The sequence below is a fragment of the Solea senegalensis genome, linkage group LG12 (genome assembly GCF_019176455.1).
Source record: "Solea senegalensis isolate Sse05_10M linkage group LG12, IFAPA_SoseM_1, whole genome shotgun sequence".
Lineage (NCBI taxonomy): Eukaryota > Metazoa > Chordata > Actinopteri > Pleuronectiformes > Soleidae > Solea > Solea senegalensis.
The window spans coordinates 3,131,108-3,193,024 of NC_058032.1; the positions used below are offsets into that span (position 1 = coordinate 3,131,108).

The 61,917-nt window shown below is 42.5% G+C and overlaps 1 protein-coding gene across 4 annotated transcripts; it reads left to right on the forward strand.

Annotated features, from left to right (window-relative positions):
• The first annotated feature begins 8,226 nt into the window (after nt 1-8,226).
• On the forward strand, nt 8,227-60,257 carry pitx2 (paired-like homeodomain 2). Of its 4 annotated transcripts, none has more exons than XM_044039530.1 (4): nt 8,227-8,439; nt 53,364-53,434; nt 57,641-57,840; nt 58,633-60,257. In XM_044039530.1, exons 2-4 carry the CDS (start codon nt 53,389-53,391, stop codon nt 59,188-59,190), a joined length of 804 nt encoding a protein of 267 aa, XP_043895465.1. In that variant the 5' UTR covers nt 8,227-8,439; nt 53,364-53,388; the 3' UTR covers nt 59,191-60,257. The 4 variants fall into 4 exon arrangements, with proteins under 4 accessions (XP_043895465.1, XP_043895463.1, XP_043895466.1 ...); XM_044039528.1 differs by lacking the exon at nt 8,227-8,439 and adding an exon at nt 50,739-51,223; XM_044039531.1 differs by lacking the exon at nt 8,227-8,439 and adding an exon at nt 53,094-53,209.
• The last annotated feature ends 1,660 nt before the right edge of the window (nt 60,258-61,917 follow it).

Genomic DNA, 61,917 nt, shown 5'->3' on the forward strand with positions numbered 1-61,917 from the left:
GATGATCTGTGAACGCCACGTCACGACGACTATGTGTCACAGGCCTAACACGTTATATCCCATCATCGTCACACTCGGCCTCTGATAGAAGTCACTCTCACCGCACCAAGGATGTGACCTCTCACTGACTTCCTGCCCTCCAACCACACGACTTATTTGGGCATCTTTTCGTTCTTTTCTTCTTCTTTCACTCTCTGCGATTGTGCGGTGAACAACCATCAGCACAGTGTTGGCTGAGCACAGTTTGATCAAACATGAATAGACAGAGCTTCCATTTTTACAACCCGTCACACATGGTAAAAGGATTTATTCTAACTATAAGTCCTGCGGGGGGAATTATCTTTACTTTGATTGCTCTCTAATTTGGTGGCTCATCAGAATTGAACACCGAGCTGACGCCGCGGCACCCGACTCCACCGTCTGAACGTCTATTAATAGCATTTTAAGTATATGGACCTAATAAAACTTACAGGGTTTTCACTCGAACTAGAGCGTAAGATGATATCGCTGCGTGAAAAAGGTCACCGGCGGTGGGCGGGGATTTAAAGTGCACATTTTACCTCTGTAAAGAATATGAGCACTCTTGTTAAAGTCGAGTCCAAAATAAACGATTTTAAGTATTGATAAAAAAGGAAAATTCCTTATAAGAAGTAAAATAACACTGTTAAGCATGAATACATAGTGAATTTGTCATTAATAACGCATGAATACTCATTAGTATGTAGTTTATTATGTTTTTTCCAGAGAAACATTTTATTTACTGTACTTAAACTTCCACTGTTGGTGTTGGCACGTTTTTTTTACAGCCATGCTTATCCTTTTTGTCAGCGCTACAGTTACAATATGTTGGGAATTTGCAATAAATATCAGTATCAATAATATTCTATGTCCCTGTGTTGTGTCTCTTGAGATAAACAGAACTTTTGTTGAGTTTTGAGGCATCGCCAGCCTTTTAATCTCATGTGTAAATGTTCTATAAGGCATAGACGAGTAATAAGTGCTTTGTAACTGCCCTGAATTCATGGATTCCTGCATTAATAACTGTTTAACTGAGATTTTATGAGTACATTGTCTGAATAGTGTTCATTATTTAAATAGGCGTTCTAAATTATCTAACAAACCACTGACGAATCCTAAATAACTGGTGAGTAAGTGATGTGATATTTCATTTAGAAACACTGAATTCATCATTTATAGAGAGGAGCTTGTTAATGAAGAGTTAAACATGTGTAACTATGTCTATAAACTACATACTAATCGAGATTCATGCATTATAAATGATGAATTCAATATTTATTAAGGCTTAATAATGTGTATTTATTATAGGAAGTGTTACCAGAAACATTGCTAATTGAGAGTTACATTTTTATCATGAGAATACAATATGTAACAAAAAAAAATAATAATTTGCTTGAAAAACCAATAAACAAATCGCCTTCTCTCACTTTAATTTGTGATGCAAACATGTGTCCCAAACAACCATCGCCATGGTAACCACACAAATAATGAAACCAGCGATTCCTCCAAGTAGTAAATGATTAGTAATTAGTAGCGTAGTGTGTTTAAATGAACTTTTTCCCATAATAACAATAATAATAATTATGTCAAAGAGGTCATCCATGCCACAAACGTACGACAGTCAGATTTACAGCAACCCTCCAAACATGCCTCTGCATTAACCTGTGCCACTGGATAAAAATGCATTTTCATCTTCTTGTATTATCCCACTAAACAGCATCCAGGCACAAAAAGCGGCCCCAACTCGCCGGGTAAATGCGACGACCCATTCAGGCTCCATACGCCGTAATTCTGCACTAGCCCCTTTAGTCTCTGCCGGCTAAATCCTCTGTTAGAGATAGAGGCTGGGTTTGATCCCCTTCAGGATCTCAGTTTATCTCTCTTGCAAATCTGCTGCCAGATGACAGGGTTAGCTTTGTGGACTGTGACTGCCCACGCTCTCTTAAAGATCCACACGATGCCTACAGTAGCACAGTGTTTCTGCCGCTTCACTCCTCTGGATCGGCAGGACTTACGCGGAGGTCGAAAAGCCGTGTTCAGTTTTTGTACCCTCCAGTTTTTTATATATATATATATATATTAAAATACTTTCTTTTTTTTTTTTACTTTTTTAATGTAAACAATCTTAATTTTATAGTGATGTCCCCCATTTCAAGGAATTGGAAATGAATACACATGTATATGCATGGAAGTATATGTTTGGTTTCACATAATGTACTTTCTTCTTTTTTTATATCATATTTTTTGCAGGAAATGTAGGTCAGGATGTGTGTGAGCACTATCACTACTGTGTGACTGAATAAAATGTCTATTACTGACTAAATTCATATCTAATCAGATAATAAAGCAAAAACCACCACATGTCGTCGAAAGTCAGGGGTTTGCCTTCACTGAGACTTCTACGGCAACAGAAACTGGGACAAATAAGAAGGAAAATAAACACATTGTACCATGAAATGACCAGTTGGTGCAGGGACCACACGTGTGTGTGTGCCTTGCGTCATCATTTCATCAGTGCCGTGCAGCCAGCTGCTGCGGCTGCTGCTTGCTCATTAAACATTTGTAGAGTCAACACAAATTCCACCACGGCTCGCTTCCTCAAGGCAAACACCGAGGAAATACAGTGTGTATAAACGACGCCCGCTCGTCGTTCACCTCTGCAGAAAATAGAGTCGTCCTCCCACTGAACTGTATCAATAAGTGAGGGATGGTGGTGGTGGTGGTTGTGTGGGGGGGGGGCGGGGTCCAGAAGCAGAAGCCTCATTATGAGCCCACGTCGCCTCCGGCGCACGTTGACGGCTCATTCCGCTGCAGAGAATCACCGATTATTGTTAAATGTCAGTGTGAAAAATCACGACTCGTTGACTGGAGCTGCAGAGCGTTGCTGTGCACACTCAAACTTCCTCAAAGAGGATATTGTGTCGTCTGCTTTGTGACAACGAGCAAAACTTGACCTTTTTATTTCATCATCTCACCTCACGGGGTCGGACAGTATATCCTCCAAAATATTCATACCATGAATTTTCTTTAAGCAGAAACCGTGGGATGTTATTGTTTCTTCATCAAATTTAGTAGTATTTATAATTCTATATACTTTATACTACACTGGTAAAAGTTAAATTAAAGACCACACTGACTACACTGCAATTGAATTGTTTCCATCACTCTCTACGACGTTATATAGCATAACAGTAATAGCTAATAGTTATGTGACGTGTAAAATCAGGATTTTAGGACTCAAACAGGGATTTGACAGGAAAGCATGAAGAAATGACCTGACTCACAGTCACCAGACGATCTCTACACCTTGAATGTGGACTTTTTCTGCAGAGTTCCAAACGAGAGCAGGAGATTGTGTGTTCACGATAGCAGGTGTTGGAGTGAGAAGAAGAAAAAAAGTCAGTTAATTTTCCAGAAATATGAATATAACGAAGGGACAATCTGGCTGTTCACGCTGCCCCGCACTGGGAGCGAGAGAATAACCTGCTGGGAGCAGAAAGCCCTCCGGGGGACGGCTGATCTGACGTCTCCCCGTCTACGATCACAGCGACAGGAAGAAACCCCAGAGTCGTGTAAAGCTGTGTCTCACGGCAAAACTTGTGAAATGTAAGAAATATCATTGTTTTTTTTTTCAGATCCATGGGGAAATATTCTTCTTTCTCTAAAAGTATTATGACACTGCGTGGACAATAATAATAAATGCATACACTTTAGAAGAGTCATGTGTTATTGTAATATGATATCGGCGAGCTTCGCGCGGCAGAAGCTGTATTTTACTTTTTCTATTTCTTAATCGACCTTTCGTTTTCTTTGAAACTTTGAAACACAGTTTGTTTTGGAGCCAAAAGACAACACATCACATGACTCACATGATGAATTTGAATTACAACACGACTATGACATCTGACTGTAGTGAATATATTATTGTGACGTCATTTTAAGGACTAAAATGATAATCAAATGTTGATTAAAAATAAATGCAGCTGACACATAATACACTTATTACAGCTGAAACGATGAATCTATTATTATTATTATTAACTATTTTGATAATTGGTTTGAAGTTTTTTCATGATTAAAACAAGATTTCTGATTGTTTAAGCTTCTTAAATGTGACATTTTTCTTCATTTCTTTGCGCTGGATAACAAAGAAATCATTAAAGTCAATAAATAATAAGTGGACAAAACGAGACATTTGAGAACCTCGTTATTTCCACAATTGACGAACACCGATCAACACTTTTTAAGGTTTTTCTGATATTTTATGGAAATATATCGATTATGAAAATAATCGTTAGTTGCAGCTCTAATACTTATATATATACATATAAAGACCATATTTAAAGACTATTTGTGTCTCGCACATGTAAATATTCTTTCATAAATGTTACAAAAAACAAAGAAATACAGTAGATAACAACTAAAGTTAAAGGTAACAACCATATATCCATTTTCTTTTGCCCAGACTCAAAAATGTCACCCTCAGATGAACTTTAGCGTGAACACATGACCCCGGCTGCTGTGATTTCCTTTGTTGCGCGACTAAATAAGTCCAATGTGTGCCAAACGATTCGCACAGAATCGGCACTTATTGGATTTATCTGCCCGCGGGATCTCAGTTTGCTTTTGATCTTATCACATAAATTTCATTAGTGAAACTTAATCACATGCACAACACAGGGAACGCGTGACGCAAGAGTGAGGAGGCAAGGACAAAACATATTCACAACATCTCACGAGAAATTGCTTTTCTACCCGTGAAGTGAAGACGCCGCGGGGGCGAAGTCCACGAGACATATTTGGAGGGTGCCGCATCGGCGGCACGAAAGTAAACACAGAGTGCTAAGACGGCTGAAGGCTGTCAATCAAACCCATCCCCAGCTGCCTCTCCCCCGTCAGCCGTCACTCTTTTTTTTCCCATGGTTCCACGGGGCCGCAGAATCCTCGCCTGTGTTTTTATACAAACAGATCAGATTCCTCCTCAAACACGCCGCTGCCGTCGCCTTCGATAACAATGTAATAATTCAAAACAAATGATCCGGCTCGCTTTGATGAGAGCGCATTTATGGGTCACGAGGACTCAACCTCACACTGACATCTGTTTGATTTTATCTTCTTGAACTTTATCCTCCTGCTGGGAAATTTACTGGCTCAGACCAGGGACGTGTGTGAAGCAAAGACAACTGAGACACTGGGCAGGACGACGACTCCACGCACTCCAACGCCCGGAATGTCTCACGCACTCACGATGCAACGCTCAGGAATGTGAGGAACATCACATTTTTCCGAGCGGCGTCATGAAACCGGGGCACATGTTTTAATCCCCGTTACTACAGACACAAGTTTTACTTTTTTATTTTTATAAACAGAAATCAAACGCTTGACACCATATTTCCACATCATGTAAAGTAAATAAGTAAAGTTTATTGTTTACAAGCACGAGACGAGACAGCGGGGTATAGAGTTGTGATTTTGTGGCACCGCCACTAAAAATCCTCGGCCCAGAAACAAACGGCCAGACTTGAAACATCCGCTGCACAGACACCGAACATTAAAGCTGCTGATATCCAAGTCCTGTTTTGAAAAAGTTCACTCAGAGTCATCAATCAACGAGTTCTGTTCATGTCCATATCTGTGTGGCTTAAATAAGTCAAAGTAAGACACAGATCTGCCACAATCAGTTAAAGCCATTTTAACACAGGAGGGGCTGGTCAGTGTGTGTGTGTGTGTGTGTGTGTGTGTGTGTCTGGTATAATCTCTGGGATTAAACAAAGTAAGAGAGATGCTTTTATATGCAGAGTTCCATTTCAAAATTCTTCCCGCAGGATTTTTCAGTCAATATTAACCAAGTGAATACCAATTGTTAGATGCATTTCATTACATTACATTAAATGTCATTTTTCAGACGCTGATTATGTAAATAAATAGTTTTATTTTCCCACTTTCTTTCCTTTATCAACCGTCTTTTATTTCTTTCTTCATGAAGCCAGTTCTCAGAAAACTTGCGTGACACTGTCGCTGCCAACTATAGGTGGCTGGCTCGACGTAACCATGGTAACCCCCGACACCATTCTACAGCCAGCTTGATCAGTTTCCTGTCACCTACAGGTCGGCTTTGTTTGCGTGAGTAAACTTGGTTTTTTTTAATTGTACATATTGATATATTTTATTTTAGAAAGTGAGATAACAGTCTGGAAACAACACAAACTCTTTTCTAAACTTATCCAGACCTGGAAATGACCTGGAAATTAAATTCCATACATCGTAGGAACCCTGTATGTGGCTTTACATATCAAAGTGTGACTGCAAAAGTCACACAGCTACTGTGACCTGGAAGTTCCAGCCACTTCCTGTCGTGCCACATCATCGCTCGGACTCTTCGCACGAGCTCAGATCTCGCCGGAACACGTGTGAATCAAATGAAACCAAAACCTGACCCTCTTAATTCTTAATATCAGCACTGCCTTCTCATGCTTCTCTATATTTCTTGCTTTTGACTAGGGCCGGGGTTTGGGGGGTTGGTTGGGGGGGGGGCCTCTGCTCGAGGCCCTGGCTGTGGTCGGAGCTGTATGCTAAAGCCATGCAGGCCCCAGAGATTTCCAGACTCTTAGATGCCTATAACTCATCCCTAGCCTTGCTTCTGAAGGGAGATCTCCCCCCCCCGCCTGCCTGCTCCCCGATCCCAGGCCCGAAATATCCTTTCAAAGGCCACGGACTGGAGACAGATATGTAGGTGTTTTAGATAAGGTAGGAATTGCATTAAAGGATTTTTCCGTTTTAAAGCTGTTGCCATCTTTTTTTGCCCTTTCCCATAGACTTGAAGAAGAGCAGCAGGGAGAGGATGGGAAGAAGGGTAAGGGATGTGCTTCGGGGGACGGAGCAGTCCGTACATTTGTGGTCAGTTCACAGCTCATAAAAGACGAGCACTAACCTCAGTGGAGGGGGGTAAAAAAAAAAAAAAAGGTTGAATAATGTAGAGCGGCGAGAAGCAGCGCAGAACATTCTCAAAGAATGCTTAAGCTATTGACCCGGGTTTGGAGGAAAAGGCTCCGAGCTCATTGATCTCCGCACCAGCGTAATTACAGAGCAGCCAGATGAATCTTCATGTGGAAGGAAAAAAAAGAGAAAATTCATAGCGATGATATTTTGTGATGAGGATTTCTTGCCAAATGTTAAATTAAAAGCTCCTTCGCCCCCAAAAAAAACCTCAGAGTGGGAAAAATTTGTTTTTGCAAAACAGAGCACGGCCAAAAACTGTCAAAGTGTGAAAGTCAACAGTATGTGAACGTCCTGTGTCTGCACGTCTCTGTTCTACGCATCGCTTTGGTACCACTTCAGAATTATGTGGCCCGACTGTATTTACATGCTGCCGGCATCCACACGACGTCCTGGTCTGTCTGTCTGTCTGTCTGTCTGTCCTGTGAAAGCGAGCGCGGGACTTTATGTTACGGCCAGATTAGTCGCCTCGGCTCGCCCCAAACGGGTTAATCTGGTGGGATCCTGGGGGCGTAAATTCACCCCTATTTTGTTATTTTTATTATTATTATATAGGAAAATATTTAAGGACCCTTAGTTCAGGGTCATAGGGTCTGCGGCACATAAAAATGACAGAATTAAAAATCCAAACAAAGCAACAGGACATACGGACACCACAAAGAAGATGCAGGTTGAAAATTAAATCACATATAACAAGATATAATCTTAATCTGATTTTAAGGAGCTTTTCCTAACTTTATTTAAGTTTATCTTTCTTAAACTAAGCACAAATCCTCTTAAATCTATCTTTAAAAACTTAGCATCAAACTTTTTTTGTCCTTGTCGAATTGAATTTATTTTTAAATGCAAAGTACCAAAAAAAAGTACATTATTAAAGACACTTTTTTTTTCTCCTCTGCCTGCAAACAACCCACACATGACAGGAACAAGAAGGTCTTTGACTTTAATATACTATAGATGGACGCGCGGTTATGATACAAAAACATCTAGTCATAAATCAAAGTATTTGAGACGCAGCTGAGCCGAGCCGTAGATATTTGCTGAAATAATATATCACATATCTCATATTGAGAAAATTACAGACAAGCGCGCTCAGTCTTAGGGAAGGGCGCGAGACGAGACAGGGACTGCAGGACCCACATGGTCAGAACCCACACATCCGTGGATTCCTAACGGCACGAGAGAGAGAGAGAGAGAAAAAATAAAGAGAGAGAGTCGGGGATGCAGGGGAAACTCACTGAAAACATGTTTGTGGCGGCGGCTGAAATCGAGGGATGAGAGATTTAAATCTGCACAAAACAAATGCAAGAAATTAACTCGTGAGTGGTTTCGATTACAGTCTTTGGTTTCCTCCTTTTTGTCTTCCCTAAATCTTCATTTAGAGTCTGTGAACCAGGACAGCTGTTTTAAAGATCACTCAAAAAGGTAAGTCTGGCTTCATTTATATTCTCCGCCACAACATCACGCTGGTTTTCTTTTGTTTTTTTTCCTCCCGCACAGCTCATTGGCTCATCTGTTGTTTGGCGGCGTACACTTTCTTACTTATCGAGCAGTGGAGTTTTGTACAGCCTAGGCAGAGATTAAGACAAATTCTGATAAGGACTGGAAGTTGACTCTCAGCATTAAGGAGGATTAATGTTTAGCTCTGTGTGGCAGGGGCCTTCTCAGTGGCTGTGTTTGCGCAGTGTTGCGGACCCCGCATTAATCCGAAATTAGTATAAAAGATCAGCTGTGGCCACTGAGGCGAACCTTCACAGGGCTTAGGCCAGTAATCAAGTCTCACTTTGGGACAATGAGAGCCTGGAAGGTCAATGAGGGGTCTGGGTTCAAGGAATGAGGAGATTGAGGTTGGGGAGGGGTGGGACTGTTTGGTGGGGGGGGCTTTTGGTGACCACATGGTTTAATTTAGGTGAGATTCTCACACACACACACACACACACAGTCTGTGCCGCCGTGTCTCCACGTCACTCACTCACGACCACGGTTTGTTGCGTTTATGATTTTCACAATCCAAAGACATTTCTTCCTCCTGTTTTTCCTTTTCCTCGCTCTCTTTTTTCTTTCTTCTTCTCCCTCAAAGCCCGTCGTCTGAAATCCAATACGAGTATTTGATGTCTCAGGAGTTTACATTTCGGCGCACTAAGTATTAGCTCTGTCACATAATTATAATGTGTGCCGAGGGATTATAACAATAAATAGTATGGGACTATCTCGCCGCTCGAAGCATATACAGCAACATCTACTGTTCCAACGCAAACCAACAGTGAGCAGAGCCGGGTCGCAGAATCACAGGGTGTGTGTGTGTGTGGGTCTCTGACTGTATTTTACATGAAAGTAAAACTGTGTCAAATTTAAAACAAGCAATATATAATAAAAAAAAAAGAGTTTTTTTCCACTGGAGCAGCACAAGAGGCAGCGCCGCTGATTTCAGTTAGGAAAATAAAATAAAAGGAAATATAGCTCAGCATGAACCGCAGGCCCTCGGATGACGAAACACTCACAAAACCGTTGATATCTGCATTCTTTTTTTTTGTCTTTTCAAACTGCTCGCACAGTCGAGCCCGCGTCCAAACGCAGACCATTTTATTGACATTTTAAATAAGGCTCACCATACATGCACAGCTGCAACGTGGCCAAGGGAAACGTCTCAAACTAAATACTTTCCAAAGTACATCTGAAAAGTTCTTAAATTATTTATTTATAGGGATTTTATGGCAAATGACAGTACCCCTATGAAAGAAAAAAAAACTGCAAATCATTTCCTTAATAAAGTTTTCTCGGCACGTGCCAAACTTCCTCCTACGCTCACTTTTCCACAGTAGTGCGACCATGTCTGTCCTTTGTGCACACATGTTAACAACAGGCAAAGTACAAATGAAAGGGGGAAACGGCACAAAAAAACAACAGCAACACAGCCAAATGATAATTTAGGGCATTTGCACCACATTGTGGTGGAGGCAGCTCTCTTCAAGTGCCAGCGGGGGGCACAGCGACCCAACCCCAGCCACCCACTGCTCCTGCTAAGATTAGACAAATTAAACACTATTATTCACGTCACTCCCGCAGCTGGCCTTTTAAGTGGTTCTACGTTAACTATCATAATGGTTTGCTTTGAAAGCCGCAGTCTTCTCCTTAATTTACAATATGAAAAAGCCCTTTTGGCCAAGTCTCGGTGGGACTTTTCTTCCTCTCTGCCTCATGTTGCAGAGGGAAAACACATCCTCTTAACACTGCACTTTCGACGACTATAAACATTTTTAGATTATTGAACAGAGAAAACTTGTGAGAATCTTTTATTTCTCGCTCTTTCTTGCACATTTTGTCACTTTATCAGTTACAAAAGAGATATTCCTGAGCACGAGCATCGTACAGTTCTGCCAGACTCTCGCGTCTGTCCATACGTTTTTAATGCAGACTCCTGTTGGGGGGGGGGCGGAGCTCTTTCCTTTTCTCTCTTGTATCCTCCACAACCTGATAATAGATGTGGTATTGGCCAGGGACCCGTGCACTGAAGGAGGCCGGTGATGGATAACCTAGTTTCAGACCCATCATCACCGTACAGCATGTGCCTCGTATCTGTACTTAAAAGCCCCTCAACTCTCACTGAGCATGCTCCACGTACAGAAACAGTACAAGTGACGTTCTGTCAGCTGCAGTTACTATAAACTCAGGGTTTTTAAAGCCATGTCATATCTAAATATTCAACAGCATATTTCTTTTGAAGAAAAGTTTCCCCTTATCTTATCTTAGCCAAAAATGCTTTATTTGCATTATTTATTGATCCCTATAGCAGCAATTAAGAACTAACAAGTATTTTCATGTTTGATTAATCTGTGGATTATTTTCACGACTAATCGAGTCATCGCTTGGTCCACAAAATGTCAGAAAACGTCTCTCCAATGTCTTGTTTCGTCACCAAACCAAAATGATTCAGTTTTAATGATTTCTTTGTTTTACGGAGCAAAGAGACAAAGACAATATTCACACTTAAGAAGGCGAAACAATCAGAAATCTTTGTTTTAATCGCGGAAAAAGCTTCTAGAGCAATTCATTTGCAGCTTACAGCAGTTCGTATACACGCCAAGTTCAAATATGGACACACAGCAAAAAGAATTCTATCAATAATCACAGCATTAAAGCTGAAGGAATCAAGGACCCATTGACCACAGACAGGAAACGGCTTCAACGTCACGTCTAAAAGTGCATAAAAATAAGCAAGTGTATCACTTTTTGTGTCATCTAAAACGTTGCGTATTTGCATTAACATTAGTCAACAAGTCCGTGTTGCAGCATGTGCAGCAGCATTTTAAATGTGGAGAAACACCCCACTATACTCCTGTATATAACCTCCTTAGGCTTACTGGAGATGCATCAGTGAAACCATAAAACACAGACTCCTGCTACATATTCACACTGTTATGACTCCAGTCTGCGAGTTTCCACCGAAACCATAACTTCACTGAAAAACTTTCTCCGTGTAACTTTGAGCCAGTTTCTGGTGTAATAAGCAGCAGCGTCGCAGCAGGAGCCTGGGGAGCAGACAAACCCTCACGCTGCTGCTCCCTGACATTATTAACTACAATGAGGCTTGCATATCCTGCACCAGGGAGCTGCACATAACTTTGTAGCCGAGGAGGAAAAACAGGTCTGAGATTGTAGGTCTATAAAAATAGTGACAGAGTAGCTCGTGCTTCCGTGAAACACGAGCACATTGTCTACAAGCTGCGTACTTGAGCTCCAGCTCACTAAAACATCCTAACCTTTGAGTTTCAGCTTTACTAGTAGATTACTACACCAGAAAGTCCTTAGCTGAGATGTTTGAATGAGTATTACTTCTTATATTCAGGGTTTTTTGAAGCAGTTTGACTTTATTTCACATTTAAGGGAGCTAATGCGTCAAGATTACTCTCAATAAATTACCCTTTTTTTTATAATGAACGCAGAAAAGATTAATGCAAATGACAGTTTCTCTACAGGTATGAATTAGACTTGTTGTTGCAGCAGCAGCAGCAGCAGCAGCACGGAGGTTTGTCCGTCCTCACAAAGTTAAAGCTGTGACACTTAATTTGAAGGCAGCTGCGCGACTCGCCATGCAGCGCGAGTGCGTTTGTCTGCGAGAGTCTTAAGGAGCGGCAAGCGGCTGGTTCTCATCCTCGCTGTGATGATTAATGCTCGACACATCATAGTACAGTAAAAAAAGAAAAAAGGAAAAAAAAAAGAGTCAGCATATAAGAGAAACAGAAAGAGAAGAAAGAAAGATGCTCTTCACATTCACGTGTTTTGCATTTCTGGCTGCCTGGATGAGGATGACATTTCATTTCTTACCCCAAGTCATCTTTAAAGAGCTAATTCAATTTGCACTCCAAGCTGTTTCTAATCCTCACTCCCTTCCATTTTTTTTTTTTTACGCCGTCGCCTCAGCTGAACACCATGAACATTTGTTGTTTGATTGTTCAGTAGTGGCAGAGTGTGGGGCCTTTTTCACACGGCTGAAGCGAAAGAGTGACCGGAGAATCATGACAAGCAGCAGCAGCATTACTGATACAGGAGGTGATGAAATCTCAGTGGGTGGTGACCGACCGGCCCTGCTTGTGCAGCGGGCATCGCGAGCATAGACTGTGGAGATTTGTGCAATTTGTCAGTTTTTGAACAGGCAAATTCCCAGACATCACCTGCAACCACGTGTCCAATCATATACGAGTTTATCGTCAATTTTCCTTGAAATCATTTACAAAACTGACATCGTGTTCTATTGGAGGCTTCACGATGCAGATCGACATCAACTCCTCAGACTTCTCCATTCAAAGAGAGTTCTTTTTTGAAACCAGTGCAGTCGCCCCCTGGTGGCAAACTGTTACTTCCTTCCGTCCTACGTCCTCGGCTTCACTTTTCAAAGCTTGGAAGCACAAAGTCTGGTCAGCAAGAATGATCCACATCATGAAAACACCAATGTCTCATCATTCATATGCTTGTACCAGAGAAATTCAACACACAGAACTCACTGTTTTCCAGAGACAATTGAGTGTGTGAGTGACAGACACAGTGGATTCTGCCGTCAAGCTTTATTTTCTTTGGTACTTTTACATGAATATCAATTCTCTTTTCCAATTCTGTACGTTTAACACACTGTATTTTGGCTTATTTGCACAGTCTGACACTTTCCTGCCTCTGTGCTAGTATCTACACAGCACTGCGACTGTACAGTCTTGTCAGGGGAGTTTTGTATTGTCTTGCACAGTCTTGTACGTCCTCCCTCAACCTTATTTACTGTCATATATCCCCACTGTCTGTATTAGCACCTCTTTTTTCCTTCTGCACTACACCGCAACTGTGGCATAAGCATTTCGCTATATATTATGTGACAATAAAACTTGAAACTTGAACTGGAATTCCCTTGTGATGTGTAATAAAAAAGTTAAATTTCTAGACTTCTATGGGCCCACCACAGATTAGCCCAAGGTCTGGTATTTTTCCCTTGAACCGAGGGTTGAAAATTCCTGATTTAGGAAAGCTAGGATAGATACAGATGTTCAGATACGAGAGAATTAAAGATCTTCTTATTGTCACTGACTTTGTCCTCCAGTAACTTAGCATCGACACGTGGCAGAGACCAATATCTGTTTTAAAAGAGAGAGAAAATGGGACGAATTTGCTGCATCAGAGGCCGAGTTTTGTTTCCTAATATGAATCCAGCTCCAGTAATCTGACACACGGTTCCCACTCTACAACCAGCAATTATGTTTATATACAACTAAGCTGCAAATGTGCTTTGCAGGAGACCTCGCTGCTACTCGGTTACACTTTAATGTAAATGAGTATACGTTTCATTTCACAACCGCCGTGTGCGTGATTGCAATGACGCTGCTTCTTCAACAAGAACATAACAGGAACTGCTGCTGCTTACAGGGTACAGTAGCTGCTGCAGTGTTTTCACTGCATGCGCGTCTATATTTAAGTGTTGTGGTCATGCATGATCCATTGTGGGCTCAGCGAGGCGCTCGTCATGCCAGGCTACTGTATCAAACAACTGGCACCGACTGTGGCCATGAGAGTCTCTCCACACTGGCCACAGGGTTCTCGCACTACACCCTCCACCAACAGCCCGCCTCGCAAGGTGATCCTGAAAAATGTTGTTTTACTTGTTGTCTTTTGTTACAAGCAGCAAAAAGCACATATTTTATATTAAAATTAACAGTTTAAACAAAAAAATACAGCCCAGGAAGTAGATTGCAGAAGTTGGCCACTAGGGGGCCATGCAGCTCACTGCGAAAAGAGCTCAGTTTGAATGGAAGTCTATGGGAATATGAACCGAAAGTCATTAAGTTCCGGGTCTAAATCAATAGAACATGTTGCAGTTTGTAAAGAGGAAAATGGACAATAAGACATGACACATTTGAGTTGATTGACAGTTGGTATCATCCAGTAGGTGGCGCCAGTCAAATCCCAAACCTCGAGGCTTCCACAGGGGAGTTGATTTGTTATTTTTATTTTTAATTCCAGTCTATAATTTGATATGAAGTTCATTTACAAACATTCCTAAGTAATCAGATAACATTTTAAAGGGATTAGGTGGTATTTTTTTTGTTTGGTAACGTTGTTGAGGTTGGGATTACACAACAGCAGCTGAGCCTCGACTTCGGTGAAGTCGACATGAGAAATTACCACGAGATTCTAGGACACATCGACGGGCCACAAACTAGAAAATGACGAGATAAAAATTCTACAAGACATTTCTGAAGTTCTCTGTTGGTCTCAAAAGGTCTCAAAAGGAAAAAAAAAAAACACTCGGCTCGTAAATAAATAAATAAAGGCAGAAACGTCTCAGTTTTCCGACCTCTGCCAAGTAACACAACACTACACGTAACAGTAAAGATAAACCGAGAGTCCCTGGCAGTTTAACAGTCTGTGGGGAGAAGTTTCTCCACCAGCTCTGCACGCCATGTCCCCTGCTCCACATTTCTGTCCATTAACACATCCACTGTGTACGTACTCAATTTGGGTGGGTAATAAGAGGCAGATGAGTCCCGCCGCCACTCCCCTCTTCACAGCCGACATGAAGAGACTCGCTGAGGAGTTGAAATTTGTCCAACTAAAATCGCCCCAACAGGGGGGCAATTCTTAGGTCAGAAGCCCTTGAGTTGAGGCGAGCAGACACTCGTATGAGTTTGTGATGAAAACCATGTGATCCATCATCGCCGGCGCATTTGTCTGTTAAGGGACTATAAGCATGCTGGGAGCTCCCACTGGCCTCCACTTGATCACAGTTAATCTGAGCTACATGGGGCACCAAAGCTATCACTCATTATGAAAATAGAGGGAAACGGGGATAAGCTTTCACATTAAATAATTACAGTAGATCCTCGTAGGGGTCTGCAGAACACAGAGAGATCCCACGAATACAAACACTAATACTTGATATAGCTCCGTCAGTGTTCCTTTAAGCACGATATGCAAAATGTACTTTTAAATCGAGTATTCGGTGCACCGAGCTGTTACAGATCGAACTACTGAATCACTATGTTATAGTTTTTCTTTCCAATTTGCCTGATGATCACGCTTGATTTATTTCTGGAGCTCCAGTGATTGCTTTTGTCTTTTATTGAGCATATATTGTCATTTTTGGTCCCGATCCCTTTTCATATGACAGTAACATTGCTTCTAAGACGTCATAAAAAATGATTTTGTTTATTTGTTGTTCATACTGATCTCCAATTAGCCACTTCTTAAAGATACTAAAGATAGAAAAATACTATTCTATTCTATTGGAGCTTCATTTACAAAAGAAAAATACAACAAACAATGCAATTGAATCGCTGTTCTTCAAATGCCTCTAATTAGCCAATGTGGACGAGACGAGGACTTTCTTAAGCAACGTCTCTCGACGCTTGAGCACATCTGCGAGCACCTCTTCACACCAGGTATTAATAGGTTTGTTGTATTTTTCTATGGAGCTGAAAATCCCACTTTAATCCCCCGGCCGATAAAACCTTTAAATGCTATGTATAAATACGCACGTGTGATCGCTCTCCTCCTCGAAATCCTCATCCAAACAAAAGCTATTCTTAAAGAGCAGCAACCATCTTGTCTTACACCAGGCGCTAATATGACCTCCCACTTTCCAAGACTGCTAGGTAGCGACATCCCAGCGTCTCGGAGCCGAGACGAGTCTGGCTCCGATTACCATGGGAGCTACTGGCCCTGCCTGGGAAAAATGCTGCAGCTTTAAAATAAATGTTATTGTTTGTCACAGGAAACCAATCTGATTACTGTTTCTTCTCTCATGCACGCACTTAACGCCGCGCACCGCGCTGTATTTACGCATGTGGTTCTCATTCCGTGCTGCCACGGAGGGGGTAACGGACACCGCGACTTCTCATCTTTATTAAGTCACACTTTGGGGAAGGTTAAAATGAGGGTTGTTTACACAAAGTATTTGGAAGACAATCTGTCTGCGCAACATCAAACAACAGATTGGATTTCTCTGCAGCAGCAGCAGCAGCAGCAGCAGCAGCAGCGTCTCAGAAGTGAGCAGAGAAGAGGGAGACGATCACCTCCTCTGATAGTCCCGACGTCTGTGTTTGCTCAACTTGACAGGGAAAGTGAGGAGCTGTGAAAGTGCCGAGTGAAGCTATTTCGGGTTCACCAAGAATTGGTCATTTTGAGAGTATCATTTCATTGTCAGACGGCACACGTGGCTGATTGGCAATAGCCTTTTTTTCACAAGACGCCGTCTATATTCCTCACTTTTCCTTTTCTAAACCTATCCCTGTGAGGGTTATTGAAACACATACACACCCTAAAAGCAGAGTGCTGGTAAAGAGGGGAAAAAAAAGGGAATAAATGCTTGAAAAGGCATCTGGGAGGAAAGCTGAGAAACCAAGGGACCCATCAGCAGGGTCTGCCAAGGCTTAGAAGTCAAACTGTTTGTTTTGCTTCGTATGTCGTCACGGGCCGCTCTCTTTCTAACCCCCGTGTGATTCTGCACCAGTGCCGCTCTGTGTAAACTTTACCTCCGTGCAACACCTCCACTTGACACCGCGGCAAACAAACAACGCCCCACATCTCCCACGGCAACAACAGAGAGGCAATATGTAAATGTTGTGAAAGGAGCCAATTAGGAAATTTATCTTGTTTGGAGGGCTCGTAATAGTTTAATTCCAAAAACATGTTTGCTGCCTCCCTGATAATGTGTCACATGTGAGGTTGTGGCTTTATAAAGAGCGGGATGGGTTATGCAGTGAAAGAGGAGGACGTGGGTTTGAACGTGCCTGGTGGCAAGTATTTGTTTATGTTTTCCTCCTGGTGCATCGTTTCAAAGGGCAGCGTGCATGCTCCGTCGTGGGCTCCTGCCAATTGGAAACACATTGCGGCGCAATCTGTACGTTACAACGTCGGACTAACAGTCCTGTCATGTACCGAGAGAGAAGGAGCGAGAGAGCGGGAGCATGATGGGATGCGCTTTTTTTAAGGAACAATAATTTACGCATTTAATCAGGGAGACGTCAGCTCATTTGGTTTCACTTAAACCCACAAGTATCCACCACCCCCACTGCACCACCACCACCACCACCCTCCCTGATGTGGAGAAACTGTTTTCCAGGGCCCCCCACTCCCAGTGCAAGGGAATAAACTGTGTGTGTGGTTGTGAGCACTTTTCAAACGATACTTTCAGGAATAATGTGCAGTGTGAAAGAATTATATATTTCCCTCCTCTTAGAGCAGAGGCTCTGAAAATCTTTCTGGTATTCTCTCTCTCTCTCTCTCCCTCCCCCCCTCCTGGTCTGAAGCCCGAGGCCCACCCCGCTGTTTTTAATCAATCATTACTAATGAAAGGGGAAGCAATTAATAAAAAAAAGGATCCACATTAATCATTCATCTTCAATCATGATGATGTGGATCACTTGTTTAAATGCATCTTTAACCCAGTGTGAATGTGTTTAATGAGTTAGTATTTGTCCGGATTCACACGACTATGAAATGCATGCATTTTTTGTTTGGAACACCCTGAGTTTTGGCTTCATTTTGGCAGCGATGCAAGTTCCAGCATCATTCCTGGTGCAAAGCTAATGCATGCATTCATCGTCCGGGCCATTAGCTTAGCCATTAGCCATGAATGTTTTATTTAAAACATGAGGATGCTGGTTGGTCACGGAAAACTAAAGTATAAACATAGCCGTATGAACTTATTTTTATATGTTTGGCCCCGTGGCTTTCTCCGCTTTTATAAACTTCCTTCAAATCATTCACTCGACATGGAGATTGAACGACGGAGCTAACGGTTGTAACTGACCGTCTTTGTTGTTGTTGTCTTGTTCCCCGTTTTGTCTCTGATGCGTTTGTAATGTGGCGTTTCACACACAAGCAGTGGAAATGGTGTAAAAACACCTGGTTTTAGTGGATTTACCTGCAAAAAAATCCACATGTACCCACAAGCTAACTACTGTGAAAAAGGGCTATAGGACAGAAAATCATTTTAAATAAACTGGAAATTGACAGGAGTTGCCTTTAAAGTCTGTTGTTCACCATATACACCTGAGAATAATCCGTTAAAACACTTTTATAAGGGTCCAAACAAATGAATATCTTTCCTTTTTTATTATTTCTTCTGAAAGCAATTTTCCATTTTTTTTTTAACAAACATGAGAATCACACATCCCTCCCGCCGGCTATTATTGAGTCACAATCTTTTGACATTTCATTTCTTAATATGTCTCTCACTCGTCTAAATGGAGCTCTGTCAGTTTCGGGCACAAAATTTGAAATTAAATTCTTTTTTTTGCAGGTGTCACATTGACGGGGAATGACATTTATCCGGGAACTAAAAACTGGTCATGAACACAGATTTTATTAAATGGCAGAAAAGTAATTTGCTACTTGGGAAGATAGGAAGTCATACTGGAAGGAAGGAAGTTCACCATGATCAGGGTCCTTTGAAATAAAACTACTATAGTTAAACATTAAGACCTCTTTTGACACAATGTTATTGGCCTATAAATCTACAAAAAAATAATGAAGTCATATTTAATCTAATTAAACTAATCTTGATGAGAATTTTAAAAGTATTGCAACACTTTTTTGGATTCTAACAACGAGGAAAATTCAATTTAACTTAAAGTGATGATAAAAAAGCAAGCAAACGATAGAATGTTCCTCATTAAGATTACATTATGATGACTTAAAACCCTGGCTCGACTGTCGAGCAATAAAAAAAAAATATGAAACTACATGCATTTCAATGTGCACATTCAGAAAACAACAAAAAAAACATGAATTATTGCTTCTTTTTCTCATATCACCTTTAAGTTTGTGTTGAGATGCCTTCAGACAGTGAAAGTGACACTGGCCAGGTGTCGTCTGCGTGAGATTCCAGTAGCTGACAGCGGTGAGTCGGTGGACAGCACAGGGTGAACATGGTCCTGGGCAGGGTAAGGCCTTATCACCGCTTTCATTTTTCTCCCCCCAAGGTGAGCTGGGAAGAGATCAGTGGCACTAAACCCTGGGAATTACCCTAGATATTGGCCCCCTGTGCTCTGCAAATGAAATTCTGCCGTCGGCAGGAAGAACATGGTGGTTAACACTCTGAAAATCAGTTTTTGTGCAGACCACAGCTGGCGCGAAGGGGCAGGAGAAAGTGGTGGAGAAAGAGGAGGAGGTGGGAGGAAGGGGGCAGTTTGGGAAAGAAAATGACATAAAGAGAAAAAGACAGGACGGGAAAAAGCTTCACTCTTTTTTAACACTTTGTACGTGCAACAAGTGTCTGTACAATTATCACAAAACAGAGACGCGGTTCACGGAGGTAAACACAAACTCCACACTGCTGTTGTACTCACTAGACTAGTCGTGAAACCAGAACCAGGGTCCAGCTGTCTGAGGGTCTTAAGACCATGTTGACTGGGTGATTGGTGAGATGGAAATCAGTCAGTGTGATCATAACCTTCACAGTTCCTGCATGGAGCACAGCAGCTGTCAAGGCCGGTGCTTCCCCCGCGCGTGCGCGCGTGCTCACTGATCGCATTTACTTCCTCTATAAAGTGTTTTACTATTTCTTTTTTGCAGTTGTGTCGCAGTTAAAGTGACGCATTACATCATCCATACAGCAGTGGAGCGTATAGGCAAGAGTCTGGCGAAATTATATATATCACACTGATAAAGGGATGACTCAATGTGACATGGATTGTCTACTTTAAGGAAAACCTATGAGAGGAAAAGGTTGTTTTTGAAATGCACAATAAAATAACCCCACTTTTTAGTTTTGTCATTGTCCAATCTACTAACTAACTAACTAACAGGAAGGGAAGGGAACTGGATGTATGACCTGTACCACAACCAGCCACCAGGGGACAATGTGTAGAAAGGGTTAGGTGTCACTTACTGAGGAATTGTCTGAACAGTCATCTGGTCTGTTTTTCTAACTAGTTTTGTTGTGACGAACTAAACAACACAACATTCTGAACATCTGTTAAATCATTGACTGTGTTGTGCATTTGCAGTCACAGTCAAAGTTACTGTCCAATATTGTATAGAAATAGAAATCAAAAGGGACCATTTTTGGGAACGTGTTAATGTTCAAACAAACAGTTTATTGGGAATTAATTAGGGAAAAAAATATTAACAACAACACATTAACAAAATTCATTTGTGTGGTTTTGAAACACTTGGACCACAGGCCACGTCCCAACACAAAAACTAAACGCTGCACCAGCTGTAACATCACTCTGACCAGAAATTACACGTGCGTGCAAACATGAAACCTATCCGTTGCTTTTCTCAACACCTGCTCGACTATTTGATGTCAAACTCAACAGGCTCCATAAGCGGGATTTCACTACCTCTTTAAGACAAGAATGAAACAACCCGGTCCGTGTCTGTATTTTAATCCAACATTCTAAGACTTCCTCTCTTATATCTTATATCCTTTAAGTTTTTAACATTGCCAAAGTCGCTAAAGAGCTGAAAAATAAATCCGCGACTCTCCAAACCGCCAAACTGACAGCGCACAAAAGTGCCGCATGTAGTTATATTTCAACACTCACTTGTGTCGCTCTCAGTTCGTCTGCCTCGCCGAGAAACACACACCCCATACGCTCGGCATGCGTACACACACGCCACATACACACACATCATCACCCACAGATGCATACCCCCCCCATTACACCCCACACACATACACACACACACACAGATATTATTTATAGAGTCTGATCGGGGTGTAAAACAAGCCTGTCTCTCTTTAGAAAACCCCTCGACACATCCTCCCAAAAATAGCAGGTGCCCATCCATTTAGCCACGGTGGGAGGATTCAGAGCTCCACAGTAAGTGGAGGGATGTTTACCCGCTGCCAGAATGAAAACAGTGCTAATCTCCAATCAAGTCCAAAAGGCAGATTGTTAGCAAGGAGAACGCTAAAAATAACCCCCGCGAGGGGGCAACAAATTCCGGGCTACGCTTGAGCTCAACTTTGATTATGCCACGGACAGGTCCTGAAAATGATTAGCGCGTCTGTACGGCGACATAAGAACTTAAAGGACATAAGTACGATGAGCCCCCCCCACCCCCCGGGAGCATTAGTGCTCGCTCCACAGTGGAGTGGGGATGGAAAGTACAGCGTCTGGGTTCTAGGAAAATGAGGGGAAAGTTTAGCCGCGGGAAACGCAGACGCGCGTGCACGCGCGCGATAACCTTGGCGACGAGCACGCGGCAGTTGTGTTTCTAAATGGAGGACGGTTTCGTGATTGCTATTCTTGAACTGGACTTGAAATGATTTCGTGACGCCTCAAGCGTATGTACTGTATGTTTTTATTCCGATGAAGAACAGAGGTTTTCTTCAAAATGACACAAACGTGTTCATTTGATCTGAGAATAAGAATGAACAGAGACGACGTATCTAAAAAGAAAGAGGAGGAAAAAGAAGCCGCTCTGGCTTCATTTAAAGGAAGATTCAAACAAAGGCTTTGTCTGCATTTCAGTGAGTGAATAACAAAAAACCTCTCAGGCCCTCGGAATGAAATACGAGTATCAAGTGGACTACTACTGCAACAGAAATATGGTTTCCATAATTGTTGAGCCCTTTAATGACATGTAACTACAGCGCGAGTGTTACTGCGTTGAAAGGGCTTGTTTTATTTTCCTCTGGGTTTTCAGCGCTGGAGGTCGACTTGGCTCCCGTGTTTTTTACGTAGACGCGCGGCGTTCGCATGCAGCTGCGGACATTATCTCTCGCGATTTGTCTTCTTGTTTGACAATTTAGCATTAGCAGTCAGGGGACGAGGGATCGGGAGTCGTATTCCTGCATGGTGAGCAACAAGAAATGGCCACGGGGGAAAATAAAACCGTTAGAAATGGCGACAGCCACGGGTGAAACCTACAAAAATAACAACTGTCGAGTCAGAATTGTTCTCCACTTGTCACCGCGGGAACACACGTGTCACTCGCTGCTGATGGATTATGTCCCAATTAATCTCACGGAATCAGAAGTGAAATGAATACAAAGTGTCGTGTTTATCTTCAGCTGTTGCCACGGTGCAAAAGCACTTAATCCATATGAAAATAATGTGCATTTCATGCATCTGTGAGGCCTTCATTATGGTGGTGACAGTGAAATTCAACATGTACGCTCTTAAGTAGTAAGTAATATCTGTTATGTGTGCTCTTAGCAGTAAGTAATACACCCGTCCCAAAGTAGACGGAGGGCTGACATTACAGGTAATTGAAATAACTGATATTTTACAGATTAACAGTCACTTTAGACCGATTAGCGGGGGAACCGTGCATATGTAGCGGGCCGAGCATGTGGCTTGATATTCAGAGAACATGTGGAGTGGAAATTCCGTGCTATTTTCCAAGTGGTTTTTGGAGGGGTGTTACCTACACTTTGGCTGCTCAGTGGAGCGTTCCACATATCCTGCCATTTGGCCCACTGCGACTGGCATGTGCCCATGGCAAATAACCAGCGTGGTTGACTTGTAGGTAAAGTAATGGTGGGTAAACAGCTCCCTCGGATGGAAATTACCACTCCATAAAACCTTGAAATTGTCACCTCGTAAAAATGACCATGCATTTATTTATTTGGGGGATGCTCGGTCATGCTCAGTGGGGCTTTTATTATGGGGAAGAAAAGAAAAAAAACATCCCCCAATCTGAGTGAACACCACTTCTCCTGCTTTGTTTTAACAAACAGTAAATATCTATTCACAAAGAGGAATAAGAATAATAGACACAAGTGTCCAAGAACAACATCCTTCAAATACTAAAACTGTGTTATTGACTGTGAATGTGGGTTTAACACTAAATTACTGAACTGATTCAAAAAGAAAACGACGGCTAACTTCTCGAATGAGGGCATTAACGTGCATAAAAACTCCTGAAACTTGGCATGGAGGTCAGGTCTGGCGAAAATGTGATATTAGCATCGTTACCAAACCTGTGCGTAGCTCAAGGGCTCTATAGCGCCCCCCTAAGGTGAAACATGGGGTGGAGCATGCCAACATCAAGTTGCGCCAAATTTCACAAAACTTGGTGGGAAGATGTTATAGACCAAGATGAACAAAAAAGTCCATTGGGACCACGGCCTCAACTCAACAGGAAGTTGGCCGTGTTGAATTTGGCGTCCATCTTGTTTATTTGCACGCCTCGTAAACAAACAAACTCGCCTGAGTGTGTTAATCGCACCAACATAAAAAAATGCAACAATTTCTAATCTGTTTGTACTATGCTATCAAAAATTTTAGCAGATTCAAATGGGGTGTGGCCACGACAAACATCGGAAGTTTGGCGGATTTCGGCCATTCACCACGAAACAGGAAGTGCCCAATAACTTTGCCATACATCGACCGAACGCCTCAAAACTACATACGTGACATGAGAGACCGACTCTGAACACGTCTACAGACACAAACTTCACCCAATGTGATATCGGCCATTTTGAATTGAGGGTCAGTGAAGTGCAGCACTCCGCGACCTCGCATCTGGACACGAGGGCCCTGCAATGACTGTGTGCAGTCCTAGTTTTGTTTCTTACTTCAGGCAAACAAATGCAAAACATCGACAGATGTGATATATTTTGACTTTATACACGTATAAATCAACAGAGAACAGCATTTTGTTGTTGCATCAGGACAGTAACTGACTACATGTCTATGTCACTCTGACCTACATTTGAGACGTGAAAATTTCACTCACCCAAAAGGTATACAGTTCTCTGTCTGTCTGTCTGTCTGAATGTCTGTCTGCCTTTGTTTCTAGCAGGAAATTCTGAAGTCTCATGTTGCTCGCCTTGAAACGTGCACACGGAGAGGGCAGACGTCGTAAAAATGCCTATCCACCTGTTGCTCTGGCATTGGGGGAGCATTTGAACCCCACCTGCAATTCTTTGTTCTGACAGACTGTGATGTGTGTGTGTGTGCGAGTGTGCATGCAGACCAAGTGCGCTTGGTCCCCCCCCCACACATAAACAGGTGGGGTTCCCCTGCCACAGATATCGAGTTCCCCTCTTTGATAACCCATTACAGACTTCATTAATTTCACTCACTCCAGCCACGCACTCGCCGCTCCGACAAACTCGCTGAGGAATTTCCGTATGAGCACACACCTCCTCGAGCTTGTGTAAGTTTTACAAGCAGAGATTAACATGTGTGAAAACAAATGAAATTTTAGCCTTTATTGTTTTCAGGAGGGGGGCGCGGCCGACACGCAGAGTGTGAAAAGAGCCGTCTGCGTCGGTGCGCCGAGGTGTTGTACCCCCGTGACTTCAAACATGACAAGCTTTTTCCACTTGCTATGGAAAAACAAAGAAAATTCTTACGTTAATAAGAATAGAACAAAAAACATGCTTCGTACTCTTTCATAATGTCTAATTGTAAGAGTTCACACACAGATAGAAAACTATATTTACACACGTACGTCTCCCACGTCCAGTTGTGCAGGGCTAATTTGAGGTTCACTTTGTTTTCGTGACATTGACCGGTTATTCTCGGGCACAAGGGACACCCGACACCGCAGCCCCTTTGATTCCAGTTGTGCAATGAGTCATCTCTGTGTCAGGCAGATGACACAGTGGCGGCGGGGGGAGGTGGGAGAGGTCGGATGAACTTGGACAGGACCTGACCATCTCCACTGAAGCTCTGGACGCTAACATTTTCAGCATTGTTCCCTCACGAGCAAAACAATGCCAGGGATTAGGAGGCTGAGATAAATTTAAGTTACAATACACTGGACACAAAAACACAGGGAGCATTTGAAGCAATGGCATTAGTCTATAAGAGTATGAGCAGACTTTGTACTAAACAAAGCTTTGTTAACTCTTACATTTTACTGCACGCAGGAGTCGTTTATCCACTGCTGCCACAATCAGGAAATTCAAAAGTGATATCTTGTGACTTTGGTGGTTTAAATCTACGTAAATGACAGACTAAAAAAGAAAAAATCAGCAGCTTTCCCTTCCCTGCAAGCCTAAAAACAATGATTTCCACCATGGAAAAGTAAATAGTGTACAAACTTCAGTGTGTTTGACCATGAGATTATATATTATTAAGATATTGTACAGTTAAGCAACTGTAGATTTTATTAGGTGAGCCTTTTGTTAAGGAGATAACACTTAAGGCGGCTCGTGGAAATGGCGGCAGGTTCAGCAGCATGTTTGGTGAAGTTAGTATAGTTAGTTTATAATGTGCCAACACCTCATATAACAGCTATACCTTCAAGTGTTAAAAATGCAAAGACGTAAATTACCGACATCTGTGAACTACTGCTCTCATCTGGCATTATGTTTGTCTCTGCTGGAGTGACATGAGGTCACTGAGGGACAAGCATGAAAAAAAAAAAAAGAAACCGTAAACTGTCTTGTGGAGACACGTTTATCAGTCTGGACAATGTTTACATGGTCATTTCAACCATATACGTCAGCTGTGAACATTACTACCGGCACTGGTGTTGTTTTCTTCTCGTGACATAGTTGGTGTGGACTAGACACGAGTTTGACCTTGACACTTTAAAAACAGATGAGGGACAAGTGCTGGGGGCATAAACTTGACCTGCTAAGGAGGGGGGAGGACAGAGCTAACAATGGGCCGTTTCAGTGTCACCACCACATCATATATATATATATATATAGAGAGAGAGAGGAGAGAGAGAGAGAGAGAGAGAGCATATATATATATATATACATACATATAGATGCATATATATAATGTTGATTTAAGTCACATTGATGATGTGTGCCATATTGTCCCCATAACAGACATTTTCTCAGGTTGTTGGCTGATATTCTCAGTTTTGATTGCATATCCTGTTGTCTCCAATAATAGAAGCTGAGCTTGACAAGTATTGATGAGAGAATGGAACCTCCTTTGATCAACAGGCAAATAGAAGCCACTTGTGCAACATTGTTTAAAGGATATCCATGTCATTTATTTTTAGAAAGCCATACCAATGATCCACAAAAGGTCCCCATAATGTAGTTATAGGTCACCGCTGTCATTTTTCTGTCTTGTTGCTCAGATGAGGTGCAGCATCTGCTGGGACCGGGAACACTCTTTGAACTCCAGTCTGATCAGACGCACTCATTTGTGATTGAACACAAAGAGAGAACTGGAGTTAGCGAGATGAAAAAGAAAGTATTTTTTTGGCCATCGCGGCCCGATACGGAGCATGTGAATGTTTGAATTCGAGATAATTTACGACGCCGAGGCATCTATAAATCCATAACGTTGAAAAAATACAAACATACCACAGAGGCCGCCGAGCAGTGGGAGTGGGAAGTTGTGTGGAGAGAGAAAACCAAACAAAAGCGTTTCATCAAGCAATTTTTGATCTTCCTCTCGGCTGCGTATTGATTTCTGTGGTTTCGCCGTGTGTACCTACGCCGCATATGCACTCTGTAGCAGTTCGATGCCATGAAATAGTAGCTGTTCTCATTTAATTAACAAGGTCAATCATTACCTCAAACACAGTGAGCTCTGTTCTTTGCACCTATGTTAATTTCTTATTGTCTGATGTGCAGCTATTATGAGAAAAGTCAAGGGGGAGGGGGAGGGAAGACCTCCCCTATGTAAGTGATTCACTTTTGAGTATGCCGCATACCGACAGCAGGAATTACTGTTACATTGTTTGAAAATCATATTGATCTTTGCCCTTTCTTTGATTTGCATTTTCCCCACTCGCAGCCAAATCCTCCCACACGAGGCTTTGCTTTTTGAAAGATTGCTTTCAGACAGTTAAAAGATGCCAGCCACACACCGAAAAAACGGTTCCTGTGGAATATTACCTCGAAAATACGTATTGATTCCCGCTCGAAGAAATGAAGCATTATGTGGGTGTTGAGTGGAGCAGGGAGATACGGCGGGTGAAAAATGACACTGTGTCATGAGCTATCAGTTTCTGTGGCTCAAAAAGAAACATCTGGTCGGACTCGGCTCCAAAGAACACAAACCCAGCTAAGGAGACTGCATAAGTTGGGAGCAGACAGTCTTCAAAACAAACGCCACCAGCTTTGTTGGCTTTCTGACACTATTTGCTCGAGGTCTTATTCCGTTTCAGAGCCAGGGGGACTCACAATGATCTCCATGTGCAGAAGAAACTTATTGCAATGTGGCGGGGCTGATATAAGATGATGAAAAAAAAGAAGCTACTGTGAATGATAATAGATACCAAACCTATGAATGTTACATTTTTACCTCTTTGGGCACCATCCATAGTTTGACTTTAGGGTAATCCATCAACCCTGGGTGAGAAATAGCTTTCTATATTTGGCCTCTACATCTTTAGCTTGTTCTCTCGGTGGGTACAGCTGAGGAGACAACACTCTCCATCAGTCATAACTGCTGGCTGCGGGCCCAGAGTTCCTGTCACTAAAAGGCTTAAAGCAAAGAATCCTCTCCCTCATTCGTACAGCCAAACAGGTCAAAAGGTTCTAAAATGATTTGCATAGCCAATGAGGTACAGACTTTATGACTGCAGTCCACTATTTGGACTGTAATACTCGACTGTAAGGCTCGTTCCCTTCAGCCGACACCTTCTACAATCAGTGCGGCAGCGAAATCACCCTAAATTGCTCAATCTCTCACAGCACGAAAGATCATGTTTGAGGATTTACCAAAGCTACCATGCATCCTTGATCCAGAGTGTAAATTTCTTTCTCCGTTGGCCACAGAATAAAAGCCCAATAAAATGCAAGTGTGAGAGCAGCAGCTATAGGAAAACATTTGGGGAGGAGAGCGAGAGGCGAGAAGTGGGAACTGCTTCTGTGACGCTGCCGAGTAACCACAAAAATCTGTCTGTGCACCACGTCAAGACTGTGATCATGATTCCACTTCTTCTCTTTTTTTTCCCCCTTCTACTGCTTTTTTGTCTGCAGTCGTTTAACGCCCCGTCAGCATTTTTGCTCCAAATGAAATCTGAAGGCATTCCTTTCCTGCTCTGTATCCTTCTCAGAAACCTCATTCACAGCCAATGTGGCCTCCTCAACCACTACAAGACATGCAGCCACAGTTACTGCGCGCACACACACACACAGTGTTTTCATGGTTAAAACCTACAGGTGAGGTTGGATGGATACAGGTAACAAAAATGTACAAATGGATGAATTTGGGGTTTCTCATAAAAATTGAAGTCACTTCTATGTAGTTTGGATTGGAAAATAATTGAATGGTTCGGACTGGTGTCGTCACGACTTGGTTCTCAGCCTCTCAACGACAACATCATTTCCCTCCGAGCTAATGTTCTGGGATGTTCCAGATGTGCCGCGAACACAGCGAGCGCTCGACAACTTCTGAGCTGGAAAAACAAAAGTATGCGCTGGCAAACACGGACACCTTGTGGTTGCAGAACAACTCTGGCTGAAGTGATTGACACGTAAAGTTCACATAATGGCGTCTCCATCTCGAGCGGTCTTCAAAGTGCAACTCGTGCAGCGTTCTGAAATGTCGAGCAAGTATGGAACTCTCCCACCGTTTTAGAGGCCGGGGCGGGTTGCCAGGTTTGAGGATGTATGTTTTTTACCCATCTATAAACCTATAAACTCAATACACTCCAATTTCATACCTAAATTCGAGACACTGAGTAATATTTTCCAGTGCAATCATATTTTAGACTAGAATCTGTGAAGACAATCGGCTTTGGCGCCAATTAGTGGGAGTGGAAGACCCAGGGGTGCACTCCAATTTCTTCTTTGTCTGCTTCATTTTTGGCAGCGACGCAAGGTCCGTCATCATTCCTGGTGCAGCGATAAGACACGCATTCATCTTCCAGCTGTTAGCTTAGCCATTAGCATCATGATTAGCCACCAATATCTTTAGCAAATGTTACGTTTTACCACTTAAGACGTGTAGCATAACAGTGTCAACAAGTCATTTTTCCCCTCTTCCTCTGACTCCTTTCATTCCTGGTGTGTTTGTGACGTCACAGGTATAATAATAATAATAATAATAATATGGTTGCTTTGTTTTGAGGTGGTTGTTTATGGTCTATTAAAAGGGTTATATGCAAAATAATAGCACAAAAAAATTAACTATGGCTTCTTCTACTTTGATTATTTTGCTATTTCTACTTTGTACGTTTGGTACCGTGATGCAAAGATTAACTCTCGATCTGTGGTGCAACAAATGAAAGATGGCCACGAACTAACTAAAGTGTGCTACTGTATCTTTAGGGACTCAGTGAAAGGTCGGATAGAATCTGCAGAAAATAATGTATATTCTGTTTGTTTCTCATGGGAATAACAACTCATTTCATGAGCTAAACCGCCGACTTTTATCAAAAAGTGACTTCCTCTGATCTCACCGGTTTCAAGCGTTTCTTCTTTCCTCAACCAACGACTCACACGAGTATTAAGAATGACATTAATGTATCACGGAGCCACATTTCTGCACTCACTCAACTCATTACTGTTCGGGGACGACTAGAAATACAGAGGCTGTATATTTGCATGCACTTGAAGTGCCTGCTGATGTTATCCCGCCGCGCTGCGTCCTCGCAGACCTCGAGAGTCCTCGTTCTCCGCTTGAGTTGACCGCCACCCAAGCCAAGAGAGGCGGTATGAAGTCATCACAAGAGTCAAGAGCTACTGTGCCACAGAGACTGATGTTCACAGAGGGAAGGGGAAAAAAAGTTGGCAAGAAATCACTGTTGTGTCACTGGAAAGGATTTGCAAGTGGGAGGGGGGAAGAACAAGGGGAAGCAGAGGGAGGGATTGACAGGAGAAGGGGATGCAGTGGGGAGAGTAGAAGAGGGTAAGGGGGGGAAATAAAGAAGAGAGTGGAGAAGTGAGGCTTGTGGCTGTGACGGAAAGAATGGCAGTGTTGATAGGAGAAGTGGAAGACATTTTCTCTGGCTCCAGACCCAGCTGGTGTCTACGCTGCACCGCTGTGGGTGTCAGATCTTTATTCCAACCCTGGAGACAGCTGGAGATGTCAACGCCGCGCCGGCCTCAGTTATACCTCCCCACAAAACTCAGCCATGTGTTTGTGCATGCAGCAGCCCCACTGTCACAACACGGAGATATCATGTTGACACAAGGGCCCCCGCTCTCTCTCTCATCTTTTTGGACTATTTGTCCAGTATTCCCAAAGCAATGGTTTCATTTGTCATATCACCACTTCAAGAAAATACATTTGATGGAGTAAAAACCCGGGGATTGCTTTGCTTTGAAAGTGTAAAACGGCCACTTGAAAACCAGGAGTCACTTGTGGGATTTATAATCAAACATGACATGACCCAAAAAGAAAAGTTATAGCGGGGCTTTCATGCCCCATTTACATTGAAACAATCACTCACTACTGGGGTTTCAAGTTCTCGGGAACCACAGACAGACATCGGAGGGGTTAACCCTCTAACTACAAATCAAACTGGTAGGAAGGCATTTAATACATCGCTTAATGGCTTCCAGAGGAGAAGATGGCTCTCGGCGGTCACGTGTGTCACGTCTGAAACTCCCATGTCGCCTTTAAAAACTTTACAGCTTGACTTTTGAAAAGATAAGAGGAGCCCTTTTCCAGGGTTGCGCTTTAGTCCGGGTTCCAAAAAGGTAGCACTTTGTGATAGCGAGATATATCGAGAGAGTCAAGGCAAGAGAGTTAGGCACATTCTTTGGTCATGAGGTGAGTTCTGGTGCGACAGGTGAGAACGATACGCTGACGGCCTCTGCAGGAACCCGAACACGGCAGGTCCAAGACGATCAGTTTGATTTCAAAATAACACTCAGAGTTGATTTGTTGCCTGAATAATAATTGACTGAAGGAAAACATCTGTCCTTTGCTCGTCTGGTACTCTCCCCACTTTGAGATTTGACAGTTCACTCTCTCTAAGTCCAATGTGCTGCTCTTTCAAAAATAATGAGTCCATTTCAGCGAGAGTGGAGGGGGAAAAAAAGAGTCTAGCATCTATAAATCATAACAGATAAAGGTGACTGAGGAGCTGGCTTTGACTTTTTCATAGTGAATGTACCGAAGGAAGGAACTCGTATTTTTTTACTTCAAACGACCAAAGTACAGGCCAAAAAGGTCATTACTGATAATTATTGCAATGAATGTCGGATAAATAAAGATTGATTTTCAGTTTAAAGTAAAAAAAAATTCAGAGCAAATACGTTATACACTTCAAACATTTACGTTTAGAAGTTTGCATGACTGAGTAATGAATGTATTCACAGTCTTTGTAATTTGTTACACTCAATCCACTCGCAGTAAAAACACTTGACACGATATCGCAGCGTGACCTGCGTCAAACTCAGCAGGCAGATGTGTTTATGGGAAATGAGATGCCTAATAAATTGTCAGCATAATGTTATTGAATTAGTGGGGACTTAGGACCCGATACCGTATTAAATCCCGTCTTTTCCAGTTCACTGCCCTTGATAGCGATATATTAGATTCCCACATGATATACTCGCGCATCCACCGTCGTTTTTCATCACCTGGCGTTGGTGAGGAAGGGCGACAATGAATAATAAATGAAGCTGAATTTTCTGATGGAATTTCCATTTGCACTGTGAACAATTTTCTGGAAAGAGGATTTAGACTTAATACCTCGCAGTGGCCGCTCCAACTGTTGCTGTTCTGTGGCACAGATTAACAGCGAGATCTCCATCTTGCTCCGTGCTGTGATGTGATGTGATATTTGCCGCCATTTAAAAGACACCTATATGTGTAGTCGGTCGGGAATCTCACGTGTTCAAGCGTCGGCCCCTGGAATAAAATGTTTGGTGAAGCCATCAAATCTGCAAACGCGCGGGTTTAACACACAGCTAATGAAGAAATGATGACCTAAAACTGTGACGCTGAAGCTCAGAGGAGGAACCTTTCACAATCAGTCATAGGATGAGTGACGTGTTGTTGGCAGTTTACATGATGCTGATTCACAAAGAGTATTTTTATTGTATCTGTGGCCACATATGAAAGCAGTTATTTTGATTTGAATGTAATGAAGTACAATTTTAAAGGCCTGTTTGTTCAGACGGGATTTATAAAGAAAACATAGTCGTGCTCTTGCGGCAGCACCCTTGGTAAATTGCCGTGGGAATAAAACACAACTCCTTATATGGACATCCTGCGGGGGGTTTGTCTTCTACAAAATAGACTGTTTTCCTTTTACTTTTGTTCACAAAAATGAGCCCCAAATTTCCAAAAAATCAAGACGATTTTAAAGATTGTGAGTACTTTTTTGCTCAGGTGTGTTTATAAAGTTGTTAAAAATGAAAAAAAATATATATAATTTCATCAGATTGCCTAGGTTGAGTTGAAAAAAGGATATAAGACAGTCTATATTGTATTCTGTATTTACGTTTTAACGCAGTGATGGAAAAGAGCATATATATATCATATTAATATATATATATTATATAATATTATACCAATTACAGACAATTAAGAAAACATGTCACAAAGGTCAAACCTCATAAACAGGAGGTCGAAAACAAAAGTCTGGTGCGGTGACAGGCGGTTTGATTGGCAGGCGATCACAACTGCTTATCACCCAACTTGTCAACAATAATCCCAGACTCTTCCCGCTCGTAAACCTCTCGCGCGTCGCCTCCTTGCTTGCGGCTTTTCCTCTCCTTACAGAGTTGCTTGCAATGTCGGCAATGCCGTAACTTCATCCCACTGTTCCTCTGGATCAAAGGCGGGCGCTCTGTTCCTCGGATGTAAACGTAAACAAGCTCACACGCCCCCCTCACATGGCACATATTTCCTTTCTTCCCAACATGGCTTGTAATTGGATGCCTGGATGCCCCCTTGCCATCCCTCATTACCCGGCATTCCTGGGGGCTACATGTCGAGGGCACGGGGGGCGGTGGCGGCGGCAGAGAGACCACAGTGTGTGAAGCTGGCTCGGGGGGGCCAGGTGACAGTGATTGATCAAAGTATGATTGATGGCTACAGCTGACGCGGCCGACTCTGTTTTAAATTGCTGCGTTGGATCTGGAACTTCTCACCTTGTAAACGTGCTTTAAGAGGGGCTTTGGAATGAATAAGGGTGTGGAGTTGGAAGAAGAGGATGATAAGTGTGAAAAAGTGGCCGAGTAGCAACGGATGGACTGCACGTTTCCTCGAGGTGACGTCATGTGATTGAGCGAAAGCAGCTGCTTTTTTTTTTTAATAACAGCCGTTTAATCCACGTTCATTCTTTCCACCTTTAACTTTTACTCAAGTTGAAATGAAGCTGACAAAGAACGTTTTTCACTTTAAATCAGAACAAAATAATCAATAATTACAGGGAGAAAATTATACTCTCATTATAGCATACATCACTTTATTAGGTACACCGGTTCAACTGCTTGTTAACTGCAAATATCTAATCAGCCAATCCCTAGACAGCAACTCAATGCATTATGACATGGAGACATAGTTAAGCCAAGCTGCTGATGATCAAACTGAGCATCCAAATGGGAAAGAAAGGTGATTTAAGTGACTTTGAACACGGCAGCATTGGTGATGCCAGACAGGCTGGTCTGAGAGTTCCAGAAAGTGGTCATACACAGACAAATATCTCTGCGGTTTACAGAGAAAGTTCCACGAAAGAGAAAATATCCAGTGAGCAACAGCTGCCTTGTTGATGCCAGAGTTAGGAGGAGAAAGGCCAGACTGGTTCAAGATCACAGAAAGGCAACTCAAAAAAAACACTCATAACTAAGGTATGAAGAAGACCATCTCTCGACACCCATCACACCAAACTTTGGGCTACAGCAGCATCATTAAATGTCCCCTGTACCTAATAAAGTGGCCCCGTGCGAGTCTTCCCATGAGAAATTTAAGACAATCTGCCTCGCCAAAGTTCGACAAGTATTCCCGTATCTACCACATAATAGGACTGGATCCAAACGTTAATGGGTTCCTCTCTGGCCCAGAGCCCACCCTCCCACCGAGCTTCAACAGAGTCTGTTCACTTTTGTGCGTAATCCTGCAAAAGAGCCCCAAAGACAAATGGCACCAGAAATAAAAAAACAACATTAAAGTCTGTAAAAGAGCCTGGGAAAATGAACGACTGGTGTACTTCGCAAAAGTGCAACATTTACACAAAGCGCTGTGGAATATGAGTCTACACGGGGGACATTTCACAGACACAGGCTCTCTCATCAATGCATCTGACACGGCAGCTCGTTAATACATCGATAATAAGTAAGTAAAATGACTAATACCCACTTTGAAGAGTGTAAAAGAAAACCTCCTCGTGGCCTTAATTCATTCAAATCTCCCATCAAGTACAGAAGCGTTGTTTCCGGAGATGCCACATGGCCGCGCTTTGTTGTGCTCGTACACAACCGTGATGTCACTCTAGGAAATAAGATTTTTCTGGTCTTTTTTAGGGCCTTTAGGGACAGTTTTTACAACAATTAAAATTATGAAATAAAAATATAGAATATAAAGATCTATAAAAGCCTATGTCCATGTCTCGAGGTGTCAGTTCTACAGGCGTCTCTGTTACTATTGTGGTCAATGGGAAAATTGCGTGTTTTGTGTTGCAGTACCTCCAGTGGCCACTGAAAAACATCCATGGTTTGCAGTCGCTGTCGCCGCCGCCTGTCACCGGGTGACACAAGATCTAAACACGGCTCTACCGGGAAACACAGAGACAGTTGTCATGTGGCGCTGACAGGCTTAATCATCATTGTGTGAACTCATCTGACAGTGGTTTGAATGTAACAGACATTTATCTATATTTATATTAAGTTACGCGCTACAGTTTTAACTCTCATGTGATGTGTTTATGCCGCGGCCCCCGCGCTCGCTGCTGAACACTTTCACTGTGACTTGGCGGGATGCTGTTTCACATTCACATTGGACTGGAGGTTCTTTTTAAGGCAGAACTGATTGCTACTCTTTGAGCCGGCGGGTGTTGACTGACAAGTCCGTTGATCCCCCTGCAATCATTGTGCCAATTCTGCTCTACCGGGACAATATAAATCATAATGTCTCCATGTTAAATAGAAATACCTATTCTCTCCTTTCAAGTGGATTTGGCTTTAGATGTTCAGTGGAGGTGAACAGGTGGTTCTCTCATTCCTGTACCCCACTGCCTCGCTCCCGCCGCTCCACACTCTTGCCGCTGGGAGCCATATAGCTGACGCCTTTGCTTACAGAGTTCCTGCTTTGCAACCAGGACAGAGTTACTTTGTGTCCCAGCAGGGAGGTAACCTATCAGGAGAGACAGAGAGCTGCACAGCATACCGACGGGGTATGGAAGGACATTAAAGCCTCCTTTCGTGACCTTCTGAGACACCAATAGCTATCTGCCCTTTACGCCGTGGCTGTGGTCCTATATTGCCACAGTTAGCAGGAGAGGAAATGTACCTTGTTTTAGACGTATTTCAACATTTTTTTTACTATGGTGGGATTTATCTCACAGTGAGATAGAACCAATGTTGTCATAAGGCAAAGGGATGAACATATGATGGAAAGAGCCAATAGTTATTATTATTATTATAATGGGGGCTTGGAAATACTTGGCAGTGCAGTAACGACATGGTAATAGCATGTTTACGATTGTGTAATAGATAAGATAGTCTTTTCTTTGTCCCGCAGTGGGGAAATTCACATTGTTACAGCAGCAAAGACACTAAAGATAAAGATAATGAATAATAAACATGCATTATCATAAGTATTAGCACTAAGACTATAGAAACAAAGTTAAAAATAGAATGTAGAATATACATTATAGACAGTTTGCAGAATATACACAGTATGGGCTTGATATTTGCATTATAAACAACATAATATAATATAGATATAACAGAATCAGTTTCATTCTCATTTGCTACAATGCTAATAGTGTAGTAATAAGGAATATATCCAAGAGATATGCAGGCAGCAGCTTGGTAATGAGAGTTAGTGTAGGCTACCATGTGTGTAATATAAAATAAATGAGAAAGAATAAAGTTGAAATTCATCGTTTTCCGCTGTTATTACCGAGCTATTACTTGGTAAATAGAATAAGCCGGTATTTCGGTCATATTATCGTCCCTATTACAAAATCATAAATACTGTTTACTTTTACCATTATGTAACATTAAGTGTAACCAAGGACTTTTTAATTGTTTCCTCCCGACTTGTTATCTTTTTGTAGGCCAAGGGTCAGCGAGAGACATATCACAGAGACATGTCATCACGCGGAACAGTAGTCACACCAGGGTTTCCTGACATTTCCACTGAAACCACTTCTGTTACACTTAACGGGGGGGTGGAGGGGTGAGGTGGGGCACATCTCCCTTGTAGCACGTCAGTAGACATGAATTAAGTCTGATCTGATTCCAGCTCATTCTTTGATTTGGCTGCTCTGGTTCAAAAGCTAAAGGGATTTGTGGTTTGTGTGCCGAGCTAATTGGACTGATATCTAATTGGGTGTCGGGAGAGAAAGAGAGCAGGTGGGCAATGCTGAAGAAGAAGAAGGAAAGAAAATCTCACATTTGTGTACCAGTGATGTGAGGAAAGATACATTCCTGTCTGGTCTGTCTGCTTATTTTGTTTCATGTCAACTGTGTCTCTAAAAAAAAGCAAGAAACCACTGTGAAATTTGGTGTTTCTTTCATTTTTAACACCATGTTTTCATCCGTTATTTCATATTGTATCAATGTTTTCTTTGAGATATAAGGTCGAGTGTGAGAGAAATAATCTCCTTTATGGTGTTTTTCTTCTCTGTGGCCGTGGACCAGTTATGGAGTCAGGAGTTGATCGATTTGTTTCCCCTAAAGATCCTCCAAGTTGAGTGGGATTGGTGACAAAGCCGTGGTTCTGTTGATATGGGCCCCCGGTGACCTGTCGGTATTTGAACTGCCCTTCAGGTTTCAGTGATCAGAATGCTTTGTGTTTTAGCCACGAGCACAGAGAAGGGGTTAAGACTCGGTTGGTCCGCGAGGGCCAAGCCTTCAACACACGAGAGGATCTGCAGTTCTCTTTGCGAGGATCATGGACCTACAACCTGTCAACCTCTGCTAAATTCATGTCTCACGAGCTGATGGAAAATACACCTGAAGCCCCACCATTCAATGGCAGCAAATCCAGTCTGTAAACATTTTATCCTTCGGAAAAAAAAACACACACACTCATTTTGGCGTTTTTATCAATATTTTCTTCTTCTTTTTTTTTTTTTTTCCAAATTTGACCCAGAGCGATTTATCAGAAATGACAGAAATCGGATTCTCGCCATTTCAGTCGCCTGTCAGTTTTTGCAATCACCTGTCACACACTGTACTCATAATAACATTGATTTAAAAGTGTAATGTACCAAAATCTGAATTGGTAGAAGTACAACTACTTTCTGATGGATCATCATTAAGTCATTCAAAAGAAAGAACATTTTTATTCCTTATTACGGTCACTTAAATATTTCAGACCCCCTCAAAATACAGACTGAAGTATTTTTGTTGTGCTTTTCATAAAATGGGACTGTTAAACTATTAATAAATAAAGGTTACCATGACATGTTTTAATGTGTCATCCATTGACATCATCACACAGGCCCATTTTCCCTAAGGGCCCTTAACTCCAAAGCTTATGTATCCATATTCTTGTTCAAAGAAATCAAATAACATTCAAATATACAGATTTGTAAATATGCCCTCCTCAGACTTGGAAAAAGCAACGGCATTAGGTTCAAAATCACACTGAGCTCCACGACAGCTGTATCCTCTGATCTGGAAGATTTAGTCGCTGAACATTTCCATTTGTTCCCGTATTAAAGCGTCACCTTACAGACATAACAAGTAATGTGTCTGCATTAAAAAAAAGGTATTATTTTGCTATTGTTTTTGATTGAGAGACCCCTAGTGGCTGAAATGACACAGGAATAAAAGAAAAGAAAAAGCATCATTTAATGCACGTTCAGCTGGATGACGCTTTGAATAATGCTGCATTTTCTATTTTTACATCATGGTTTATATCATGAAACCTTTAATTTATCAGCTGTGACCTCAACAATCACACACACACACACAGTGTTTGACCGTTAGATATCTCTGTCAGGAAACAAGGCGCAGCTGAGTCTCACAAAAATGGAATGCGGCTCAATAACACGCAGATTAATTCTCGTAATGAAATTCCTGCTTGTGCCGTATTCGTTAGAGTGACATGCAAACATGAGAAGATGAAGAACATTGCCAGGAGTTTAAGCGTTAGCCTCACCAGACATGCACAATGAAGTCATGGGCACCACCCCGGATGCGCCGCGTTTGCGCGATCCATCACGTCAGACATTATCAGTCGAGTAACAAAGGCTCTGGTTCCACTCCAACGCTTTCTTGTCTCTCTTAAGAGTTTTATTTTTCCAAATAATGTCACTCTGGCGAGCCTTGAAGGTCAAAACTACATTTGCTACTTTTTTTAACCCTTTTTGGAAGAAATCTGTCACCAAAAATAAAGAAATCAATTCATGTTCTGTAATGACAAACAACAGTAAAACCTCCAACTCTCCATGACACGCTAAACCTGTCAGGCATAGCGAGTGGGGGGCTGCAGTTGTGTGAAACAATCTGGAACGAGATTTTACACTTCTAATTACATCTATCAACAAGTGAGGCTTTCATGTCAAAGCCAATGTGTTTCCTGTTAGCTGAACACTGTTCGTGACAGCCCTGCAATTAATTGAAACATTAGAGAGACAGGGGAATGCTCCGGGGCTCATGTGGCCTTGGCTGACGCGTCGCATGCACTGCAGTCCCCAGAAGACACGGAAAGCACAGGCGATCCAGCGGCAGCTTACGGTCCAGCGTCAGCGTCAGTGTCAGCAGCCGGTGAGTTTCCTCCCAGTCAAAGGGAACCAGATGTAACTCAGTACTCAGCATTAGCACATGTATCATGTGGAGGTCGCCGCCACCGCCGCCGCCGCCACGCAAACATCCTTTAGTGACGAGGTTATTGCTCTGCTGTGCACGATTTTGGACGGCTGCTCCTCAGAAGAATCAAAGAATTTGATTTCACAGGGGGACAGGATTGGAGAGGGGTGTTTAATCTCAGCTACGATTTATGCATCATTCAGAGGAAACATTAGCAACTGAATTTGTGAAATGTGGAAAAAAACAGGGAGTGCCCAGGTGAACAAAACAATGCAAGTTGTTTCTTCAAACTTTACACTAAATGGACTAAAAAAAAAAACTGCGGCACAGGACTCGAATCTTCACTATACACGAAGCGGAGACAACAGCAAGAAGTTGAAGATGAGTCACGGCAAAAAAATGGGGCAGGATTTGGGGGGCAGAACGGGACATGTCGGCTGCAGACGGTTATTGCTTACACATCAACTGTTGCCCCCTACGAACACGCGTGCACAAGCACAAGCGATTTACCCACAATGCATTTGTGTTTGACACCTCCCCATCGAAGTAGATTAGAAGCTTCTCAGTCGACGCCTCCACCATATAAGGTCTGGGTCATACTCACCACGTCCATGGAGAGCCTCAGTCCATGCCCATGGTTCTGTTCATACTACAAATGACAGGTTTTTCTTTGTATGTCTATATATATACATATATATATATATACCAACATACATACATATATACATATACATATATATATATACACATATATATACATATACACATATATATATACACACATATACATACATATACATATATATACACATATACATACATATACATATATATACATATATACATACATATACATATATATATATATATATACATATATACATATATATATATATATATACACATATATACATATATACACATATACATACACATATACACATATATACATATACACACATATATACATATATACATACATATATACACATATAGATATACATATATACACACATATATACATATGTATACATATGCAAAGACAGATCCCCGTGGACCTCTGCGCACACGCCGTCACGGAAAGTCTGACCCAGGCCTTAAAAGTAGACGACTTTCCGTCCACATGTCCCTTTGACGGAAGTTTAGGCCACGCTGGCACCAGGTGTGTGGGCCGTGAATATGCCTGACATAACCACCTGTGTGTGTGTGTGTGTGTGTGTGTGTGTCTGTGTTGGAACAAACCTTGGTTTCCCCAGATTCCTAACAGAGCGTCTCCACGCACGTGTCGCCGCGTTTGACAGTGACAAACGGTCACACGTCTAATTCTGTGCTAAACAATTGCAGGCGTTTCTTTTTTCAACATAGGAAACTTTATTTTTAAAGAAAGAGATATTGCCGCACACTCGTGTGTGTGTGTGTGTGTGTTCTCGGTCGCCCTCGCTACACTGGAAAATGCTGAGTGACATTCACAGCATGCCGGGCGTCAGCGGTGCCGGCCCCGAAGCAAACCGACACGTCAGTCAAAAAAAGATGTACTTGGAAACACTCTTAAACGTTATTTACGAGGCTGCCGTTACGATGAACTATGACATCACCTAAGCTTGCACCAATAAGCATTTATTTGCAGCAATGTGGCACCTCACACATCAAAGCTGTCCGCCCCGGTGTTCCCTGTGCCTCCAACAGCCTCCAGCTAATTACATGATCCGACGGTCACACGGGGAAGGTTGGGGAGTCCGGATGCTGACTGTTGAGACAGTAAACATGTTCGCCCGCTGCCTCAGCGACGACAACAGCTGCCGTGCCCTTCAGCAAAGTGCTAAACCCCCACAATCAGAGCCCGGTAGCTGCTCACAGACACCGGGCATCTCTTAAAGGATATTAAATCCGTTGTAGGTGGGATCACGGGAAAAATAGTTGATTGTTGAGTCACGTCCCCAGGTTGTTAAATGCATTTTGGGAATGAGGCGCTACGTCCTGAGCCCCCGTCCACCAGATAGGCACGGAAAGACTTGGCAACCACATATGTGGCAGATGACTGGAGGCGATCTCTCCATTACTGAATTGCTCTTTTCATACTGACATGCATATATTTTTTTTTTTGGAGTATAGCTTTCCAAGTTTCCACAAAAATGGTGTGTATATATGCAGATACTGGAATAGAATCTAAGACTTCTACATTTCCACAGTAAACAAAGCCTATACGGGAAATAAAGAACTTTAGTTCTCCCTTGTATCACTTCAGTGACATGATGTTGAATTTCATAATGATAAAAAATGTTGCATATCCCAGCATGCATGGGGGCAAATAAGTCCTACTCACGTTAGACATTAAGCTCATCTTCAGTTGACTCCCTGCCTGCATCGTGTTAAAAAAACGACTTGTCAGTTTAAGAGGAACAAATTAGGAAATATTAATACATGATCAAAAACAAATTAAATAATCCATGAATAATCCTTGACTGGAACCTCTGATCAGTTGAAACAACACGGTTAATTAGGGGCAGTAAACCAATAAACACAGTGTTTCCATGACTCAGAATATGGTTTTACAATAAAAACGAAATGGAAAAAAAGAGCCTCACATTAGCAGCATTTCTTTTCCAAGAAGCCGTGTATCACATTCTTACAGTGAGACACCACAATTATCCTCTTAATGACATTACACTTTCACTCAACACCTCAAACTTCCCCTCTGGGATCAATACACTTTGTCTCGTATGACTTTAATCTTCACATAATTGCAGGTAAAAGGGTTTGATTAGTCGTCTTATTTGAAAATCCCCCCGTGGGTTGATCTGCCTCCCTTTCACACCGAGTCCCCGGAGCGCTCCTGCACCTTCCAGACGGACAAGAACTGACAGGATTTCTGTTCGACTGAAACAGGAAGCTCGCAATCGGGTTTTCGGGTTATTTTCCCCAACCACAAATGTGCCAGGAGTCGTCTCCAAATGTGGCGTTTGACAGGTTTGAGCTGCCGGTGTGTTACCACATCACAGGGCTTTGGTTTTGTATCGTTGGGCTTATACACACCTCACAAACATAAATGTAGAACCATTATTCTTTATTCCTGTCCTGTTTTCTCCCTTTGAGAGTAAAAAAGAAAGGCGTTGATAAAAACAGCCCTGAAGCCACAGTTTTTTTGTGATACAGTGCTGTGAAGCTTAAATTATACCATTTATTTGGTATTTTTATTGCAACAAAATATCAGTTACATGAGGGATATTAAAGAGCCTTGTGAAATTAAATAATTTCAGTGAAATAACAGTAATAAAAGAGGTTCAAAGTGGACATCACGAGATTACAGAGATTTTACTGATATCCTGTGTCGCCACATGTTAGTGTCATTCTGGAGCTGCACATGTTTGACTTTGAAACTCTTCACACAAAGGTCAGTGGGTGCGAGACGCAATAGTTTGACAAAGTCTCTAACCTTTGCTGAGTAGAAGTCAATATCTTTGATGGAAGAAATCTAAAAGAAGTTTGTTTTAATTAAACACTTGGGTATACGCTGATACTCAGATAGTTCCTGTTATTTTAAAAGACTGAAATCTGTCCGTTATTTTTCACCATAAGCTTCAAAATGCATCAACGAGAAGGCAACGGTGTTTTCTGTTCATGTTCATTGTCCGGAATCCAGTAATGCATAACGAGAAATGTCAGTCAGTGCGTTTACATGCACAGTTTAATCAAGCTAAGGTCCTAGTCTGACTAAGACTAGTCTTTGTCTTAGTCAGACTAAGACTAGTTTATATATCTCTCTATAAGATCAGTTTCCTGTTGACCTTTACGTCATAGAAAAACAAAAACAGGTTCATCGTGAAACAAATTAGATGGAGCGTGGCTCTGTGTCTCCGAAGAAAGACGCCACCGCCTCCGTATGATTTCCGGCAACAGTTTATAAGTCTTCCGGGTCAAAGACCGGAGGATATACTGTACGTCCGACTCCAATCTGACTAAGCGCATACATGCAGGAGTAATCCGACTATGAAATTATCCAGTTATGTTAGTCAGACTAAAGTGTTTACCTGACATTGAGAAAACCAAACAATCGTCTTAGTCAGACTAAAATCGGACTTTTAATGTAAGTTAAAATCAGATCTCTCTCTTCTCTTAGTTTAGCTTTCTTTGACTTGAAAAACGACTAATATATTTTACTCGTGGGTAGTGTTAGAGTGACTCTAAGGTCATATGATCAATGGTCTCTGCTCTAATATTAGGGGATATAACAGTGTGGTGACCCAAAGTAGACTAATCTGTATCTGTAACTGGATTCTCAACCCAGGGAACTGGTGCCCCAGAGCCCCCGAGCATCCAGCACTGCATTTAAGCTACTTATGCACAATTTTGGGAAATTTGAAAAATGTCCCCTAGGCTTCGATCTGTACTGCAGTATGAACACCGTATACTCGGCGAACAAGTCGACGCCACCGCCCGCCATTAACACAGTGAGAAGATGCTGTATAGTTATCTCTCGTAGTTCATATTTAAACATTTCTATCCAACTTCATGCCTGTATCACGATTGTGGTGGCAGAAATCAAAGCAGCAGTGGAGAGAGAGAGAGAAATGGTGAATATGTATACCTTTAATCCCTCTTATCCTGCTGTTAGGCCAGGGTGTGTCCCCCGGTCTTTTATAATAGTCTGCAATGAGAAGCTTGAGTAAACACAATCAATGGAAGATACTAGCATATGCACCGCAGAGACTTCCCAAGTCCAACCCCCATTTTACCATTCCCCATATATTTAATTACACACCCCAACCTTTGTGGGTTCAACACTGAGACAAAAAGGTATTAACGCAATATCACATTTTATAATGTTATTATCACCATCACAGGATTGTGCCAGGGGTAAAAAAGGTGATCTTACCAAAGGGGGTGCCCTCTGTGTGTGTGTGTGTGTAGGGTGCTCCTGCATGCTCTCTTACTCCTGGATTACAATCTCTTCATCCATTATTAATGAAGTTAAACTACTAGTGGCATGCTGAATGTGCTGCATGGGAGATTTGCAGTTAATCCAGCACAAAACAGCCCCAGTCACATAATGAAGGTAAAAAAAAAGCACAAATGTCAACAGTTTCACACTGGGACTGGATTAGACCCTCCCCTCCACCCACCAACACCACCACCTCACCACCACCAGACTCTCATTCACACATGCTCTCCCTCTCTCTCTCCTCTCTCTACCAACCACAGACACAGCCACTCCTGCACACAAGCACCAAACCAGTCACACAGGAAATCTTGCATCCGGCATGAAGAGTTATGAGCACATGGACCTCCCTCCCTCCCTCCCTCCCTTCTCCTCCCTCCCTCCCTCCGTCACCTCTCCTGCAGTGTTTGCTGACTCACGGATCGGTGAATCTGCTTTGAGGGAAAAGGCCACAGAGCTGTAGAAGTCTATCTGCCGTACGTGTGAAACCGTGTGATAACATAAGTCGTCCAAAAAAGACGAGTTGCTGTAACACTGCTTCTCCAAATCAGCCACAGTTCAAGTCTATGTTGCTCCCCTGTGTGCATGCTTTCAGATCAGCTCACGAGTGGATGTTGACCCCGCGCCGCCGCGCACAGACTCGTCGGTCACTTGGGGTTTTGTCGCCGTGTCGCCGTGAACTCGCGTAGCAATGTGGCTCCATGAAAAGCAGAGATGAGCATGAAACACTGGAACTAATCGGAACACATGACACGGGACTGGCATCCTGATTTCAGATTAGCCATGTCGTATTCACCCTCCCCTCTTTCCATCTCTCTCGCTCTCTCTTTGTCTCCACATCGCTAACCTTTATCTTCCTTTTGTCTTTTCTTTTTCTTTTTTTAACTCTTCAGATAATTGACATTCTCCTCTGAATTTGTGTATTTGTGTAGACATGGCACAGCAGGATGCTAAGGTGGTCATCTTAACTTAAGCCGCATTTCCATTTCCATTACGAATACTACCAAAATAACCAGCCCCAATCCTTCCATTTTTGTCACCCTTCCACTGGGGTACCAGTTTTTCCCTGATTTCCTCCTCTGTATTTCAGTAGAACAGCACGAACAGTGTGTATCTTAGCCAATAATTTGCTGTACTCAATTTTTACTAGATGTATAAAGCTAAAAGAGAGGAAGCCAAATACAAATAACCCCCCCTCTGGTTCCAGCTCTGTGTTTTCAAATTCTTTGTTTTACTGGCGAGATAACTTGGTACTAATCTAGCGTCTCGCGGGCCGAACACACTTGCATGGTGGACAGGATTTGGCCCGCAAGCCTTGAGTTTGGCACCTGTGCCCTGTAGTCTCTTCTCAAACAAAGCTCGACAAACGGCCACAAATCAAGCAAGAAAAAAAAAACTAAACGAGCTGCTGGGCGTCCTCCATTGTTGTCTGCTGAGTTGCGTTCACTGTCGTCGTTCAGCGCGGTATTACGCCACGCGACGCGGCCATCCGACAAGCCTGACCCAGGGCTGTACCATTCCAAACTGCACTGTACCGTACTGGACCACTTTGAGTGCGACCTTTAATAAAGGGACTTTACATTTATTCAAGGACTCCATGTTTACCCAAGGTTGGGTTTAAGGTCCAATAGGTAACATTTAGGAAGATTTATTGGTAAACTACTGCATAAATTACCCACACGCATGTGTGTATGAATAAATCATGGATTTACAATAAAAATATTCAACGTTCATGGACTTAGAATATACTTTGGACAATGGCCTTGGCTTTGGGGAGGCTGCCATTTTCTTTAACGGACACAACAGAGATCGTACTTTGCATATTTTGCAGCGGACGTTCATCGAGTAAATCAAGTACGACATCATCCTTTCCGCCATGCAAAGCTTGGGAGAGTCCTCCGTCTGCATTTTGACTATTTTGCTATTTGTTTAATCGGAGAATCTAAAGTGACTGTGGGTGTGAATGTGAATATGGACGGTTGCTTGTCGCTGTATGTTGACCCTGTCGACCTTCCACAGAGTTTTGTTTTTGTGTCCAGAATAAAACAAACAATACAAATAATTCTATTCAAATAGTGAAATAATAATAAAGTTACCAAATAACTGAACTGAGCTTCTACCTCCTGCCTCTGTCCAAAGTCAAAGGCAAAGTCTATACTGCAAAGAATACTACAGTGGAGGACATCCACAAGATGGTAGAAACCACGGAGGTTGCCATGGGAATGACGGCACATTTAGTCGACTCGCAAACAGAATGATAAATCCTTCGTCTCGCTCTCAAATTCACACACTCACATGTACATGTTTAAGGTTGCCATTTGCACATTTTATCCGTCTCATGTGTGAACCGGTCCGAGTCCGTCTCCAGTTTCCCCTCCTTCCCTCTTCCTCATGCCATCCCCTCTCTCTCTGCCACAGTAGACCAATTAGGACTAAGCCGATTCCAGTTGTGACCTTTGGGTCCACCTCGGGTCGGCTGACAGGAGAGTTAGCATGTAGCTGAACTGTTTTACATGTTATTGACAAGGTGGGAGGCATCATAGTCATTTTATCACACCAATTTCATTCTTGGCCGATTTCCCCTTAGGCAGGTTAGTGGCAGCTTCCCATTGATTTTTCATGTAATTGATCAGAGACCTGCTTGAGCAATTTATTGGCCCACTTGCACCTGTGATTAAGGCTGAGGCCGCATGTGTTTATGCATGCGCGGACTCCGACTTCCCTCCGAGGCTCATGCCCCGCGCCCATGAAAGCACCGCTGCACTCGTCCGTCCGTGGCTGTCGGTGTAATGAATGCCGTCCCGCTCTCAGGGACATTCTTAATCACGCCTGACCAAAGCCGTGTCACGTCCAAAGTCGAGCGAACGCGGCGGCCGGACTCGTCTGACTGACCGGCAGTGACAGGAGTTAATGCGTTCACATAAAAAAACATGGACAGGAGTTTAATTCAAAGTAATCCTCGCTCATCTGAAGCCGCTTCATGCATGGGATTAATATTAGAGCAGTCTGGGGGCCAAAACCACACTGACATCAGCTAAGCATTTTCTTTGGGAGCTGAGGAGAGGATAATTACAGAAGAAGACAAAGACGAAGCGCTGAGTACTTTTTAAATATACACCACGGTAGCCGGGCATGTCGGGGAGAAGTGAGGGCGGCCTAACATGCAAGTCATTTACTGACCTCGCGCATTACGTCCTAAAAACCACAAGCCATGTTGCTTAGTTTGAGTGCTTAGCGTTAGCGTAGCTCCCCGCTCCCTTTGGTACTGTGACAGAGCTGGAACAGTAAGGATCAGACATAAAGCCACTCAACAAGCTCAAGAGCCATCAACGATCCACCCTTTTAATTTGGTTAATTTACAGGCAGCTTTTTTCACTAATAACATTCCTGGAGTGATACTTGACGGCGGGAAATACACACAGGATATTTCTGTCTCGGAGGGGAGACAGATTAATCTAATGTTTTGTCTTTTTTCTCCTCCTCCTCCTCCTCCTCCCTCTGTCTCTTCATCCCGTCTTCTAGTCACACCCCAAAAAAAAAAATCAGAGCAAAAGTCCCAGCCATGACTTTATTTCTAACATATTAGCAGTACATAAACTGATTTGTTTAAAGATTTGTGGCTTTGGAAACACCAAATTTTATTACATGGCCGCAGAGTTGTTGGCCAGACAGAACACTATAGGCGACAATCATGTGCGGTTTTGAGGCTAAGACTGAAAAAGGGAGGAGGGGGGAGAAAGAAAGCCAAGCTGCGTGGTTTCTCAGGCAGAGAATAGCCCCACACTCCACGCTGAATAATGCAGCCACTTCACATCTGCATGACTCGAGCTTCCCTGCTGCAACAGAGCGATGACCACCTACGAAAACCAGGACTGTAAACGGGCATTTCACTGGAAACACAGGTTTGCATTCATTTGCACTGACAGCCTGTGGAATTGATTCAACAGTCATGTCGAGAGATGAAGGGAGAAGTTGGGAGATGAGCGCCGAAAAACACATTTTTTTGTTTCTTTTTTAACTCGACTGTAATTGATTCCTCGTGGCGTGGGCAGGATGCAAAGGCTGCAGAAATTGGTGGAGAGAAAAAAAAAAAAAAGGGCATTTGTCACAGCAAACCATTCCATGCTAAAAAATAAGGTGTGGTTTCCTTTTCAAAATAAGACTGATTTCTATAGGTGTCACTGTGCAAATTTTGCATTGGGCACATGCCATACATACAGGCCCATTTTTACAAGCAATATTTGCTCCATCGAGGAGTTCCCTGATCAATTCTTTATTATTTATACTTTTTATTTGCAAAAAAAACAAATCACTTATTAAATATTTAGGACAATTTTTAAAGCATCATTTTAAAGTTTGGGAATGAAATATAAAGAGTAAAATCATGGGTGTGGTGAAATGATAGCTTTATGAGGTGCTTTGGCTGTCATGTAGGCCTCACCCCTGCAGCACTAATGAAAGAAATGAGTTGCGGATTATTTACGTAAACAAAAAAATGTTAAAAGATTACAACATTTAAAATAAATAAATAAATAAATGTCCTGGTGTTTGTGCTGCTGAAACTGCTGCAGTCAATCATCCCCCTCTTTAAAATGGATGCTCATGTACATGAAAGCAGCATGGGAAGAAGAGTTGAAATGTCCCAACTGTACTAGAGACTAGAGGCTGCTCGTTAAGAATCAGGAGAGGGCATCAGCTGAGCAGGTCACCCCTCGTTTCTCACATCACAGCCCCATCAGAAATTCTTTCAAGTGTCCTCCTGCGTCGCCAAAGATGACAACAGCGAATCGATAAGCGCTTGAAATGAAAAGAAGCCGCCGGTTTTGCCCCCGAGGCGAAAGATTTCATACCCGCCAGCCTTCTCTGAACTTCAGGCATTTCTCCTCTGCACCTTCCTGCGTGAGAAACACCAGCCTCCCTCTCTCTCCCTCTCTCCCCTCTCTCTCTCTCTCTTTGTATAAGAAGGTAAGAGGAGAATATATAGCCGAACATTGCGCCTCTCCCTCTTCTTCCCTCCGTGCACGCGGGGGCGTGATTTGAAGATGTGCATGATGTTTTCTTGCACGTGCTGTGGAGTCGTTTGCCTGCATTATTGTGCGCGTCTCTGTGTGTATGTGCACGTGTAGCGTGGGCGTGGTGGAGTACGTGCGCGCCTTTACGCGTGAGTGCGTGTGCCACACATCACAATCCAATATTAAAGCAAACGGGTCAAATTTGGAGGCACGACACGAGCTGTGTTGGTAAACACAACTGATTTTATTTTATTTCTTCTCGTGTTGCTTTGCATTTGACTCCACGCACTCCGTGTTTACGCCAGTGGGAAATTAATTTAAAAAAAAAGGCCTTTGTGGGCCTGAGCAGAGGAATTTATGTGTGGGGATATTTTTGTGTGTGTTTTGTCTCGAATAAATAAATAAATAAATAAATTAGGCCTTGCAGCAAAAAAAGACCCGGTTGTCTAATAAGGGCCTTTTCTGTATGTTGTCCCCGTGTGCGCGTGGGTTTTCTCCGGGTTCTCCGGTTTCCTCCCACAGTCCAAAAACACGCAGAGGTTAATTGGACACTATAGGTGTGAATGTGAGAGTGAATGGTTGCGGACACCTGTCCACGCGTGTCCCCCACCTTTCGCCCCGCGTGTCAGCTGGGATTGGCTCCAGCGACCCGCGACCCTCACGTGGAGGATAAAGCAGAAGACAACGAATGAATGAATAACTAAACCTGATCAAAGCAGTTGTTAAAGTGTCTACATCACTGACTCGTGTCATTATAGCCTAAGCACCCACGTGTGTTTTTTGGCACATTGATTCTTTTTTTTTTGGAGGGGGTTTGATGGGATGCGTGATGCGCACGTTTTGCTTCAGTGTTCCCTTTTTGCCTGGAAACTCCCGCATGGGTGTGCGCATTAATTAGGCTTTAATGGGAGTATGACTAAAAATGTAAAAGAAGGATTAGTCGCGGGGAGAACTGCAGGCCCACGTCCGGTCCTGCTTCCCTCACAATTAAGATGCGAATGGGGGAGAAAAGAAGAAGAAAGAAAAATCTGTGCGCGTGTGTGTGGAAACAGATCTATACAGAAAATTTGCATCCGAACCAGCTGTTCACTGAAATCCACTGCTTTTTCTGTGAAATATTCAAATTATTCTAGACAAATGCTCCAATATTACTGATTACGCAATTTATTGGATTTAATGTAGTGTTTTATTTAAACAACATGTAGGTTCAATCCATTAACGCACATATCTGTGGTTATTACAGAGCGTAGTTTGCGTAAAAATGGCAGGTTGGGTTTGTGTTTCCCGCGTGTCTGCAACAATCAACACGGACACAGTTTGATTAAAATAAAAACATGCGTGTGCTTTTTAAAGACACTACTCTGATTGTGTGTGTGTGTGTGTGTGTGATTGTTGTTGAAAGTTGAGAGGATCTAAGTTTGTCCTCTGCTAGACTACACACACACAGAGGCGCGCATACATACAAACACACCCCTTTTAAAAAGCACGCACACACACACCCACGCAGACACACACACACATACACACACACCGGGGTCCCTCTCCCTGAGCGAGAAAGAAGGAGGAAAAAAATGCGCCACTCTTAGAGCGTCTTTCCAGGGGGAAAAAGTTGAGGAAGACAGAAGAGGACGAACCAAGAGGAGACGCGGATGAAAGCGCCTCCTTCGCTTCTTTTTCCCCTCGTCACATTTGTAAATAGATGGTTATTTATGCGCATACATGAAACAATCCTAAAGGCTGTTTTTTCTACGCTGCGTCTCTTCCTTTCTCTTTTTGGATAACATAGCGCGGAGGTGGAAGCCAGATCCACGCAGCGCGCACGTTTCCAAGGACAGAACAACTTCCACATTTGTAGCGTTTTTTAAACTGGACTGAATCTTCAACGAGTGCGTGCGTCTGGACAGTGGAATTTACCCCGCTTTCACGAACTACACAGAGAATAAAACGGCTGCCGGACCAACGAGCGGATCCCCCCTCACCCCCCGCGCCGGTGTCTCACATCAGCTGGTGAGTGCACTTAGTTTGGGGAAAGTGTGGATGAATTTCAGCTCGGGTTATTTTGTTGCTGTTTAGATGTGAGAGCAGAGTAAATAACAGTGGGTGGTTAGAGGTGATGGAGTGTGGGGGAAGCGGAAAAACATGTGCGTTGACACAGTTTTGTTCTCGTGTTATGATTTTTGAGCGTTTGTGCGGTTTTTCGTGTGTTTGCGTAAATGCCTTAAAAACACCGTTTGGTCAAAAGGCATCGGCCGAATTAAAGACTTATATGGATATGAGGATGAAGGTGTGTGGTGGTGCGTTCATGGTCTCACGCCTTTAATTAACACAGAAGCACGCGGCGGCGCAGGGGAGGTCAGGTTAAGTCCCGCGGTAAAAAAAAAAAAAAAGGGCTGCAGTCGCTCATGCTCTCGGTTGAGCGTTGAGTTCTGAAGTGGAGCCGCAGCGCGAGGCGGTGCCAGCTTTCTGTCTGCGCTGGGCCCGGTGCCATCATGTGACTCACCGACCCCGATCAAACCGTCCGTGGTGCTGCCGAGCGAGCGCGCGCGCAGGAGTGAAGGAAGAGAGGAAGAGAGAAAGCAGCAGCGCGAATGGGTGAAAAATCGGATTTAAAATATATTTTAAATCGCTCGTGTTGGGACAGCACTGGGGAATTTCAGTGGTAAAAAAAATATAGATATTTATATTAACTGATTATTGTTATTAATTAATTAAATCAAGTTATTATAATGGAGGTGGCACATACATTATTATACAGCTGTCAGACAAACACAGGAAACTACACTTAAAATTAATCACATTTAAGAAATAATAATAAGTTATTATTTATTTGGCGATTTTATATAAGTACAATGTGTCATTTGTAATCGTCGTTTGAGTGTTTTGTAAATAATAATAGACAAAAAAAAGAATATATGAAGGGCTATACCAAGCACACCACTGTAATACTATATTTTTTAAAAATAAAACAGATTTCTTTATTTATGCTATGGTATTTTATTTATTTTACTAGTCTATACTTTTATTTTGAAGGAAATCTTGTTTTGGGGTTTTTTTTCCCCAACGAATGATAAGACAAAAAAAACCAGAAATAAAGTAAAAACAGTAAAAAAAACTGTACTAAACAGAGAGCGGGGGAAATAAAAAGGAGGCGGGCCCCCACTCATTAAATCAGATATATAACACACACACACACACAGCCAGCGTGCAATAACCCCCTCCACCTTACAGCCTGACCCACACTCTTTCATTTTGCAGCGTGGATTGTGGAGGAAAGGTTTTGAGGCGCCAGGTATGAGGCGCGTGTAAAACTTAACCTCCAATATCTGCATGTTTGGAATTAAAGAGGAAGATGATGATGGTGATGATGATGTAGAGCAGGTGAAGAGAAAAAGTGGCGGTGTGGGTGGAGGAGGAGAGAGAAATGGTTAACAGCATGACTGCATGCAAATTTCCCCCCGACTTGAATTATCATAAGCAAACAGTGTGAGCCTGGGCTAATAAAACCCCATCTGTGTAACTTCATATCGAGGTAGTGTGAGGGCCGCGATAATGAATTTTGTAATATCCCACCGACAGACATCTCAATCAGACTCTAATCCCGTGATTTTACCACGGAATCAGTGCAACTTCCAACGGCTCTGCACCGAGACACCGACATATCTGCCTTAATGACGCAAAACACCACCAGCTTTACACACTATATATATAAATCATATTTTCTTTACATCATTATTGTACTTCTATTTACTTTTTAGTTTGTATGCCATGTCTTTAAACGTGTGTTTTTATTCAGGAGGCATCTTGTCACTTTATGATGAGAAATAATAGAATTATGTTATTATATTGTTGATGTTTTTCCTTTTTTTCGTCCAATAAAGTGAGGTTTTAATGAAGCACGTGTCACTGTTGTTTCCTGGCATTTTTTTTTTCACAGAGGAAATCATTTCCGTGCAACTGTGGATCATCAGTGCGCCACTGCTGATATTAACACTTGTACTTTCTATATTTTAATACTTTTTGAATGCGTTTATTTTTATTATTCGTTTATTTTGCATAATATTTATTCCCCAGCCCATAATACTCATCATCATAATCATCATATCATATCAGTGTTAAAAGCTTCCTGTCTTTTGTCGTTTTTTTTCAGAAGCGCTTTTCCTCAAACTGTCGCAATGGACTCCCACTGCCGCAAACTGGCCACCACCTGTGCGCAAATAGGTGAGTGACTCGTGAAATCTGCCACTAGACAAATGAAAACTGTAATAAGTGTGTCTATTTATTTGTTCGATTATTTGTTTTCAGCAAAAAAAAATTGACATAATCCTCATATTGTAGTAATGGTTATGGTCAATTATGATATTACAATTGTTAAATGTGCCAAAGGGAAACGAAAAAACACAGACTTGGTAAACTACTACACAAATTAACATATTATTATAAAAAATAACAATAATAATAATGTCAAATTATAATATAAAACATAACTATTGGCATCATAATTAATGCAGGTATTGATGTCTATTTAAAACAGAATTACTAAATTAACTGTGGTGCTGATTTAATTATTTCAAAGTCGTTTTGAGAAATTCCCTTGAAAACGAGGTCAACACTTTTAATTAAAGACAAAATTAAGCCTTTTTTAAAGGTTTGGGGTTTTTTTTAAAGAAAACTCTCAAAAAATATTCTGTGTTCAACCTGTTGGTGATTTAAAAAAAATAGCTTTAATAATATTTAATATATTCCATATAAAATGTTTGCTGTGTCGCTGCAGTGGACAGAGACGGTGGGGTCACTGCAGGTTGTCCTGTCTTAGAGGGACACCTGGTGGCCACATGTGGACCTGCAGCTTCGGCCGCTGCACGGCTTGAAGCAGGCAGGTGGAAACACGGGTGGATTCATCCAGGGATTTCAGTGAGAATGACAGCAGTGTCATTTAATGTCATTAAAACCCTTTATGATATCATCTAATAAAATTAGAAAATGTGCTTTCATTGCCAATAAAGTGACCAATAAAGCGTATTTCTTTTCCCACTGATAATAATAATAATAATAATAATAATAATAATGATAATCCTTATTACCCCTCTTCTCATAAATTGTATTTTCCAAAATAAAACCATATCTTTTATAAACAGGAGTTAAGAGAGGAAAAGGCTTGGGATCCTGCGGGGGCAGAGTCTGGGATTTGTTAATTATTCTCCACTGAGGAGGAGGAGGAGGAAATGACATCAAGTCTTGTTAGAGGCTCGTAAACGAATAACCAATAACTATCATTCTGCTCCATTTAGCCCGAGGACGCCTGCTGTAGAGTCATAATGACACACATGCACTACTGTGAACCGTCATTGATTTTGAATAACAAGTAAAAAATAGAATTAATAATAACAACAATAATAATAATTTAAAAAAAACAAAGAAAGAAAGAAGAGAGGATGTTTCCAGCGTCAACTCAGCCGTTAATATATGCAGCGCTTGTTGGAAGCGACTCTGGGGAAAAGTAAATGTATAATGAAAGCCCATTCGTGAGGAGGAATACGCTAATGGAGGGAATCTGATGTCTCCCCTTAATCCTATGTAAAAAGCCTCGTCGTCTCCCTGCTATATTGACTGAATTGCTAATTAATGGCCCTCTATGACAGAGGCCTGCTGCGCGCGGTAATCCAGAGAAGAGAGATAAAGCATTCACAAGGTAGAAATGAAGAGGAAACCGATAATCCACTTCAGGTTTAGTATTACAGTGGAGGGGAGAGAGAGGGAGAGGGGAAAAAAAGGAGCATCAAATAAAGATGTATAAACTGGTTATTTTAAATTTAAAATGTATAATTCGTCTTTTATTATGTTCAGAAATACGGGATTAAATACAGGATGGTGCGCGCACACGTGTATGGCTTGGAATACACGTTAATATTAGGATTATAAGTGAAAATATAGCACTTTAATATAATTATTGTTTGATCGGGTTGTGGAAGTTGTCACACAAATTTTATTTTGGCCTCAAATAGACTAAAACCTGGTTCTAATGAGGAAGAACTGGTTCAGTTGTGGGCTGTGTGTGCGCGTGTGTAGGTATTTATAAATCAAGAGCTTCCATGGCATCAGTCCATGTCTTACAAGCAAGTGGCCACGTGGATATGGACTTTTTTCACGTGTGTTTGATGAAGATGATGATGATTTTTCACTTCATCATCCTCACTGTTGTGTTGTGTTGACGCTTTTAAAAAAAAAAACACGCTCCGTCAGTTCACCTGTTACCTCGTGACATTTCTCCACCTTGAAAAACTAAAAGTCACATTTGTTTATTTCGGTTTTCCCCCCTCCCTTAAGGCGCACATACAGATCTTTAGGGAATTGTTGATTTTTAATTGCACATCAACTCAAACTCATTAAAGAAAAGTCCTCTTTTTCTGAAATTCATATGCAAATGAGAGTCTTTAAAGATTAAAAGTGAGAAAAACACACACACACACACACACAACACTCTGATGGAGTAACGTGGGTGACTGATTTAATGTCTATTTGAACGTTAACTGTGCTGAGGTCAAGAGGATCGCCTCATTTATGACTGGCAATCATTTCGCTCTGTACATCCAGGAAGTCAAGGGTCAGATTTGGTCACAGTGTTGGACACAACGTTCACTTCCCTACATGCGTCGCGTTGAGGATCAGACCTCAAGTATTAGACCTCGTTTGTGTCTAATATTCCCCACCACACCCTGCGTTTGAATGAAAACGACTTCTTTTCTCATTAATAGAACGGGATATATTCTGTGTGAGCTGCACCAGCTGCGCGTGAGCTCTTTTTTAACATACTGTACATGTCTGCTAGTTAGCGTTTGACAGTTTGACAAGTGCGCACAGAGGAGATTGGAGACGGGTTCCAACTCTGCCTTTATTCCTTCTCCATGCCCTTTAATCGCGTGGCCTTTCAAGGGGCCGTGGTTCTGTGTGTTGTTGCGTTTGATATTTAGTCTGCATTGTGGACTTTATATATATATATGTGTATGTGCGTGTGCGTGTGCGTGTGTGTGCGTGTGTGTGTGTGCTCCGAGTACAATTCTCTCAGTGGCTCGTTTCGTCCACACTGAGTAAACTGTAGAGACACAGACAGCGAATCTGCTGCGGCTCAGTTGGAGTATGAATGGAAGTGCATCGTTTTGCTGGGCCACTGGACCCGTGTGATAAAATGAGGCCAAACTGTATTTTCATTTATTTATTTTTTTTATTACTATTTGGTCTTGGGCTGCTGCACAACTGCACCTCGACGCGCCGCGGGTGCATCTCTCTCTTTACATGCTTTTATTTGGTAGAGGGGAAAATAAGCGCCAGCCCGCGGGGATAACACACTGGCAGACATATCTCGTTTCTGCGAGCTCCGGGTTGGCTGGGCACACTGTCATATCCACATACATGTGCCTGTCAGAGAAAATGGGGGCGGGCGCAACGCAGTGACGTGGAGGTCTGGATAGAGGCGCAGTTGGATGAGCAGTGCGCAGGCAGGCAACAGCTGAAATGAACAGAGAGCGGTGTGGTGCGCGTCTGCCTCTGGATCTAATATCGCGTACCTGTCCTTGTCACTCTGATAGTCCGCCGAGTTCACCGCTCTTCACCACCGGTGCTATGGCAACGCTTGATGGCCTGTTCTAAAGCTTTTACCAGCTCAAATACAAAGAGGGTTTCTTCACAAATCGCAAGAGGAACCGCGCTCCCGCTGCTGCTGCTGCTGCTGTGCGTTTTTTGGAGAGCTGAACACATTCCGCACTCGGACTTTCCGCTTAAAGGGAACTTGATCTGCGTTTGGCAGCCAGTTGTGCGATCTTTTTACTCATGAACTCTATGAGGGATCCATTAAACACAGACCATCCCCACCACCTCACAGGGAATAATAAACTTGCCTCCACGCACTACACGGCTCTGGCGATGGCCTCCAGCTTACAGCCGCTGCAGCGGTCTGTGGACTCTAAACACCGGGTAGACGTGCACACCGTGTCGGACACGTCCAGTCCGGAGTCCGTCGGTAAGAACCGTCCGGGCTGCAGATGTGTTGTCATCGCGGTGCCAAAAAACAAAAGATGGTTCCGTTAATCGAAGCGACGCGGGTTAAATGTGCATGCAGAGATAAGAGATCACAGCTGTCAAGGTTTCTGTGTTATGTAAAATGTTGGGGTTTTTTGTATGTGTCAACTAAAATGTGTCCGATTTTACTCATTTAGTGTCAATGTTTATTTGAAATATTTACACAAATCCCAGAAAAGTGACAGCGTAAAAATTCAGCAATGATTTATTTGGTTCTAAATAATATTTTCTGCTTAATACAATTAAACAATATTATTCAATTTCCAAAGAGTTTTGCGCACTCTCTCAGTCTCATAAGAAAAGGATCTAATATCAGCCTGACTAACGTGTAACTGCTCTCCTCTTTGACAGAGAAAGAAAAGACCCAGAATAAAAACGACGACTCCTCGGATGACCCGTCTAAAAAGAAGCGGCAGCGGCGACAGAGGACTCACTTCACCAGCCAACAGCTGCAGGAACTGGAGGCCACTTTCCAGCGGAATCGTTATCCGGACATGAGCACGAGGGAGGAGATAGCCGTGTGGACCAACCTCACAGAGGCCCGGGTCAGGGTGAGTAAAATCCCTTGGGTATAAACACAAACAGTCCCTGTGTGTACATGTGTGCGCAAATATAAACTGGCCACATTTGGGGGTGATTTTTACGCACGGACACTTACTGTAACTTTACGCACGGCTGAAATCACCATGCAAATAATAGAGTATAATTTTATGTTTTATAAACAATCTTGTTTAATTTTCTGTTTGCTCAAGAGTCAATTGAATAACATTGTTCTTAGACTAAATAAAATTACAATTCAGTGACAAATAATCAGTGTTGTTAAAAATATTTTACCTTTTACCCTTTTCAGTTATTTTACAGTGAGAAAAAAAGACAAATGTACCTGGTTTGTTATTTACCTGTTATTCGCGTGTATTAACATTAACAACGCATTAATGACACTCACGAGCCTCAGTCCTCGTGTGACCGATACCAGTCGTGTTCGCTGCTTCGTGTGAAAGAGGTGCAAAGCTTGTATTTTGCGTTTGTCGCCCTGGTGTCGCGTGATGGAGGTCAGAGTGTTTGTGGAAGCCTGCAGAGGGAATACACATCCACGGTGCACTGACAGATGTGTGTGTGTGTGTGTGTGTGTGTGTATTCAGCTCAGATAAAGACGGATTCAAAGACTAATGGGTTCACACACACAAGCTAGATTTAAAAGTACAATTCATCTTGATAGTTGCAGCCGAATGCAGCTGTTGCAAAATATAACGAGAAAAAGAAAAATGTGGGCTATAAAAGAGATAACAACGACCGACTAGAATTAATTCCGCTTTTTTTTATATATAATTTCGTTGCATTAGGTTTGGTTCAAGAACCGGCGAGCCAAGTGGAGGAAACGGGAAAGAAACCAACAAGCCGAGCTCTGCAAAAACGGTTTCGGGCCGCAGTTCAACGGACTCATGCAGCCCTACGAAGACATGTACCCGAGCTACACGTACAACAACTGGGCCGCCAAGGGCCTCACGTCGGCCTCACTATCCACCAAAAGCTTCCCCTTCTTCAACTCCATGAACGTCAACCCCTTGTCCTCGCAGACCATGTTCTCGCCGCCGAACTCCATATCCTCCATGACTTCCAGCATGGTGCCGTCGGCGGTCACGGGCGTGCCGGGCTCCAGCCTCAACAGCCTCAACAACTTGAACAACCTCAGTAACCCGTCTCTCAACTCCGGGGTGCCCACGCCGGCGTGTCCCTACGCGCCGCCGACCCCGCCATACGTGTACAGGGACACTTGTAACTCCAGCCTGGCCAGCCTGAGACTGAAAGCCAAGCAGCACTCGAGCTTTGGATACGCCAGTGTGCAGAACCCGGGGTCTAATCTGAGCGCCTGCCAGTACGCCGTGGACAGACCAGTCTAATACCTGCCTGCACTGCAAAAAATCATCACTCTAACAAGCCATCGAGGCTGTTTAGTGACAAGTAAAGGTGTTATTGTCTCGCTAAAAGGAGAAAGGAAATCTGTTTTTTTTTTTTTTTTACTTTTAAGGACATTTCTCCATCAACTGACATCTTCTTTGTACTAGTTTGCGTCATTCTGGCTTTTATGTTTCCACATTTGACTTGAAAAATGCCAAACATCTGTTGCTATAGATTAAACTTTAATTTTTTTGGGGAATTATGATTTTAGGGTTGGTTACCAAAACAAAAAAAAATGGTTTGTTATGCTGGTCATTTTTTGCAGTGTGTGGGTAATCACAAACAGCCCGGCCACAGGAACAAGAGACTACTACAACTTTTTTTTCCTTTTTCATTTTTCACTCAAAAAGGGCACGAGAGACTGAACCACTGAATCAAGCTCAGCTCCAGGTCGGAGTCAAAAAACTCAAATGGGAGTTGTTTTTTTATTTAGGTTTATTCCCCTTTGATGGATCCAGCTGTTTCACACACACACACACACACACACACGCACACACGTGTTTTTATTTCTCTGGTGGATATTTGGACGTTGATTGTTGACTGAAAAAAAGGTTGTATATATATTTGAATGATCATCTCCTGTTTTGTCGAGGCGAATGCGCTCTAACCCTCCACACACTCCCCCTCTCTCGCTCCATGAGGCTCAATTTATCAACGCATGTGGACAAAAAAAGAAGAAAACCCCCTGAAAAAGGAATCATGTTTTGCTTGCAAACAAAAAGGGAATGTACATACTAAAACGCACCAGTTGTGTGTTTCTAACATATTATAAATTTATTATTAATGTCTGTGTGAATATCGATTTAGAATAGCAATTCTGGAATTTAAAAAAACGACAAAAAAAGAAGCATCGAAAAAATTGTTCCTGCGACAAATGATTTGGTTTTTTTGCTCTGTGTATACTATTTGGTACGAAATTATGTTTTTTTTTGTTTGTTTGTTTTTTTTCCAACATCCAAAAAAACTATTGTGTTTTATTTAATGGAAGTAAATATATTGTTCAAAAACACTCTGCTGCAGGACTTTTATTGAATGTGTGTTGGCGCAGTCCCTTATTAGTGGAGTGCAGAGCAATGACAGTGTGTCTACAGCCTTTTCGATTATGTGAGGTACTTGTGCGGCTAATCTATAGAGGAAAACAATGGGCCGCTCCAATACACAAAGCGGCGAGATGCTCCGTCAGATTAACTGCTGAATACATGTCTGCGCGCTCAGCCAAGGAGCCTCGGCTGGTCACTGGTGCTTGAAATAACACGGGAATCAACAAACAGGAGTTGGACCACACAACAATGACTGGGGTCCATTAGTGTTTGTTTTCTTTTTCTATCTCTCCCTGTTTGAAGAGATTCTCTGAGGTGGAATAGTGTATACAAAAATAATCCACACTTTACCAAAGTATAGTTTAATTTTAATTTAATAAATTATTTATTATGATTTGGAGGTGTAATTGAGGAAAAGAAAAAAAACGCAGCTGTGATTTAAAGAAAATGAACCATAAAAGCATTTTTTTTCCAACGACAAATTTGACCTTTACGCATGGCTTTTGTAACTTTGCTCCTTATGTTATTGTGCGTAAATGTGCCAAAGCAGCTTGAGCAAACATGCTCTCTCTCACACACACACACTCACATACACACACTCACACACACACACACAGAGAGAGGTATGCGGGGGAACGAGAGTGCTGCAGCAGCAGCAGCAGCAGCAGCATCATGGCTGCAGGCAGAGCGGAGACACCGGGGAGGAAACACCGCAGTACCACCCGCAGAAAAGAGCCGCATAAATACATGTATATGTAAACAATCTTGGAGTCTTGCATGTGCGGGGCTGCTGTGTGCAACCTGTTCCCGCCTCTTTATGACCATCATGTGACCTGTTTCGTGTTTTCACTATACGTGATTACATTGAAACTTTTATAGTTTCTTTTTAGGGGAAAGGGAAAAAAAAGCAAAAGGCAATGGCAGCCTGTTTGGAGCTGATTTAAGAGCTGATGTCATGCTGGTGCTAAGGCCTCAGGTCATGTCTCTGGGGAGGATTATTATGTAGAGAAATAAATCCGATTGTTTCTCCAAACACTGTTGAATAACAAACACAAGAGAAACATAATTATCTCCCTTTTTCTGTCTGCGGTCAAAACTCGTCCCTGTCCAGATTTCCTCCCTCTTTTCTCGTGTCACCTTTTGATGGAGTCGGTAACGCGGGGCAATAATCAGCTATGACAGAGAGGGGGGATAAGCCGCGACCGCTGCTGTAAGAGGGTGAATACACACTCGGTCTGCAGCCTCAATACACATCCACACAATCAACACGTGAGAACGGAGGATGACCCTGAGGAGAAGAGGGGGAAATGTTCATTTGGCTGAAAAGGCGCACGGGAGTGCACACCACCTCCACTGCAGCCTCTCCACACACACTTCTCCTCCAGTCTGACAAGGTAAGAGCTCACACGACTTTGAATGAGAATTTTGACTAAATTCAATGCGCTGCTTATATTCTGCTCACACTTTTTTTTATCAACAATTAATCCAGAACAGAGGCACTGGAACTTGTGCGTAAAAGCAAATTCACTTAAATTAATTTTTAAACTAATACATTTTCCAACCACAAAGACTCAATAATTCGCAATATCTGTTTCACACCAAATGTATTCTGCTTTCTCCCTCGCACGT

What these genes read in the sequence shown, in the direction of transcription:
- pitx2 (XM_044039527.1), top strand. Translation starts at nt 57,041, where the DNA reads ATGAACTCTATGAGGGATCCATTAAACACAGACCATCCCCACCACCTC. An exon ending in GTCCAGTCCGGAGTCCGTCG is followed by an intron (nt 57,231 to 57,640) that starts GTAAGAACCGTC and finishes CCTCTTTGACAG; the next exon opens with AGAAAGAAAAGACCCAGAAT. An exon ending in TCACAGAGGCCCGGGTCAGG is followed by an intron (nt 57,841 to 58,632) that starts GTGAGTAAAATC and finishes TCGTTGCATTAG; the next exon opens with GTTTGGTTCAAGAACCGGCG.